Source organism: Lactuca serriola, chromosome 4 (assembly GCF_051521515.1).
Source record: "Lactuca serriola cultivar US96UC23 chromosome 4, Lser_US96UC23_V15, whole genome shotgun sequence".
Taxonomy (NCBI): domain Eukaryota; kingdom Viridiplantae; phylum Streptophyta; class Magnoliopsida; order Asterales; family Asteraceae; genus Lactuca; species Lactuca serriola.
The window spans coordinates 362,959,786-363,031,874 of record NC_136411.1 but is presented as its reverse complement, the minus strand read 5'-3'; the positions used below and the strand labels follow the sequence as shown (position 1 = coordinate 363,031,874).

The 72,089-nt window shown below is 40.0% G+C and overlaps 1 protein-coding gene across 1 annotated transcript; it reads right to left on the bottom strand.

The window, feature by feature from the left end:
- Window positions 1-29,626: 29,626 nt before the first annotated feature.
- On the bottom strand, window positions 29,627-31,061 carry LOC145097645 (NAC domain-containing protein 92-like). Its single transcript, XM_079035260.1, has 3 exons — window positions 30,767-31,061; window positions 30,388-30,665; window positions 29,627-30,305 (listed from the first exon to the last, which is right to left on the bottom strand). Exons 1-3 carry the CDS (start codon window positions 30,942-30,944, stop codon window positions 29,805-29,807), a joined length of 957 nt encoding a protein of 318 aa, XP_078891386.1. The 5' UTR covers window positions 30,945-31,061; the 3' UTR covers window positions 29,627-29,804.
- Between the last annotated feature and the right edge of the window lie 41,028 nt (window positions 31,062-72,089).

The following is a 72,089-nucleotide window of genomic DNA, read 5'->3' as shown; positions in this document are numbered from 1 at the left end:
TACATCCAAACTTCTGATCTAGGTCACATAAGATGCTCTAAATCATAAAGTTTCCAACTTTTTGGTCTAGCACGACCTTTAAGTCCTTAACACCAAAAACCTAGTCTCTTAGCCCATTAAGACCATCTAGCACTTGCATGGAGGGAAACTACTGACCAACAACCCAACTTTATGACTTAACTCCCCCTAAAACCTCTGAAAGGAGGACTCAAATGCCTTGGAGTACCTTCTACTCACAAAGACTATGTTTGGGACCAAAAAAGAAAACAACTTGAGCAATAACTAGATCCAAGGGATTTCATCATCAAGTTTGAAAGTTTTTACCTCCACAAGGTGCACCAGGACTAAATGTTGGATCCAAGCCTTGAGTAAAATACCACCACTTCAATGCTCTTCCTTCTACTCCAAAAGTTCAATATGGAACCAAAAAATGGCCCAACAAGCTTCATAATGCACAAGCACTCTTTCGGATTTCAAAATGAGGAGGGAGGCTAAAGGTAAGAAGGTGCATGACCATAAATGAGTTTAAATAGGGTCAAAGCCCTAAAATTTAAGGTTTACACCATGGCTGCGTACGCCCTACGTACCTACTTACGCGCATCATCCTAAGGCGCTCCAGAATATGCCCTGTGTATGAGGGTCTACGCCTTGCATACTCCAGAGGACTTCAAATTTACGCTTTTGCTACCAAGGACTAAACTTGAATATTAAACATAACTTAAATGTTAAAACGAATACTTGAATTCTAGGTGTTACAACTCTCCCCCACTTAAACTAGACTTCACACTCGAAGTCTACTACCATGAATAAATCTGGGTAGTGCTCTCGCATCTCTGGCTCCGACTCCTATGTCCATTCTGAACCCTTCCATTGCTACCACTTGATTTTAACCAGTGACACTTCCTTATCGCGTAGAGCCTTCGTCTGTCAATCTAAAATCACCATCGGCCTCTCTACATAATTCACGGATCATCAACCTGAATGTCATCCAGAGGAATGACTGCAGACTCATCAACCACACACTTCCGAAGTTGAGACACATGGAAATTGTTATGAATCTAGCTAAGCTCATCGGACAAATCCAACCGATATGCAACCTTGCCCACCCAGGCTGAAATCTCGAAAGGCCCAATGAATATGGGGCCCAACTTGCCTTACTTCCTGAATCAGATGACACCTTTCCAAGGTGACACCTTAAGAAGCACAAAGTCTCCCACCTGAAACTTGAGATTCAAACGTCGTCGATCAACATGACTCTTTTATCGACTCTACATGACCTGCAACCTATCACACACTTGTTGGATCAACTCTGTAGTCTTGAGTACAACCTCTGTACTACCCATGAGTCGATGCCCGACCTCCCCCAGCAAAATAGAATCCTACATTTTGTTCCATACAACATATCAAATGGTTGTCGGTCAATACTGGCATGATAACTATTGTTGTACGAGTACTCAGCCAATGGAAGTTATGTATCCCAACTCCTTTCAAAATCCAACACAGAAGCTTGGAGCATATCTTCTAGCATCTAAATCCTCTGCTCGCTCTGGCTATTGGTCTGAGGGTGGTATGTTGTACTAAAGTGCAACTGAGTACCTAAATCCTCATGGAACTTTCTCCAAAATCGGGAGGTGAACCGAACATCCCAGTCCGAAATCACCGATACCGGCACCACATACTGAACTACTACCTCCCGAACATAGATGTCTGCTAATGTCGTTGTGGATATACTCTTGGAAATCAGCATGAAATGCGTACTCTTGGTCAACCTGTCAACAATGAACAAGATGGAGTCAAAATTGTGCGTCGTCCTAGGCAATTTTGTGATGAAATCCATAGTAATCTCTTCCCACTTCCACATAGGAATGGGTAAGGGTTGCATCTTATTATGGGGCTCTCATGTTCGGCCTTGAATTTCCTACAAGTCAACCATCGCTCTACAAACCAAGTTATTTCTCTCTTCATGCATGACACCAATAGCTTATCCTTAGATCTATGTACATCTTCGTGGCCCGTGGGTCGTTACAAAACCTTGACTTGTGTTCCTCCTCTAAAACTTTTTTCCTCTCCCCACCCGATGGCGGAACCCAGACTCTACCACACATAGTTAACAACGCTCGAAAATCTTTAACAAATAAGGGAACATGTCCTCTGATCCGCTCGGTCTTCTAGTTTTCCTTTTTCAACCCCTCTACCTAAGCCTTCTTGATTGAATCCATCAAAGGCGAAGTGACAGTCATCCTGAAACAGGTACCCCAGATGGATGAACTCGCAGCCTTGCGGCTCAAATCATCAGCCACCACATTGGCCTTCATAGGGTGGTACAGGATCTCGCAATCATAATCCTTTATCACATCCAACCATCTCTGATGTCACGTATTCAGATTTGGCTGGTCCATCAAATAGCTCAAACCTTTATGGTCGGTGTAGATAGTGCATCGAACCCCATACAAATAGTGTCTCTAAATCATGTCTAGGATAGTTCACCTCATGAGGTTTCAGCTGCTTCGAGGAGTCAGAAATCACATCACCCCTATGCATAAGAATTGGTCCCAAACCTGAATTAGAGACATCACAATAAACCACGAAATCAACCAAGCCATTAGGGAGCGAGAGAATCAGGGTCTCACACATTCTCGTCCGCAGGGTATCAAAATCCAACTACTGGTCAAGCACCCACTAGAAGGTCACGTTCTTTTTTGTCAAATGAGTCAATGACCCTGCAATCATTTAGAAATCATGGAAAAATCTCCGATAATACCCCACAAGACCTAAGAAACTCCAAATCTTTGATGCGGTACTCAGAACTTCCTACCACATCACAACCTTGATCTTGGCTAGGTCGACCAATATCCTCTTTTGGTTGACGATGTGCCCTAATAATTGCACTTCGTGCTACCAGAACTCACACTTGGCGATCTTGGCATAAAGTCTCTCCTTCCTCAGGGTCTCCCGCACCTCTCGCAGATGATCTTCATGCTGCTACTTGGTCTTTCAGTAATCCTAGAGCCCCATATTTCTTTGGGAGCAAGCAGTCGATTATTAGTATGCGTTAGGTTACCGGCGTGGATAGTGCTTTTCGTGCTAACTTCTGTCCGGCGAAGGTCAAGGTTAGATTTGCGACATGTATTATGTGTGTCTGAACTAGGAATTAGTGGTGCGAGGTGGTCCAGACCCTTGAATTAGATGCAGTCGAGTCCATTTCATGGGAGGATTTTGTTACTAAGTTCATGAGGGGGAGTTTGTGCTAATGATTGAGGTAGAACAGTTAGCACGAGATTTTTTGGCACTTGACTAGACTGTAGATTTGGTCTATGAGATCATTTCCAAGTTTAGAGAGTGAGTGAGAGAGAGAGAGAGAGATGTTTTGTCATCTGTACGCAGATTTAGTGGAAATGAGGATGACTATTTGCCATGACATGCTCATGATAGAGATCTGGAAGTACGTGAGTATTTCGAGTCTTAAGACTCTCTCCAGTTTGGTGGAGGCATATAAGGAGATAGAGCTTGAATTGGAGACTCCGAAGTGGAAAAGGAGGCAAGATCAGGTTCATGCAAATGCAACGATAACCAAGAAGGCTCGGGCGGTAGGCTTTTGGGAAGGAGATCGAGAGACCCGCAGGTTGTGCGGGAAGTGTGGTAAGATTTATTAGGGTATTTGACGTGTGCCTATTTCTTGATGTTTTAAGTGGGCGGAGGATGGTCATATTAGTCGGGATTATAGTCGGGGAAAGTCGAAGGTATGTTTCTTTTCTAGTCAGCCAGGCAATGTTAAGGACGATTGTCCGTTGCGAGTATATAGTGTGGTTGTGGATGCGGAACCTTTGGCTTGGAAGTTGTTGGATGTATGGTAAGGGATGGATGGAGTTCCCACACTGGGGGTTTGAGTTATCAGTTCTCCAGTTCGGTTAGGTGCATCATTCTCCGTTGTCCTCAGAATCTCTTACATATTGTTTGTTTTGTTGTTACAGTTATAATCTTGCGCGATCTATTGAAATTTATTGTATTAATCAATTTTAGTTATGTTTTGAAGTTTATATATGTCTATATTGTTATTGTTGTAAGTTTGTAAATGTGTGTAGGAACTCTTTGGATTTTGTTATTTTGGGTTGTAGTTAATTGGAATCTTTTTAGTTTTGTTGAAGGATTCTTATTCCTTTATGATTGGTAATGTCAGGAGTGATTGTTACGAGCCATGTGATGGAGTTATTGTATTTAGTTGGGATAATTAGTTGGTTATGAATTTTTTGCTGATTAGCTAATTCCATGTGGGGGAGAATCGCTTCTTCATATGGAAATATTTCGAGTGAGGGTCATCTCAGAGTCTCATATTCGAGTATAGCGGGTAACAAGTTCAAATGGTTGTCAATAATGAAGCTCGTGCAAGAAGTGTTTTTCATCAGTCAATTGTGATTAGTGAAGGAGTTGTTAAGGAATCAAGGTAATCTTGTTTGAAGTTTTGAAGCATTGGCGACGATGCAAGTTTTGGGTTAGTTTTGAGGATCAGGTCGAGAGTGGTGTGAGGTCCTCTCTACCTATTGTAGTCTGATGAAGGCCTTGGGGATTTGAAGCATCACTCGAAAACTTGACTTTGTCTATGACCCTGTCTAACAGGGTAGGGGTCTATCTCGTGTTAGTCAATCTCGCTATCTTTGTAGGTTTGTGTGGAAGACCATGGGGGAGCCCATGTCAACCTTCAGAATGTTATAAGTATATGATCTAGCATGTAGCATTCATTTTCTAAGCTAAGCCGTTGCGGTGGTGATTAAATATTTGTGGGAGGATCATTGTTTTTGCTTGGGTTGAGTCAAACTCATCATTATTGTTTAACCGCTCCTTCTTCAGACTTGAGAGCTGTTAGAGTTGTGTCGATGTTTAGGCTTGTATAGCTTTTTAGTGTGGGTGAGGCTCGTTTGCTCATGTTATCTTGGGTGAGACCTATGGGCAAGGCCCGTTTGTTTATATTATCTTGGGCGAGACCCTTTTTTATGTTATCTTGGGAGAGACCCATAGGCGAGCCCACTTGTTTATGTTGTCTGCGGTGCGACGTGTGGGCAACGCCCTTTTGGTTATGTTAGTTGCGTTGAGGCTTGGTAGCGAACGTTTTTATGTGGATAGGTTTTGTTTTGGGACTTCTTTCATGTCCGAGTGTGATATTATCTGAAGAGTGAAAAAAAATGTGTTTGAATCAATCGATTTAATTAAAGAAAATAAGAACATAAATATCTAAATAAGATCTGTTTTCAGCTCTGTTATTTGTCCGGAACGATAGAAAGAGATTTCGAGTACAAGAGAATATATGAAAAAGTTCTTACTATAACCTCTAAGTACTTACCATAATTATAGGGTACTCACAAACAGAAAAGATACAATGACTAAACGTTAAATGAGAAACTCTAATATGCCTTGTAAATATATAACGATAACGAAAGTCCTTAAGCTTTTAATATTTATAGACGCTAACAAAAAGACACTACATTTCGACTCTCACAAAAACTTTCGACCTAACATGTCACAACTAGGAATTTGATGCCTTGTAAACATTAAACAATGATAACAAATGTGAGCCAACAATGTGAAAGCATGTATGATGTTTATTCAGTAACAACAAAACTTCATCAAATACTTCATTCAAGCACTACAAATAGTCAACAAAGAATTGGAAAACCCTTGAAATCCCGGTTTAAGTCCATTTTGGACTAGGATTTCCTTATTGGACCTAATGGATCAATAAGTTCAAATGGGCCATAATTGGACCCATATACATGAAACTTAATATTTTGGGCCTTATAAGCCTAAAATGAACCAGGTTATATTTAATGGGCCTTATTGGGTCACAACAAATTTAAATTAGCCCTAATAGGTCATAAAAATCATTCTTTGATTTTTATTGGGCCAAAAATCATCTAACATAACCATAAAATGGGCTTAAGCATACAAGGCCCAATCCTTTTTCTTTTCCCCTCTCCTTTCTCTGCCCAACTACACCAAAATGGAAGAGGGTTGACTTCCATTGCCACCTCTTTATTATCTCTTGGATCTCCATGCAAAACTCATGTACCCATGCACACATCACTTCATCTACTCTCTCTTCTCTCCTCTATTTCCTTCTCTTGGCCGAACACAACACAAACACACACACATTTCACTCAAACTCTCTGTCAAAGATACTCTCTCCATCCTTCATAAAGATTTTGAGATTTAGAGCTTGATAAGAAGATTCTTCCACAAAAATCATCATCCAAGGTAAGTTTATGTTTAGATCTATGATCTAGCTACTTCATTTCATCAAAGATCTCTTCTAAATCTATTGAAACTTGTGATCTTGCATCCAAGAAGCCACTAAATTCGAGATTTACCAAGAGGACTTGCTAGGATCGAAACTATCTTCATTTCTCTCTTCAAAACCGAAACTACAACTCAAGGTGAGCTTCATACCCCTCTCTTTTTGGTTTTCATGTGTTTTATGGGGGAGAATACAAGAAAATGTGTAGATCTATGTGTATATGTATGCTATGTGTGATTTTATGCATGTATGTATATATTTATGTGTTTTTGTGATAAATATGTAACTAAAAAGGGGTGAATCTCGAGATCTATGATATGAGAAGGGAAACAAACATAATCTAAGTTATTTATACTAAACAAGTCAAGAACAATATCTTATAAGATTATGATAAACATATTTCAACATAAAAACCCATTTTTGGGCTTAAAATGTCAAATATACAAAACTAGGGTTAAAAATGGTCAAGTCACAGTTTCTTAAGCGCCAAAAGAGTCAAAAAAATTTCCATAATCGTTTTTCTGAATAATAAAATTTTCAAAGGACTTGTAATGTAAATTTTTAGCTTAATGGGCTAATTTTGGGCTTTTTGGCCCAATAAGCCTAAAATTGCAAAAAATGACAATTTAAGGGGCTGAAATGAAATTTTCTTCAAAACAGGGGATAAATAGCGTAATAAGACTATTTCAAGGGTCAATAATGCTTTTCACTATCAAAAAGGACCAAAAATGTAAAGTTTTTGGATTTTGGGCCAAAACTGTAAAAGTGGCGAAAAATGGGGTTTTAACCGAGAAATACCATTCTGTAAGGGCTGGATCTGTTAAGAAAACAAATTTTGGGTTAAAACTGTCTTTTTAACAAGTTTATGATGCAAAAGTGTCAAGAAAATGTTTTAAGGACTAAAAATGAAATTCTTTTATATAAATGACTAAAATTGTTATTTTTATAAGAAGAAAGGTAGTGAAAAGGTCAAACTTCTACTTTTAAACAAATAAATTCATTAAGTCAAAATGCAAAATCCACGAGGCAAAATGGAAAACAAATACACGTTCGACTCCAAATATCGTTATATACGAATTGATTCGGTCTCGAATCAATACAAAAACAGCAACCGTTAAATCAAACACTTCAATAGATACGCGATAACTAGGATGAGTAAACTTACAAACTTTGGGCTTGAGAGTTTCAAATCATGCTTGATGGATCTTGCAAGTCCTTCAAAATGATCTTTGGGCCCAAAGGGATAAACGCTTAAGTGTTATTGGGCCTCCTATGACCCAATTTCGTGTAAAAGGACTTTCAATAGCTTTTATGTGCTATTGGTCCCTAGTGGCCCATTAGTAAGGCTAGTAAGGTCAAAGTAATCAAATGCGAGTTGGACCGTCGTGTGTTTCGCATTCTCGACAGCCTAAGGTACTTACGATAGTAGCAGGACATAGTGCTTCTCTTCTCTTCGTTCGCTTAGGCTTATGTGAAATCAAAGTAAACGAAATTAGGACGATATACAATGTGGAGTAATCAATATTCATTCTATATGACATTACAAAAATCATTAATCACGGATACCTATCAACATCGGAAAACATCGGGTTTTCCGGGGGATTCAATACTACTCGCTCGAAACTTTTATAACTATAATACAAAATACCCTTCATATATATGTTTTTGAAATCATTCATGCATCAACTTATGGATCTTCACACTTTGATAAACAAAAGTCTTTTAAAAAAATATCGGATTTTCTAGGTTTTACAAACTATACAAATCATTTTATCACAACATTGCTTATGAACTCACCAACATTTCATATGTTGACCTTTTTCCATAATAACTTGTATTTTCAGGTAACAGGTAAGTGGAAGGGTAATATGAAGTAATGTTAGGATTTTATGTTGTTGAAAACACTCTAACAATTGATGTTATGAATGTGTAATGTTAAAACAATGTACTTGATGTGAACAATTCCAGTTGTAATATATTGATGCATGGTGATGTTTATGTTAGGATTCATGTATATTCATTGTGATGATATTCCATTAAAGTCATGCGAGCCCTCGGACGTTTCCGCCGTCTGGTTCGGGGGTGTGACATAGCATTCTCCCCCTTTGTGAGAACAGTCAAATCTTTATGTTAGTTTCTTCATTATCTGTAGCAACACCTTTCTTATCTCTATATACCATAGAATGATTTTTTGATTTTCCGCCTTGTCTTCATCATCGGTCTTCTTGCAATTGTTGATACGGAGCAAAATGTTTGAAAAAGGAGAGTTCGTGCAACTCTCAATATCGTTTGTTGTCAACCTTGTATTTTTATTCCTCACTTGTAAAACAACGCCAAAGGGTTTATGGATAATTTCTACATCTTCAAATTTATCTATGTTTATCTTCCCCTTCAACGAAATTTTTGGCACCTTTGATGACTTGTTGATTGCAATGGCTAGATCAATATCTATTACAGCCAAATAATTGTAGTAGCAATCAATGAAGGCCTTGATGTGAGCATAACCAATGAAAAATGTATTTCGATTTTCCTCAACAACTTGTGAAGAATTCACTTCACACAAAATCTTGGAAACTATGATGAGATCATTTGGATTCATCAGCGGAAAATCTACAATTGTGAACTCAAAAGCCACATTGTTTTCTCAGACCACAAAATATCAAAAATTACGCATCAACCCCTCAAAAAGAACATCATGGACAACCGATATGACTATCACTATTTTCACCAGCGACCAAACTTCTTCTTTGCTTTTTCCAAAGCAAGTTTGAATTGATTTAAAGAAAAAATCAGAGGATTTGTACGAAAATCAAGTTGATTGAAATTCGTATTTCCGATGTCATAGCTTTTCTAGTGTCTCTTCATAAACTCTTCCACTTTATCGAGCACAACTACTTCGATACTTTCATAAAATCAAACTTTGTTAGGGTCACCCATATTTATGCTTGGATGATCATTCACCCTTTGATTCAATATGTTTTTCACTTGCCACTGCCTTTTGATTTCAATCTCTTGCAATCTTTAATTCTCTTCAGTAGAAGGTTCAACCTGAATACTTTTCCCTTTATCTTTGGAATCAACTGTTGGTGTTGTCTTAACAATCGCAGAACTCGAACCTCTTAATCAATCAAAATTCCTTTCTTTTCAAGTTCTACAAGTCAACATTGACTTTGTAACGACGTAAATTTCAAAAAAAAAATTTCACATTTTAAAAACACACTTTCATTCATAATTGTTATAAAAATGTCATTGTATCACATAACAACTCATAACATCACATCCCAAGATCATAATGTGTAAAACTACTCATGTGTGTGTACTGATCAAGTCGGCGCCTTCCCGCGATCCTCACTGGTACCTGAAACATATAACACAACACTATAAGCATAAACGCTTAGTGAGTTTCCCCAAAATACCATATACAACACATACGCCTTTCAAGGCCATAACCCTGTGGAACCTTCTGGTCCAAGTGTCTCAGGGTACTTCTGTCCCGAATCCCGGTAGACCTTCCGGTCCTACCCATATCGACCTTCTGGTCCATAATCTCCTGACCTTCCAGTCCATGTCATCTTGACCTTCCGGTCCATATCATCTTGACCTTCCGGTCCTTATCATACATAGCATACATAACACATACATATCACATATCAGCATGTAGCACATATATAGCATATAAGACCTTCCGGTCACACATAGGTACCCTTCCAGGTACAATATAGTGAGAAGGCTCGCCTCAGTATCTCGGATAGTCTCACACTCGAACATACTCGTCTAGCCCCCGCCTAAACACATAACAATACTCTCAAATAAATAATGGCTCTCAAAGGCTAGATTAAATCCACTCTATAATTTCCACAGAAGGGTAAAAGACCATTTTACCCCTCCCTGACCCAAAAGTCCAAAGGTTGACCAAAACCCTAAAAGTCAACGAAAGTCAACAGAAGGCAGTACGTGGCGCGTACCTTCTCTGTTCACGGGGAGTATGTCGGTGAACCACAATCAGGGTCTCAACCCCTTACATTGCGCGTACTGAGAGTTACGCCCAATGTAAGTTTCAGTTTCAGCCATTCCATGGATTTTGGTCTTAAACGGTTAAGACACTCCTTCAACTTCCAGATATGACTCTCCTTAAGCCTCTTATCCCATAAAGTCGGAACCTTTAAGCCTTGGCATGGCTGTAAAGGTCCCTACACCCTCTAACAATTTTCCTTTTTTCCTCCAAAGGTCTAGATCTCATGCATGGCTCAATATTTATGTCCAAGATTGCATTTTTATGAACATACAACTCTTATAGTCCTGAAATATGATATATCTAGGCCAATGGAGACCATTTGCTCATAAAGTCTCCATTTTGGGACCAAAAACCCTAGAAATTGGTCCAAGAAGCACACAACACAAATGACAAGGCAAGTTTTCAGCTTTTTTTACCTTAGGAAGAAGCTCCAACCTCTGAAAAGCTCAGATCTACTCTTTCACACAAACTTCTAGCCTCCAAAATGGCCTCTTCTTCTCTTCCACCACCTTGAAATGACACTTAGAAGCTTAGAACACCAACACACTAGCTAGAAACGAAGGAGGACACTCTTTTAGGGTTTCACTCTCTGGAATGGAGGCTGAGGTAAAGGCCATAACATTCCTTTTATAGTGCACAAGCCCCAAATTAGGGTTTACACCTGGGCTCGCTACGCCCAGCGTAACCTTGTGTACGCCTAGCGTACCCAGGCGAGTCGCATCCAAAATTAAGCGTGTGAGTACGCGCAGTGTACTCCTTTGTACGCCCAGCGTACTCACTAGCCTAACTTTTTACTTAATGGAATAAACTTGACAACTTGGGAGAAGGAGAAGGGTTAAATAGCTTTAACTGAATTTCGGGATGTTATAATTCTCCCCTACTAGAACCAGGCTTCGCCCTCGAAGTCTCATTTCGAAAACAACTCCAAATCCTGCTCCCGCATCTTCGACTCCGGCTCCCAAGTCAGCTCGGACCCTTCCGATGCTACCAATGAACCTGAACCAGGGGCACATCCTTGTTCATCAGAACCTTGATCTTCCGATCCAAGATTACGATCATCCTCGCAACATAATTCAGACTTGCGTCCACCTGGATATCCTCCAACGGTACCACTGCCGACTCGTCGGCTATACACTTCCTCAGCTGAGACACGTGGAAGGTATCATGAATCTGGCCCAACTCCGTAGGTAGCTCCAAACGATATGCTACTCTGCCCACCGTCGCGATTACCCTAAACAACCCAATATACCAGGGCCCCAGGTTGCCCCTCTTCCTGAATCGAATCACTCCTTTCCAAGGAGACACTTTCAGGAGTACAAAATCCCCGACCTGAAACTCGAGCTCGGATGGTCGCCTGTCCGTGTAACTTTTATGGCGACTCTGAGATGTCAACAACCTCTGACTGACCTATTGTATCTGCTCTGTTGTCTGAATCACTATCTCAGTGCTGCCCATCACTCGTTGCCCTACCTCTCCCCAATAGATGGGAGTCCGACACCTCCTCCCATACAACAACTCAAAGGGAGGCATACCAATTCTCGAATGGTGGCTGTTGTTATAAGAAAACTCAGCCAATGGCAGATACGTGTCCCAACTCCCTCCGAAGTCCAACACACATGCCTAAAGCATGTCTTCGAGCGTCTGAATCGTCCGCTCACTCTGTCCATCCGTCTGTGGGTGGTAAGCGGTACTGAAATTCAGCCTCATGCCCAACTCCTCGTGGAACTTCTTCCAGAACCTGGAAGTAAAAAGTACATCCCAGTCTGATATAATTGAGATCGGCACTCCATGCCACGATACGACCTCCTTCACATACAACTCTGCCAGCCTCTCAGCAGAACAGCTCTCACTGATAGCAAGAAAGTGAGCGCTCTTCGTCAGCCTGTCGACAATCACCCAAATTGCATCGACACCCCTCGCGGTCCTCGACAACTTGGTGATGAAATTCATAAAACTATGTTTCTACTTCCATTGGGGAACCTCAAGTGGTTACAACATGCCATGCGGTCGCTGGTGCTCGGCCTTAACCCTTCGACAACTTAAGCACCTCTCAACAAACCATGCTAGATCCCTCTTCATACATGGCCACCAATAATCCTTCGTCAAATCCAAATACATCTTAGTGGCCCCGGGATGGATCGAAAATCTTTATTTATGCGCCTCCTCCATCAAGGTGGTGTGCGCTCCGCCTGCATACGGCACCCAAATCCGACCCTGAAGGGTCATCAGCCCGCGACTATCGGTAATGAACTCCGGCACCTGCCCAGTCACCCACTGCCTCTTATGGTTCTCCGGTGTCATGGCCTCTGCCTGGGCCTCCCGAATGGTGTCCAACACTGAATTCATCACTGTCAACCGCATATAAATATCTCGAATCGGGGCGCTCTCCGCCCTACAGCTCAGGGCATCAGCTACGACATTAGCCTTGCCCGGGTGGTACGGGATCTCACAATCGTAATCCTTTACCACATCCAGCCATCTCCTCTGGCGCATATTCAGATTGGACTGGTCCATCAAATACTTCAAACTCTTGTGGTCCGTGTAGATGGTACACCGAACCCCATACAAATAGTGACGCCAGATCTTGAGGGCGAACACCACTACCCCCAACTCCAAATCGTGGGTGGGATACCTCGTCTCATGAGGCTTCAGATGCCTCGACGCATACGCTATCACATGCCCCCTCTGCATAAGTACTACACCCAACTCTGATATCGATGCGTCACAATACACCACAAAATCCTCCATCCCTTCCAGGAGGGCTAGCACTGGGGCTTCGCATAATCTCTGGCGAAGTGTCTCAAACGAGGCCTGCTGCTCCGGACCCCATGAAAAAGCAACACCCTTCCGGGTCAACCTGGTGAGAGGCATGGAGATCTTGGAGAAATCCCTGATAAATCTCCGATAATAGCCGGTCAAACCTAGAAAACTTCTAATCTCGATGGGTGATCTCGGCACCTCCCATCTCATAACTCCTCAATCTTGGCCGGATCGACCAATATCCCATCCTGGTTAACGAGGTGTCCCAAGAACTGGACCTCTCGTAACCAAAAATCACACTTCGTGAATTTGGCGAAAAGCCTCTCCGATCTCAATACCCTAAAAATCTCTCTCAGATGTTCCTCGTGCTGCTCTCTAGATCTCGAGTACAACAAAATATCATCAATGAACACGATCAACGACCGATCCAGTATCGGCCTGCACACCGTGTTCAGACCCAGAAGTTGATTCAATAATTTAGCAAGAACACGCGACCCGACTATGAAACAAACACAAAACACATCACAACTAACCAACATCATGAAGAACTAATCCCTTAATCAAAATTCAAAAAGACATAAATTAAGCCAAGATCTCCCCAGCCCCGTATCGTTCTACTGATAAATATATAACATAATCCATGACCAACAGCCATTATGGACAACCTCGCATACAGACCCAAGAGAGAAACCCTAAACCAAAAACCAAAAAACTAAGATTAAGCTAGTTTACACATCCAATCTGCTCTAAAATCCCTCATGAAAAATCATAGGAATAGGTAAACAAACAATAAGGCCTATCTCAGCCAACAAGTCTATTTCAACCTAAGTGAAAGCTACAAGCTAAATAGTAGCCTTACAACACTACTGTAATGGCCTATTTCAGCCAATGTTTTAAAACCCGGTATTTTTACATTCCTGCATATTGCATAAATAGATAAAACCAATAATTTGATGTCCACAAAGTTTAAATATTGAAAAACATTGAAGTAACCGCAAAGGACTCGTTGTTTTGGTGTTCGTTACTTGTATCCAACTATCCAAACCCAATTAAAATAGGTCAACCCGGTTTTAACCGGTTCAACATAAATGGTCGAACCGCAGTTCAGCGAAACCCAGCCGGTTTGATCCGGTCCATATTTTTACAAATAACCGTTCTCAAATGACCCGTCTTCTACCCTGGGTCACGGTCCAACCGGTTGAACCGGCCGGTTCAACCCGGGTTTTAAAACATTGATTTCAGCCTACAGGCCCCATTCCATGGTCTATTTCGACTCATCTGAATTTTATGGTCTTCCCGTAGTCTTAGAATCACTTCGGTTGCTACAACCCTGTTGGAATAGTGTCTAAGGCTGCAACTATATTAGGCAAGTATTTGATCCGATTGTGCATAGTCCTTTTGGGTTGCCTTCACCATAGCAACTTGACAAGATGATTTATTATGAGAGAATAGATATTATTAATATATTATGAGAATAATATAAGGAATAATAATATTGTTATTTGATTAATACAAGTCATAGATTAATTAGTATTAATTTGGTGACTTTAGGAGATTAATTAAATAAGAGGGTATAAACTGTCAATTGTTTGATATTTACACTATGGGCTGTAAATCCTTCTTGGATAGAGGATGGAGGAATTCTAGGGCTTGGGATAGCCTCGAATTCGTCCAAGGCTTATCAAGGAAAGGATTTGGATTGCTTTAAGGAAAGATTATCCAACTAGGGTTTAAGGGTGAAACCCTAGGAGCCTTACAAGTATAAATAGACCCCTAGGGCAACGGAAATTGGCATCTCTTCAAAAGTAAAGTACCCCTGGCCGATTTCTTCCCTAACCTCTCTCTCAAATCATCCTCCTTGCTAGTTGGTGTTTGTAAGCCATTAGAGGAGTGACAATTGTGACTCTAGAGCTCCAAGACAACAAGATCAAAACAAGAGATTCAAAGGTAAACTTCTAGATCTGATTTTGTATCGTTCTTATACTTAATTAGTCATTAGAAGTCTTGGATTCAAATCATGTTTAATTAGAGAAACCTAGATCCAAGAATTAGGGTTTGCATGTGCACATAGGAATGTTCATATGGCCAAAACCCATCAGCGGTATCAGAGCCTAGATTGGTTTCTATTAAATTGGTGCTTTTTTGTTTAAATCTTACCTGCAAAATTCGAATTTTGTGTTTCTGAGTCATGGACTCGGCGAGTCCCATGGTGGACTCGGCGAGTTGGCCTGACTCAGCGAGTCCCATGGTGCACTCGGCGAGTCCAAGCGTCAGGAAGGGCCAGATTCGGGATTTTTTGATATTTATCTTATGGAAACTTGCCTTTATCATATTAGATCAAACCTAATCCGATTTTTTTTTATATATATGACTATAATCTTGATCTAATTAAAGAGATTTATCAATTAATAAAATATTTAATTTCCTTATGTGATAATTAATTAATTATTTTGATTAAATTGGTAGATTATTATGCAAGAAATCTTAAATAAATCAAATATGGATAATTATGGAATTAATTGTTAATTAAGATTATTTTTTATTTGATCCTCCATGTTTTAAATGTTTAAAACCTGTCCTCAAGTTTTGAAATTTATGTTTTGTGATTAAAAGTTTAATTTAGACAATTTAAATTTCAAACCCTAGAATTTTACAAGTTTAAAATACAACCCTATACTAATATAATATTACACGATTAATATATATATATATATATATATATATATATATATATATATATATATATATGTATAACTAAAATGCTAGTCTTACCGTTAGTAGGCCTCATTCACGAAGCCGATCTATAAGGTGGGTATAAGGTTGCGGCCTATAAAATGGCGCTTAATGGGTGTACACTCACACCCACCGCTTGCTTGATTGGTGGAGGGTCGTTAGCCGAACGGGTAGGATAGGGCAACCTCATCCTCTCATTAAAAGTATAATATACAAAGTAACTACATGTTTTTTTTTAAATTTCCCAATCTTAGTTACTTTAGGAAAAGTGAATTGATGCAATCCCATGAAATTACACTTTGCACCCTTGCTAAGAAGTTAGTGGAGCGTGTGTGGTTTACCGGCACACTAATTGGTTCTAAGCAAAGGTGGCAAAGGGTGATTCATTGTTTATCATAGTTCGATGGAGTGTGTGTGGTTTACCGGCACATCGAATAGGTGATCGTTACAATGAAGGCACCATGTGAATTTGCATGGTAATTCACACCTGCTTTGTGATCCTCGGTATCCCAGTCACAAACAAGAGGGGCATATCGAGATTTAAACATGCCATTGAAATGTTTCAATGAATCTCATCTAAACCTAGGAATTCTCAAATTCATTTAGAACTTAAAGTTAGGTTTACATGGTGGAGAATTAGTGAATCGTCATTCACTTACCTTTAAATTATTTGCATGTTAGATTACGGCATCCCTTTTCTAATATGTAAATATTGTTGTTGGATCCTAGCCCTAATTTTTCTTATTGGGTGATAATTAGGGATTCATATTCTAATCTATCTTTGTCTTTTCTATTTGTAGATGTCGAACGCAAACAACGCTGCTGCTAGTTCTTTCACATTGATGAGCCTTTGTCAAAAGGTCACCTTCGATGGGACGAACTTTAGCGAATGGATAAGATACATTCACACTATTGCTCGCTATGAGGATAAGGAGTATGTCCTCAATGAGAAGCTCGAGAAAATCAATCCTGAAATCGCTACTCCGGCTGAAATAACCACTTTTGAAACTCAAGAGCATGATGCAACAAAGGTTCATTGCATCATGATAGCCACTATGAACTCCGAATTCCAAAAGTCCTATGAGGACATGTACCCGTACGAGATGCATCAAGACTTATTGGAGAGATACCACCCAAACGCGAGACAAGAGCGTTATGAGATTTTCACTAACATGATTTCAGCTAAGATGGGTCATGGAGAGTCTCTTACCGTGCACCTGCAAAAGATGCAAAGGTATGTCGACCGTCTTCGCAAGTTGAATGTTGACTTTGGGGAAGACTTGGCGATCGACATGGTGCTTCACTCTTTGCCTCCAAGCTACAATCATTTAGGATGACCTACCACATTAACAAAGAGGAGGTCACCCTAAGCAAACTCCAAGGTCTCTTGAGGGTCGCTGAGAGCAACTTCAAGGACAAGTCTGTTGCACCAACTCCCAATCCACCCGCTGCTCCTGTTTTGGCTATTGGAAAAGGAAAGGGAAAGAAGAGGAAGGCTTCGTCTAAGAACTATCGCAAGGTTAAAACCCGATTGGTGCCTCTTCCAGTGGGACCAAAGTTGATCCTGCTAAACCCTGCCCTAACCCAAAGGAAGCAGAGTGCCACCACTGCCACAAGATAGGACATTGGAAGAGAAGCTGCCCAGAGTACCTACAAGCCATCAAGGAAGGAAAGATCAAGCCGTCTTTCTCAGGTATATACACAATATGCTATTTCTTGGGTTCTTGATACCGGTTGTGGTTACCACATTTGTTCTAATGTGCATGGACTAAGAAGAAATAGGGATGTGGAGCATGGAAGGATTAATCTAATCATGGGGAACAGAAGATCGTCGCCTGTGACCAAGATTGGAGTGTATTCTTTAGTGCTTAGGAATGGTTTAAGTTTAGATTTGAACAATTGTTGCTATTCGCCAGTAATGGCTAGAAACATCATTTCATTTTATGGATTGTTTAGACAAGGTTTTAGATTTTCTTTTAATAATGAGAATGGTTCTATTTTAGCTTATCTAAATGGTGTCTTTTATTTTGAAGCTATACCATGTAATGGAATTTATGAAACTGTTATGATTGTTAATAACTTAGGAAATGATGTTTTGAACATAGATGCTTCCAATAGTATGGATAAAGCATCCTTGTGGCATTGTCGTCTTGGACATGTCAACAAGAAACGCATAGCCCAACTCCAAAAGGATGGAGTGTTGGAGTCATTCGACCTTAGGGAAGATGACACATGCGAGTCTTGTTTGCTTGGAAAGATGACTATGTCACCCTTCGCTGGTTCTTGCGAAAGGGGTGAGGGTCTATTGGACCTAATACATACCGATGTATGTGGACCGTTTAGATCAACCACGAAGGATGGGAACTGCTTCTACGTGACTTTTACCGATGACTATAGTAGATATGGGTATATCTATTTAATCAAGCAAAGGTCAGAAACTTTTCAAAAGTTCAAAGAGTTCAAGAATGAAGTGGAGAATCAATTGGGCAGGAAAATCAAGATGCTTCAATCCAATCGAGGAGGAGAGTACCTAAGTCTTGAATTCCACGATTATCTCAAGGAGTGTGGAATAGTTTCACAATTGACGCCACCTAGGACACCACAATTGAATGGTGTGGCAGAAAGGCGTAATCGAACCTTATTGGATATGGTTCGCTCTATGCTGAGTCGTGCTTCACTATCAATCTCTTTTTGGAGGTATGCCTTAGAGACTGCCGCCCATATCCTTAACGAGTCCCTACTAAGAAGGTTGCCAAAACACCTCACGAGATGTGGACAGGGAAATCTCCCTCGTTGGCACATATCAAGGTTTGGGGTTATGAGGCTTTCATAAGACGAGATACTCACGAAAAGCTCGAACCTCGTAGTGAGCAATGTATTTTCATCGGCTACCCGCAGAAATCCTTTGGATATCTATTCTATAGACCGAAGGACAACGTTGTCTTCGTTGCGAGGAGAGGAGTTTTCCGAGAACGAGAACTCATAAGCCAAGGAGACAGTGGGAGGCAAATCGAGCTTGAAGAGATTCAAGATTCGATAGATGAAGGAACCTATACTGCTGGCACTCAACCCGAGGAGGAAACTCTGGTTGAACCGATTGACGAGTCTTTACCTCTTAGACGTTCCGAAAGAGTTAGAGTTCAACCCCAGTTTTATGGTTTTCATATTACTACCGAAGGGGATACGTATATTAGTGATGGTACACTAATAAACCTTGATGAACCTAATAGCTATAAGGAAGCCATGGCAGGCCCGGATTCTTCGAAATGGAAAGAGGCAATGGATAGCGAGATCCAATCCATGTATGATAACCAAGTTTGGAATTTGGTTGATAATTTGCCCGGACATAAGACCGTTGGGTGCAAATGGATCTTCAAGAAGAAGACCGACATGGATGGAAACGTACAAACATATAAAGCGCGATTGGTCGTGAAGGGCTTTACTCAAACTCCCGGAGTTGACTATGATGAGACCTTCTCACCAGGTGCGAAGATAAAATCTATTAGAGTGATGCTAGCGTTTTCCGCATTTCATGATTATGAGATTTGGCAAATGGATGTCAAGACCGCTTTCCTTAACGGAAAGTTGGCCGAGGATGTTTACATGGCTCAGCCAGAGGGGTTTGTGGATCCGAAGCATCTGAATAGAGTGTGTAAGCTTGAGAAGTCCATTTATGGACTTAAGCAAGCGTCTCGCAGATGGAATCTTTGCTTCGATGAGAAAGTCAAAGAGATTGGATTTGTACGAAGCGAAGATGAATCGTGTGTATATGTCAAAGCCAGTGGGAGTATAGTAAGCTTTCTCATTCTATATGTCGATGACATATTACTCATAGGAAACGACATCCCGACTCTGCAGGAGGTTAAGTCCTGGCTCGGGAAGTGCTTCGCTATAAAGGACCTCGGAGAGACTTCCTATATTTTGGGAATAAGGATAGTGAGAGAAAGAAGTAAGAGACTAATAGGACTTAGTCAGAACACTTACTTAGAGAAAGTACTAAAATGTTTTAGTATGGAAAACTCGAAGAAGGGAGAATTACCGATACAAAGTAATGCCAAGTTGAGTAAGACTCAAAGTCCGAGTACCGAAGCTGAAATAGCAGAAATGAGCTGAGTACCATACGCTTCCGCAGTTGGCTCAATCATGTATGCTATGACTTGTACTCGCCCTGATGTAGCCTTTGCTTTGAGCATGGTTAGTAGATATCAAGGGAATCCTGGCAGAGCTCATTGGGTTGTGGTTAAGAATATCCTTGAGTACCTTCGGAGGACGAAGGAATGGTTCTTAGTCCTCGGAGGGAGTGATGACTTGAAGGTGCGAGGGTATAGTGACGCCAGCTTTCAGACCGACAGGGACAACTACCGTTCACAGTCGAGTTGGGTCTTTACCCTGAATGGAGGAGCAGTGACTTGGAAAAGTTCCAAGCAGGAAACCGTAGCTGATTCAATGTGCGAATCAGAGTACATTGTAGCGAGCAAAGCGTCGAAGGAGGCGATATGGTTGAAGAACTTCATTGGTGATCTTGGAGTTGTACCTGCCATAAAGGAGCCCATGGAGATTTTCTGTGATAATGAAGGAGCGGTTGCCTTGACCAAGGAACCGAGGGGTCATGGTAGATCTCGACATATCGACAGAAAATATCACTTCATTAGACATCGCGTAGAAGAAGGACAACTCATAGTGAAGAGGATATCATCGGAAGATAACCCAGCAGATCCGCTTACAAAGGGACTGAGTAGGGTTAAGCACTTGCAACTTGCTAGGAGCATTAGGCTGAAGGATGATATTAGCATAGATTAGATAGTATTAGAAACGTGTAATAGATAAATGTAATTAACATTTGATGATTAAATAAAGGAGTTTTATTTATGAGTGATGTTACTGTCTTATGTTAATTGTTTAAACTATTGTTTCACTTTGCATGTTTTGACTTCCAGAATAATTGAATTTATTAAGAATAATCGAATTATTCAAATTGTCCACAATCGTTCATATGTTGGAAGTAGATATGAATGAAGATTGTCGTGAATTTGTGCGTAGAATGTCTAAATGGTATTAGACATAGCAAACGATTGTTGTGACGTTCATGAGTGCTTATGAACTAGTTTTGAGCATTGGAACAAACCCGCGCTTGCTGGAATCACCTTATGGAATATGATATAAAAAGGTGATCGCAAGACGATAATATCATATAGTCTTAAAACCTAGATATATGGTTTGTTATTTGTTAATTGATTGTACATTGATAATGCAAAAACGCATTGGTAACTCGATGTTATAAAACGCATTGTTGTATATAGTTGATTAATGAATAAGTAAATGCATATAAGTCGAAGTTTATCTGTAACGTTTATCCTAAGAGGGTAAAAACGATATCTCGTCCGCTCAATGATTTGATTTGACTTATGTGTCGGGCCCGGTCAGAACTGAATTGATGTGTTCGATTAAGTTCTATGTTGAATGAATCGGAGATCGATGATTTGATTTGACTTATGTGCGGGGCCCGTTCAGAACTGAATTGATGTGTACTTGTGCATATAGTTACTAGACTTATCCAAGTGGGAGACTGTTGGAATAGTGTCTAAGGCTGCAACTATATTAGGCAAATATTTGACCCGATTGTGCATAGTCCTTTTGGGTTGCCTGCACCATAGCAACTTGACAAGATGATTTATTATGAGAGAATAGATATTATTAATATATTATGAGAATAATATAAGGAATAATAATATTTTTATTTGATTAATATAAGTCATAGATTAATTAGTATTAATTTGGTGACTTAAGGAGATTAATTAAATAAGAGGGTATAAACTGTCAATTGTTTGATAGTTACACTTTGGGCTATAAATCCTTCTTGGATAGAGGATGGACGAATTCTAGGGCTTGGGATAGCCTCAAATTCGTCCAAGGCTTATCATGGAAAGGATTTGGATTGCTTTAAGGAAAGATTAACCAACTAGGGTTTAAGGGTGAAACCCTAAGAGCCTTACAAGTATAAATAGACCCGTAGGGCAAGGGAAATCGGCATCTCTTCAAAAGTAAAGTACCCTTGGCCGATTTCTTCCCTAACCTCTCTCTCAAATCATCCACCTTGCTAGTTGGTGTTTGTAAGCCATTAGAGGAGTGACAATTGTGACTCTAGAGCTCCAAGACAACAAGATCAAAACAAGAGATTCAAAGGTAAACTTCTAGATCTGATTTTGTATCGTTCTTATACTTAATTAGTCATTAGAAGTCTTGGATTCAAAGCATGTTTAATTAGAGAAACCTATATCCAAGCATTAGGGTTTGCATATGCACATAGGAATGTTCATATGGCTAAAACCCATCAGTGGTATCAAAGCCTAGATTGGTTTCTATTAAATTGTTGCTTGTTTGTTTGAATCTTACCTACAAAATTCGAATTTTGTGTTTCTGAGTCATGGACTCGGCGAGTCCCATGGTGGACTCAGCAAGTTGGCCTGACTCGACGAGTCCCATGGTGCACTCGGCGAGTCCAAGCGTCAGGAAGGGCCAGATTCAGGATTTTTTTGATATTTATCTTATGGAAACTTGCCTTTATCATATTAGATCAACCCTAATCCGGTCCGCATTTTTACAAACAACCGTTCTCAAATGACCCGTCTTTTACCTCGGGTCACGGTCCAACCGGTTGAACCGGCCAGTTCAACCCGGGTTTTAAAACATTGATTTCAGCCTACGGGTCCCACTCCATGGTCTATTTCGACTCATCTGAATTTTATGGTCTTCCCGTAGTCTTACAATCACTTCGGTTGCTACAACCCAACTACACTTTTTCCTACCACGTTCCAACCATGGACTTTCATGCAAGAACTATACATAAAATCTAGCTTACACTGATGTGAAACAGACCCTTGGCCCACTAGAACCCATTATGTGTTTGGATTGTGTTTCAAACCCTAAATCCTTCATCAAACAAGAATAGGCGGAGAGTCCCTTACACAACCCTTAACTTGAGCCTAATTATTAACTATATCCTGTGCCGCCACCGATACTCCTAGTCATCAGATGAGATAACGAGATTCATGGCATCTTCTTACTTGGTTAATCCCTGGCAACAATCCAAACCTACTCCAATCCATCCTTGAATATTAAACTTCAAGATGACTTTGAATTCTTCAATCTTGTGTCCTGAATAAATGACTCCATCTAGTTGGAAATAACTAGACTTCAATGACTCCATAACCTTACAAACTTCCTGGCCAAACCACACAAAAACAAGAAAACCAATCACAAAAAATAATTCAATGCAGAACCAAAGCCGAATAAGATAAATACAATTCATCACATTATCAAGGATTACAATTGAAACAACAAAAACATAAATAGAAAGTGCTGATGACATCCGTGAATGTTGCACGTGACCGACTAAAGAAACTGATAACTCACGCCCCGGACCTTGGGACTCTAACTGTCCCATGTTGTTAATTTGATAACAATCAGGCTAAAGGTGCTTGATCAAAAACTATCCCATCTACTCTCCATGGAAAATCAGCCTTAACATGGCCTAGATGACCGCAAAAGAAACATACCCTCGCCTACTTCTAACTACATTCCCCACTTCAGTGACCCTTTTGACTACATCTGAAACACCTAGAATCTGGTGCACAACAAATACCCCGGTGCACCCAACCACTCTGCCACATAATCCGTGTGTAACATCGATAAAATTCAAGCCAATTTAAAACTTTTAAAACATTTCCAAAACCATTAACCATTACAAAACTTGTTTTCAAAATGTATCATATTAGAGTATCCCAGAAACAAAGTCATAAAAATCGAGGAGTTGTACGATCATGCCTTTGCCTTGCCACGATCTCCTGATGTACCTGAAACAATAAACTAAAACTGTAAGCCCGAAAGCTTAGTGAATTACCCCCAAAATACCCATACACATACAAGAATACACATACAAAAATGAACATCATACTATGGGTCCAGTCAACCATCGAGTTGGAATACCCCTGGCCCTCAACCATCAGGTTGGAATGCTAACATACTACGAGTCCTATCATCTTCGGGATGGAATACTCCCGGCCCACAACCATCGGGTTGGAATGCCCACACTCCTACACATACAATAACTACACTCCTACACATACAAAAACTACTATGGGTCCAATCATCCATCAGGATGGAATACCCTAGGCCCTCAACCATCGGGTTGGAATGCCAGCATACTACGAGTCCAATCATCCTTCGGATGGAATACTCTTGGCCCACAACCATTCAGGTTGGAATGCCCACACTCCTACACATACAATAAATACTATAGGTCCAATCATCCATCAGGATGGAATACCCCAGAACCCAACCATCAGGTTGGAATGCCCACCTACTATGAGTCCAATCATCCTCGGGATGGAATACTCTTGGCCCACAACCATCGGGTTGGATTGCCCACATACTATCAAATAAACATGTGCACCTATATCAGTAATCATATCATAGTCTACCAAGATAACATACTAGGGCTCTATCATCCTCGGGATGGAATACCCTCCACTAAAAATCAATCATGTGCACATATAACAGGTAATCTCCTACCAGCATACAGACATTTAGACCTAACTATAGGTCACTAAACATAATCACATCTGATCTACCAGGATGCTATCTAACCGATCGTACTAGCACGTAACCATCCTATCTACCAGGATACCGAGCTATCATATCACAATACTAACTATCTTAAATATCAAATCAAAGGGCCGGCCTTGTTGCCTTAGACACTTGAGTATAGTGAGGATAACTCACCTTGAAATGTTGAACTGAAGAGATAAGATCAAATCCTCTGCTCACGGACACAAACTCCCCTACCTAACACTTGATGAAACCATATCTATAAGTGCCTAATTTACCAAAATGCCCTTGGAAGTCAAACTAGTCAACTCTTTGTCAAAGTCAAAGTCTTGGTCAAAGTCAACCTTCCTGGTTAACCCTACTAGCCGAGTCAACCTAGTGACTCACCGAGTTCATGAACTCAGAAACCGCACAACTCACGACCCGACTCTCCGAGTCCAAGAACAGACTCGCTAAGTTCACTTAAGTCATCCTCATTCAAACGATTTCAGTCCATCCCACGACTTCCAAGTCATAGATCTGGACTCCTAGGGCTAGTTTTACATGTAAAGTTTCCAACTTTATGTGCACGCAAGGTGATTTTGGCTCGATACAAAATAGAGAGAAGGTTCAAGACTAGAATGCTCACAAACAAGCTAAAGGCTGATACTTTATGCCTCCATGGACCAAGATAAGTCTAGATCTGAAGTTGCAACCCCAGATCTAGACCCAAAACCTGAAATGGATTCCAAACATGCTAAATAGCCCCAAATCATCATCCATGAATAGATCTAGAAGGGAAAAGCTCAAGGTAATGACTTGTTACCTCAGAAATGTGCCCAAGATGAAGTAGATTCTGGATCTACACGAACTCCTTGATGCTAGCCTCTTGATCTACAAGTTTCCTTCACTATAATCCTCTTCTAAAGCTTCAAATCATTCAACAATGGAGGTTTACACGATTTAGGGTTTACTGACTCTCAAGGGGTAACAAAGAGGCTGAGGTGAGGACATAAAGTTCTTTAAATAGGGTGCAAACCCTAGATTTTAGGGTTTTCTCTTCCCAGCACCAACTTGTCAAGTCACGCCGCCTACTCGGCGCGTTGGTCACTTAACACGTAGCCAAAACCCGCTCTGACTCGACGAGTCAAGATACCTACTCGCCGAGTCTATTCCTTTATTTACATATAGCACCCCGGACATATATTCTTGAACTTGGGATGTTACACCGTGTATCCTTTGATCTCTTGTCTAATCGTTAGTCATTCTTGTCTTCTTGTCTATTGATACCGATACATGAACCTGATGTTGTTTCCGCTTCTGCTGTTGGGTCTCTAACTCCATCACTCTATCCATGGTTGCCTCCTTTAAATCAGAAAGAGTCTCACAGCTGGAAAATTTTAAGAACTCTCAGATCTGCATCCTCAACATATCATTGTAGCGACTCATCCTCATCTCCCATGTCGTTTTATGTTGTGGGCAAAGCAATGCTCTCTCTCTCTCTCTATTTTTCTCTCTCTCTGAACTTGGCAGTGATCTCAACCGATGTGTTTATAGTCTGCTCATGCGCCAAATCCTCTTTAGCCAACTATTAAACCTCGATTTATGGGAAAAACTACATCTTGAAACTGGTAACAAAATACTCCCAGTTCATAGACAGTACCGCACCTAATTCAAGGACCTAAACAACATCGCGCCACTAATCCCAAGCTCTGTCGTGTAACATACATGCTACAAACCTGATTTTGGCCTATGCCTAGCAAAACCTGGTGAGAAAGACACTCTCTATAATGGTGATACAATGTATTCTAGCAATAAGCTCCCTCCTCCCCATGAAACGAGGAGCTCCACAAGCATTAAACTCCTTGAAGGTAACCTCACAGACCCATGGCCGACTGGTCTCCAACTCGGCCTATAGAATCCTAAGGCGATCTTCCAACACTGAAATCCGCTCCTCCCTAACTGTTCTGATCAAACCAGGAAAATCCTCTATCTGAACCTCAAAACCTCTGTAGTGATGATGTCACGGATATCCCTCTCACTCAGACCTGAATCTCCAACACGAAAGCTCACCATCCGAAATATGAAAGATAAAGGAAACTCATCAAAATCAATACACGAAGCTAACCCACACTATGCATACCCACCTACAAGTTCCTTGGTATTCCTGTAACATCTCCTAGACCCAAGTATGGATCATATGCTTTTAGTAGTACAAGTCTAATACTACCTTCCACACTTATCCATACCTGATCTAAGGATTGTTCCAAGACTCCCAAGTCATTTCACTTGACTCATACAAACTCCTAGCACACATGCATACATCTAGACATATGTATAATACTACACTTCCTAGACTCTCTCTAGGATTCTCCTTTCCCACAAACCCACAAGCCGAACAACTCTCAACTAACATCATAGGAAATGACTCACGAATGCACAATCATACATAAACCATAATAAAATAGACATTCGAATAAATATCTCCACCCTAAACTACAACTAGACAATGAACAATTAATGAGGCCAAACTAGAAATTCTAAGGCTATTAGATCCATTTATGTAAAACCCTTATGGAATTCGATTAATAACTCAACAATATCACACAAAGATTCCAAAGCGCATATTTTAATTAGCACGAAAGGCATACGAAGCATCTATACTACTCAGACAATTATATTATGCAATTCATGAATAGATCCTTAATCTATAACCTAGCATGCATACGATCCACGACACAAATACCTAACCATATCGGTATATTGGGAATCACTTACTTCATGAGCTTTGGCTGACTATATACATCAAATACTTCTTTTTAAACTTGAAGTTAAATCAGGAAACCATGTTTACAATCTTAGGTAAACAATCAAGTAAGAACATGACAAAAGATCGAGCTCATGTTTCTGATTCAAATATTTTCTTAATTTTCTTTGAATAAAACATTCCCTTTTAAAATCTTAGTTTAGAAATCTCTAAGTCCTTAGCATGAGTTCAGACACACCGTAACGCACGTCCAAATCCCTCAAACTAAGGCTTTGATACTAACATGTAACATCCCAAAACTTACAAATATATTTTTCATTTTAAAACAAATTAACCAGTTAAAACCTTTAAGTTAAAAGCAATAAGTGAAATTCATTTGTTGGAAACCATAATGTTATCAGAGTCCAATTTCAAAAACAGTGAATATCAATATCTTCAATGTGTGTGTATAGTTCCGCCAACTCTACTCACGAACAACCTACAAAACATATTAAACACAACCGTTAGCATATAGCTTAGTGAGTTCCCTAATATACCACATATTACATCATACATACAATGTATCCATACAAAGTCCTTGGCTCTAGCACAACCTACCTACTCTGCTATCCACATGGATACATCATACATAATGGGCCCAACCTAAAGAGTATAATGCGCCGCCCAACCCGAAATATATAATGGGCCTAACCCTAACTCACATAACTGGCCCAACCCAAAGAGTATAACAATATTTTCAAAATAGTTTTAGAAAACATTACACAAATATTCGATTTTAAACTATAAGGACCACCGATGTAATGCTTTCAAAAGATATCCTAAAAGTGTTATTTTCCAAAGCAAAAACTAACTTTAAAATTGTCTTTGTTATTATTAATTTCAGAACCACAATATTTCGTGAGTGGTTATACTTCTAATTTGTATAATTGAAAGTTGTAATAATGAGTTACAAACATTTTTTTATCGACATAAAATATTATTAAAAGACTAGCAAGGAACTAGACAAAATGCATTACAATAAAGAAGAGACTAAAGCCGGATTATGGATCCAAACGGTCAAACTAAGCTTAGTTTTGCTACATCTATTAGAAATATAAAAATACGATCTATCAATAATATCATCAAAGAAAATAGAATTGGTAGGGATAGCCGCTCCAAAAGCTATGGAGTTATGAAAATTCCGTAAGCACCAAAAGGTTGTCAAAACAACCGTATCAAAGGCCTTGTGTTGACCGCCACGAAACAAAGTCGAAAACAGCCCAAGAAGATAGTCCAATGGATTACGAACTTTGATTAAAAAACAGGCAATCATTTGATTTTTTGAATATATAGGAATCCTACCTAATAAATAAAAATATTTTTGCCACTTGTCATTTTCTCATTCATTTTGACAAATGTCATTTTTTAGTATTTTAAAATTGTTATTTTTCACTTGTCATTTTTTGGGGATTTCAATTTTCTTAAAATAAATTTCCAAAAAATTATATATATATATATATATATATATATATATATATATATATATATATATATATATATAAAGGTTATCATTCTATAAATCTGATAATAAATTGTCATAAATGTTTCAAACGATTTGATTTCTTTCATAAATGCTCCAAAATATTACATTTTGTAATGGAGAAACATTATCTTATAAAACATTTAATGTTTATATATATTTATATTGAAATTTTATTTTTAATAAACTCGTATAATAGACGAGTCTCACACTTAGTAAAGTAATGAAATAGGGAAAATATTAAAAAATACTATAAAAAATTAATTGACTAAAATAAGATTACTGGACTATCTTTAACTTTAAAGGTCGAATATGATTAGTCGATTATACTTCTATTTTTTTCAACTTATAAGATATTTATAATGCGTATTAATAATATAAAAGGAGTTGGTTACTACACAACTCTCAACTTATGTCATCAAATTTTGTATGAGGCCATCAAAACCTTGGTTGTTGGCCTACCAATATAATTCTTTTATTACATTTGACATTCATGATCCCGATAGGATAATGCCAAATTTTAGTCTTCAACACTAATTAAACCAATTTTAAATTAATGGGTGTCCCTTAAAATGCATTCAATAATTAAGACAATGATAGTTCGAAAGAAAAGCTAAAATACAAAGTTAACATCACTTTTATCTCAATTTTATTTAATCATTAGGGTGTGAAAAAAAAAAACCAAAAATATCAACTAAGATAAGAACCATGTTGGTTATACATTATTGGTCCTAATAAAATATAAAATATGACAACTTATTCGGTCCTTTTAATGGTAAACATAACTTTTTTATATATAAGTTATTATAACAACATGAGTTGTTATTTTATAAAACAAGTTAAATTCTTACTTTTTTAACAAACATTTGGGAAACTATTTTTAAAACATTTATTTAGTATATTTGTTTGTTAGCTACAAAATTATATATTTACTTGAACTACAAATTACACAAACTTAAATAGCAATAAAAACCCATGATTAAATTCACGAGTTACATAGTATAACCACCTTTTGATTCTATCAAATCATTACAATTAAACCAAATCATTACAAGTAAACCTAAAATGTATTATCCAAACATTTTTAAATCTTTCTACCTTGTTTTCACTAATTTCTGAATTCCTCAATCTTTTATCCTCAATAATTCCATATGTTATCAAGATCAACTTGACCACCCAAATTCATACCATATTCTTGATCATCCACCAATTCGGTTTTCAAATTCTGTCGAATACTTGAATCATTGTTGGCCTCAAGCAATATTTTAAGGATCGATGGATCTTGCATCCAAGTCGTGTCTTGATACTGATAACTTTCAACGCTTGGGGCCATTTGATTTGAAAGGAAACAAACGTTATCAGTTCTTGACTCCATTAATGAATTCCCTGAGCTCCAACTGCCCATTATTTCTTCGTTCTTTGGTTTTTGTTCTTCCATGGAATTGGAGAAGCAGGTCACGTGTGATGTCTCGGTTCTTGATCCTCCTTCCACACTTGAAATCTCCATTAATGGAGGCAAATCTGCAGACCCGAAGTCATGTTCATAGGTGTTTCCATTCTTCATCCTTAATAAAGCTGAAATCGAAATCTTTTTCCCACCCGTAGTCTTGTAGAAAACCCTACTAATCACCCATTCACCCTACAAAGTATAAACACAACAATTTTAGAATAAAAACCATTTAGTAACCCTTTAAGAGAAACAGAGTACGTGTTATCAATACCTTGGATGATTTTGGGAGATTAATCGTTGAAAACTTTCCATCTAATCGATATTCATGCATAACCCAATCTGTCTTTTCACCTTTCGGAGCTCTTCCTTTATAAAACACAAGTGTTTTCTTCATACCCACGAGGGATTTCTCTTTGAAAATCTCTTTATCTTTCCCTGTAGCTTTCCAATACCCTGCACTTGTAGCTCGGTTAGTTCTTGATCCAGTTGGGTATTTTCGATCACGAACACAGAAGAAAAACCATTCTTGCTCACCGAGGTTTGCTCTCCCTACAAATCAAACGAATTCGATTTCACTTTCGTTATTTTAAAGATTGAAAAAGTCAGAGCAAAACAGGGGAAGATCAAAATTTAAGAAACAGAGCACTTACATGGAAGCTCCCATGGCTCGACTTTGTTCAAATCGACTTCTCCAATCGCTAGAGCTGAGAAATTGATATTTGAAACCTTTGGGTAAAGGTAGTGAGATATAAGTTCTTCGTCTGTTGGATGGAATCGGAAACCTGGAGGGAGGTCAATCTGGTCTTTGTGAACAAAAGTGTGTGCCATGTGCGTGTAATTAGTGTGTGTAATATGCAAAATTTATGGTGGGTACTGAAGAACAAAGGAAAAATTATGAGGTTTTGAAGAATGAAAAGTGTTTGTAATCAAGAGAAGCAATAAATAGTGGTTTTCCGGGGGAGAAAGAAACGTGTCATCTGAAACTTCTTTGGTCTATTTATCTCTTTTTACTTTTTCTGTTTCGGAACAAATATAGAATTAGAGGCGTCAAACTCATGAGTTGCACGAGTTTTGCGAGTCAAGATGTTATAATAGCTAAAAAGGCAATTTTTAGTATGATTGTATTTGTTTGTAGTTGTCTAATTTCAATGACGTGTTTCGTATCGAGCTTCGAGCTTCTAACGTTTGACAAAACGCTCTGTTTCGAAAAAAAAACATCGGTTGACATTAGAAGCTATTACCATTTAGTTTAAACGAAACGCTGCAAATCTAAAAACTACCTCACGTAGCTTTTAACAAAACACTACTAGCTATCAGCTACCAGTTTACCGAACCCGTTAGTTTTATCAAACACACCCCAAAATAATGATAGAATGATTCTCACCTTTAGTCGAGGGTTGAACTTTCATTGGATTAAAAACAAAAATTAAAATTACTATACGAAATAAACATCTTTGCGATTCTAAAAACAAACTAATCACATAATCATGTTAATATACTTGACCATATTTTCTACTATTATCACAAAATGTCTTACCAAAGATATAACATAATTTTCTAAGTTGATGTTTGGTACTTTTTCAAATTAGGTTATTAGCTTTTTGAAAAATAATAAACTAAACAAATATTTTGGTTGTCCAAAAGTGTTTTTCAAATACCTTTTGGATAAAAAAAATTTCAAAAACTTATAAAATCCTAGCTTTTTGATGTTTTTCTAGTTTTTTAATTTTTCCTATCATTTTTTAGTTTTTAGTTTTTCCTATAATTTTTTATCTCTAGAAAATTTAGTCAAACACTTTTTAAAACCAATTTATTGATTTTTTAGCTTTTCCTACCAAAAAAACTAACACAAACACTTTTTAAAAACTTCTTTTTTAAAAAGTCATAAGCTAATAAAACACTTTTACCAAAAGCTTTTTTAAGATTAAAAAACACTTATAAACACACCCTAACTCTTTTCTATATGCCCATGAACGATTTACCTTTCAAAAAGTTAAACCGACATATATTCAACAACTATTATCTCTGCAATATTTTCGTGAACATTCGAACAATGAGATTGCTTCACAACACGCAAGTCTTTTATCTTATTTCGAACTCTACACATAATGAAATCCTTCTAAATGTCCTCAAAATAAAAAACTACACAAAAGTAGAAAAATGTAGGCTAACACATCAACCCTCACCAGTCTCAAGTGGGAAAACTATGAACAAACTATAGTTCGAAAACCAAAAGTTGAAATGTATTGGATATTGCGGCATGGAAGTTACAGTTGGCATGGGTCGAACCCATTTATTTATTCAGTTGAAGTTTTCAACCCAATCAGACCTATTTATTTAAATGGTTTGATATTTCCAACCAAACTAACTTTTTAGTTAAATGAGTTATCATTAAGTTGACATGTTTATATATTTCCCAACCTAACCCTATATAAATTGGTTAAACTTAGGTTAATCCATTTAAAATAAAAAAAAGATTAACAAAAGATTACACCAATTAAATTAGTTTCAACATAAATAAAGTTTCATAAAATAACAAAAGAACAATTCTAATTCGCAAATACATATAAATTGTTCAAATAACATTAAAAATATTTAACTTCAAAATGATTTTGAAGAATAATTAGTGTTGTCAGTGCTAAGAAAAAAAATATGAGAATTAAGATTGTATTTTTTTAATATAAATAAAAATACAACATTATAATCTATAAATTATTATGTTGATTAATACATGATAATATTCAAATAATTATTAAATTAAATATATATTAGAGTTAAATGGGGTCACATGTTGAAAACGGGTTGATAATTTTTATCAAACCCAACTTAGTTAAATAAATGGGTTAAGTGGGTTAAATGAGTTGAAAATATCAATTCAACCTGCTAATTTTGAGTTTGGTTCGGGTTTGGTTGATCTTTTTTGTTGTCTTTATAGGTAGTAATATCTATGCATTGATTAATCATGAAGATCGAGATGAGATAAATACAGTCAAAAGTGACAATCAATCCCAATATGTTGCATAAGCTCATAAAAACATCATTGTAAGAAAATGTCATTATTGTTATTGCATCATAGAGATGTGTGAAGAGACCTAGCATCGTTTATGTTAGCCAAAAGGCACCATAGTTACCATAATTCTTGACTTGTATCACGTAGAACATGATAGTTGACTTTAATACTAAAACAAGTTAAAAGGGATTTATCTTTTTCCACCAATAATATAAGAGAAGTACCATGAATGAAATAATAACCTATAGTAGACCATCAGCAAGTCAAACATTTATTCTAGTCTCTTTTTAAAATTCTTTCAGGACTAGAGAAGACTCGACTCGGAGGAAAACTAAAGACTATGAAAACAATGTACCTTTATTTTCAGTAACTCGTGCCTTTAGTATATTACATGTACTACTTTTCATTTATTTTTTGAATTGCAGTTCTTGAAATAGGGCTTGACACCAATGGAATCATAACAAACTACTTCTTAACCATCTTTGTAAGCAACTTTAAAACACCCTTTTTCTCGTCGATTTATTATAATTGTATTTTTTTAAACTAAAAAGGGAAATAAATAAATAAATAATAATAATAATAATAATAAAGAGATAGTTTTGGAGGTTTAGTAACTATTTTTTAAAGGAATGACTGAAAATGGCAGCTTTGAAACTAGTTTGTGCAAAAGAAATTAATTTGAGGGTAAAAACTATGATTATGGAGAGCTTGAGGGATCAATATGCAATTTTTGGAACTTTGCGTATGGGGATTTCCCATGTGGGAGACATTTTGCTGAATATGCAACCCATGATCTCATTTTGGCCCTTGTTAGACCCACCTTGGTCTCTTAGATCAAACCTAAGAGTTGTTGAGGTAGGGAACATGGAGGTGTTGAGACTTCTAGCCGAGAGGCAGCCTACATGGAGGTGTTGAGGTCATGATTTAAGAGTTTTTTTAGTCAATATTGTAGTTTTTATCTCAAGTAAGTGTTGGATTCGAAAATCTCCTTTTTCCTCTTCATTTGAAGTCACCACCACCATCTTGATGGTGGCAACCTGTAACATCCCAATTTTCAAGACCAAAAGTTTCATTTTTGGTTAGTTAATTTATTAAAATCATTTCTGAAAAACAACTTCAATATCATATCTGAAGGGTTTTGAGCATTCTAACACTTCTAAGGTGTACATGCAACCCTAAAAACCTTGGATCTATGTTTTACTAAGATACATGCAAATTTGATTTTTCCAAGGTTCTTAACCTAACTAGCATGGCATGGGGAACTTGAAACATAAAAGTTAGTAGAAGAACATACCTTTCTTGTTGTTTGGATTCCTTAAGAACTTTGTGAGCCTAGCACCCCATATGTGATGCCTCAAATGTTTCACACAACACCACAACTCTTGGAATAACTTTGAGAGAAGTAAACAAACAATGAAAATCGGCTAGCCTTCTTGTTCTTCACTTAGTGCCGATTTTGGTAACCCATGGGGTCTTTATATAGTGTGTCACAAGTAGGGTTACACCATGTAAAGCCTAATTGACATGGCTTTTCATTTCCTCCATGATCCATGGGTTTTAACCTCCATGGACTATCCATGGAGCACCCTATGGGTTTTAGCCCAATTCAATAAACTATGGATCATTAGCCCACTATATAAGAATGGATGATTTACACAATCAACCCCATATATTTAATTAGTCTCTTTTTTATCACAAAATTAATTCCAAATTAATTTTTGATCAATACTAATTAAATAATATTATTAATATATTAGAACTTATAATATATTAATAAACCATAAGTGTTCTTTTCTCATTTTGTCTATCCAAGTGTCATGATGCCATGCAACCCAAATGGACCATGCCAACCGGGTCAAGTACACACCAGAAATAGTTATGAACTTAGACACCTAACCCAACAGTCTTCCACTTGGATAAGTCTAATAACTATAACTGCAAGTATGACTTCAGGAACCGATCAGCAATCGTAGCTCTTTCAAAGTCTTGCGGAAGTAAGATGATGTGTCATTTAAGAGAAGTGATCATATAATCCTCTACTCTCAAGATATCAGCCGATAGAACAATGTGGTACTTATTGTCCAACAGTTTGTTTCCCGATTTCCGATTTGTTTGACATGGAACTAAACTGAACACATCAATTTGGTTCTGACCAGGCCAGGTACATAGGTCAAAACAAAATTATTGAGGGGCCCAGGTATCGCTTTTAATCCTCCAAGGACTAAAAGGAACATATAAACTTCGACTCATATGCTTGTTCTACTACTTGTTGAATCATACACAAAGGTGCGTTTTATAACATCGAGTTACCAATGCGTTTTCGTATAATCAATGTATAACCAACTCATAGTCAACAACTCATATCTCTAGGTTTGAAGACTTATATGCTATTACTGCCTCACAATCACTCGAGATAAATTCCATGAAGTGATACAAGTGAGCGTGGGTTGAATCCAATACTCAAATCACTATTCCAGGTGTTGGGCTTATAGTGTTGCGTCATGGGCTCGGTTATTAGCCCAGTTTTGGTAGCCGGTTTGGGCCTGTCCAACCGTGCATTATTTTACTCTAGGGTTTTAGTATTTAAGGTGCATGCATGCATCATTAGTAAGTAACGCTATTATTACTTTTCTCATTAGTATTGTAAACCCTAGCTTGCCTCTACAGTGGAAGTTCTTCATCGAGCTCTGCTGAGGCGTGACTATATTTGAATCATAAGCTTTACATTGATTCCATACTGTGTTCATAATCATATTGTGTTTGAATTGTTTGTTCTTCATTAATATACCTGTGAAAGATCTAAACGATTTGAGATTTGTTCTCATCAATTGGTATCAGAGCAGGAGACTGTGTAATTCATACACATCTCTTCTGTTGAAGAAGTAATTAGGGTTTTTCCGCATTGATTGATATTAATTGATCCGTCATTCCATATTGGCATATCTCATTAATCATCGATCTTACTCTAAGGATAAATTACAAGTCTGATCTTTAACAAGTTATCGATCAAACTTCATCACAATGTTCATGGATGATTCGCAAACCAATCCAATCAACATCTCCAACAGTATTGGATAAACAACAAGGATTCCAATCTTATACACTAAGGATTATGACGTTTGGACGCATCACTTCGACGATTATGTGATCGGCTCAGAAGATAATGGGTACTTGATCTGGGAAGCAATCACCGCTGGCCCATTCGCTCACTCAAGCACCTCAAAGATTGTCAAAACTCAAAAAGAGTACAATCAGCTTGTGAATGATGTGAAAGACATTCCTCAAGACGAGAAAGAGAAGTTTCAATGCAACATTAAGGCCTTAAGAATGACTAGGTTTGCTTTGCAGTCGGATACGTTTCGATTGGTGAGTTCTTGCGCTACAGCTAAAGAAATATGGGACATGTTAAAAGAATTGTATTCCACTGATGAAGATCTGGAACATTTGATACAGACCTTACTACTTTCTGAATTTGGTGATTTCAAACAGAAGCCCGAAGAGAAACCCGTTCAGGCTTTTTATCGGTTTAATCATCTTTTAAGTAAGATGCTATAAAAAGGGATCAAAAGGAAGGTTATTGAACAGAAGGTTACCTTCATGAACGGTCTTAGACCCGAATGGATGGCAGTCGTGTCCACTGTAAAGGCACACGAACAGTTTAAATCATACTCTCTAGCGAAACTGGTGGGAATTCTAAAGTCCCATGAAAGTGCAATGTCAAAGGAAACGAACGTGGTTTCCAGTTTAGGTTCGTTAGCTCTTGTTTCAAAAGGGAAAAGTGCTGTTAAAGAAGAAGAAGAATTGGATCTTGCTGACTATGATCTAACCGGTGAAGAGTATGCCCTGATGGTTTCCAACCCTAGAAAGTTCATCAAAAAAAAGTTCCCAGCCAACAAGAATTGAAACCGACAGGGAAGTTACAGTTCTGAAAAAGTGAAGGAGGAATCGAAGATAGGTTCTAAGTCTGAAGAATCCAAGAAAGAGGCGAAGAGTGGTGGTGACTCAGGATTTGATTGCCATTATTGTGGAGGCAAGAATCACTTTGCCAAGGACTGCATGCTGAAGAAAAAGGCAGAAAAGATTGACGAGGATGATGAGGAAGCGAACCTCTTGAAACGATTGGAGGAAATCAAGAAAAGAAAATCAGTAGCTAACAATAAAACCATGAATGCTTTGATTGTACAGGATACAGGTAACAATGATGAATTCGGTGGAGTGGAAGTGTGGTCCACGGATTCAGAGGACGAAGAAGTAAGAAAACCGACTCATGGCAAGGCGATGCTGGTGAAAGAAGAGTATGTTGCAGGAAGTTGTTTAATGGTGATAGAAGGAGTATCTTAGATGAGAGGATATACAACATATGGTGGACTGGAAGATGAGAAGGAGCGAGAGGACAGGTGTTTTGCCGCGAAGCCTATCAGTGCACAGATCAACGAATGTGATGAGTTGATCAAGAAGGTACAAAATATTGTTGCTTCTCTGAAAATACCTATTACTAACTATGAAAAGGAACTGAATAGCTTAAAATCTAAATTTTCTAGTATAAGTAGTAGTCTTACCCAAACTCGTGTCACAAACTCTAACCTAACTGATCAAACTAGCAGGATATTGACGAAGAGTGAGGAAAGGAGGATGTGGATTGATCAAAAGGAGAAATAGTTAATTAGGTCTAAGGATGAATCAATCTATTTGCAACGAGACAATATTAAGCTTTTAAAACAACGAAACGTTTTTTGTTTAATTGCTAAAAGACTCTATTTTAATATCACTCAATTGCATCTTGATTGTGAAATAGGAAAGAAGATACATCGCATGATTTTACCATTCCTTGAGTTAAAGGAGGATGAAGTCGATGCCGAACCTTACAACTGTGAAAATGTTGTATCTTCTGATGGAGTCTCTCCTGCATACAAAATTGGTCTTGACAAAATAGAGTCCTACATAAAGTCCAAAGACCATAAGGACATGCTCAAAAATCTATTAGATGAAAATGATAGATTAAAGTTAAGAACCGAAACTGTACAGAAATTCGACTCATTGAATGCCAAACTAAGTTCAGAAAATAAAACTGATGTTGAAATGCATCTGAACTTAATAAGGATGATGACATGAGTGAAATCTCTATAGAGGATGTGGTGGACTATTCAGAATTTGTCAAAAGTGAACCTGAAACTCACAAAAATCTGATTTCTAAAAACTCTGTTGAGTTCACTCGCTCGTCGACAGACAAGACCAAAATTCTCAAGGCAAAATTTGTTGTGTATCAAAAGGTTCAAACGACTCCCAATCAGGTCTACACGGTTCAAGGAGTCACTCCTCAACAAACAACCGAACTGACAGCTATGGTAGAAGAAGATAATGCAGCTGGATGTGAAGAGTTTTTCTGGTCAGCACCAATAGATAACGCTGATGAAACAAAAGGCCTATCTTAGAAAACCTCATGGAAAGTGAAGGGTAGGTACGTGCCGGAACCACTTAATGAGCCTGCAAGATATGATGTGCCAAGCACAAGTGGTGCCAAAACATCTTTGGGCGAACCAGTGATAACTTCCTGATAGGATTAAAAACTAACTTTTAATCTATGAAGATCGATTAGATCTTGAACAGGTATATGAATAAGAAACAGCAAGAACGCAATAATAATAACAAGGCAGAACGCAATAATAAGAACAAACAGCTTGAATCAAACGTGTCGAATGATTAAATAAAATCCTTAGAAGAGCTCGATTAAGAACATCAACTATAAAGGATCGGAAGATTACAAGAACGATTACTGGAAAATATTGTTCTCTTGATAAATCGCTATATCGATAATCTCTAGAATCTTAACCTAATATGCATGCAAGCATTAACATAAATACTATACATAAAAGGCTCTCGGTTGGACAGGCCCAAACCGGAGAATAAAAAGGCTAATCTAACGAGCCCAAAAGACGCAACATCAAAACTCTTTTCAGCCCAACAATCTCCCCCTTTGCGTCAGTTTGGAGCGAGACCTTCACTTCCTACTTGGGTCGGCGGCTGAAGCTGGTACTTTCTTCTTCACGGTACTAAACAGACACTTGGTTATGGAAAGGATGGTCTGTCTAAACCGGATGTACCAATTGATCATATCATCGAAGTACTTGATATCATCATCCGAATTGTCTTTACACCGCTTGACGATTGATAGGATGTGCTCCAAGCAAGTTGTGGTGTAAAGATGTTTGTCAGCTAAAGTGAAGAGACATTTCTGTCCTTCGGCTCTAGTGAACATCACAGAGTTTCGCCTCGAATCTATCTTGCCCATTTGCATTTTATTTAGATCACTGGCCGATCCCACAGGTTTGACTTTCGGTTTCTTCTTAAAAACTGTGGCAACCTCCTGATCCATTAGGGCCACCTCCATGATATAGCATGCCAGCATCCTTTTGACATGGTCTAAGAGGGGACCATATTCGGCTTCGTTTGTCAGCAGGATATTGTACAAGACTATCCAATCATGAGGGTTCAGATTGGGCAGATCCGCCAGGGTGATCATGTGAGCAGTTCTTGCAGATCCTCGGATGAGCTTGAACTTTACGTTAGTGAATCTCCCCACGGCATAAGGCTTCATCACCCGAACATTGACAATCTTCTGGGCGCTCCATGTAAGGTATTGAGGGTGAGCGGCCTCCAGGTAGAAGTCAATGAGCTCCCTGTCAAGCTCATCGTTCGGATGCGGGACTTCAAAGATGTTGGAGAAGGCGTGGAAGATGAACGCCTTTCGAGTCAGTGGCATATCGAACTGCGAATCGATGGTGTTGTTGCAGTCGAACGATATCACCGGCTCGAGCCATAGTATGCTTGGAGTCTCTATGGCCTCTTTTATCAAACGATCCCTGGTCCAGGCAGGGAAGAGCAACTTTCGGCTCTCAAGGAGATCGTTGGCTTCTTTTTGTTTACGTTCGGCTTCTTCAGCTTCACGTGCCACACGACTGACATCGTCATCAGTATTGCGACTGTTCTTTCTCTTTAACATGTCCGCAATAGTCTCCTTGTCTTCATCTTCATCTTCATCTTCATCCTCTGCTATGTGTTTACCCTTGTTCTTCACACCCGAACCCGAGGCATGACCAGTTGGGGTTGGTTCGGTGGTGTGAGTAGCTTTGGAGGACGGAGGTGGTTTCGATCCTTTCTTTTCTTCTCCCCCTTGTTTCGGAATGGACACGAAACTCGGCAGGCCTTCAATCTTTCTTAGAAGGTCCATGGCCGGGGAGAGGTTTTCAGCGAGGGTGCGCCTCACCGAATGATTAAGGATGGGGTCGTGTGCTTCCAGGATGTTGGATAGAGCGGCGTGGACATCCGAAACACACGTCTTTATGACTTCCCTCTCGGATCGAAGAGCTTCCAATTGTTCTTGAGAGTTGGAAAGCTGTGTGCTCTTGACCCTTAGGGCAGTTGTTTTACTCTCCAGAACGTCCATCAGAGAGTTGTCTGCCGCAAGATCCTCTTTTAGTTTTGCCAGACGGGCATCGATGGAGGCATGGAGTGCCGAGTTGTCGTCGCTGAGGTTTTGTCGGAGGGTAGCGAACGAAGTCAACTCCGTCGAGACGAACTTGGCCAATTGTTGAACAATCGGTTCCAGAGTTGTCTTTGTGGCATTGGCGCTTTCCTGCAGAGACTTTAGCAGGTCCGAAGCGTCGGAGAATAGTTTTTCGACTTTTTCGGTCGCCGCCTCACAGGCTCGGGTGGAGGCGTCTATCGCAGCAGTGGCTGAGGCTACTGAGTCATGTTGAGCCCTGGAGAAGGCATCAACTATCCTATGAAGGGCAGCTTCAGATAAGGATGACTGCTGGTTGGAAGAGGAGGCGAGAAGTTGATCAACCTTCTCGTTCAGCTCGCGGAGATGCTTCTTTGTCACTGGAGCATCATCCTCCTCATCACTTTGAACTTGAAACGGACTATAGTAGACCGAATCAAAGTTTAGGTGATCACCACCAAGGTATTGATCATCGCCATCGGAGGCGTCTTCTGGAGACTGAGGTGGTGGTGAAGCTGGGGGTGTTATGGGTTTGGTTGGTTCAGGTTGAGTGGGTGGGGGGTTAGTTTCGGGTGGTGGTTGTGTATGGGTTTCGGTTTGTGGAGGTTCGGTTACGGGAGGGGTTTCGGTTACAGGTGGTGTTTCGGTTGATGTGGTGAATATGGGTGGAGGGATAGGAATAGAGGTTGGGGGAATTGTGGGGTTTATGGTGGGAATGGAAATAGGGATTGTGGGTGGAGGGGAAGGAACTGGGGATTGGTGAAGTTCCATCTCCGGGGTTGGTGAGCGAGGGGGTGTGTTACCTCGCTGAGGAGATTCGTCTCCTTGGGATCCCTCAGAGTCCGAACTCCCACCTTCGGATTCACTGGAGGAGGAGGGAAGGACGAGCTTTCGCTTCGGTTGGGTCTTCCTCCTTTTCGGTTGTGGGGAAGAAGCAGCCTTCGGTTGTTTGCGCTTCTTGGGAGTAGGTTTTGGAGCTTTGGATGGTTTCTTCCCCTTGTCTGCCTTCTTACCCCTGGCCACCGGTTTGTCGGCATCATGAATCGATCGCAACATGTCCGGTGTCAGTTCCCTCGGACCAGATGGCCCTAACTCCTTGATCGCCTTGATCATACTGCTGTCTGAAGGCACACTTCCATACATAGTCTCCGGGATGGAGCCAATGAAGGAGAATTTTGATGCATCCGAGACGATGATCTTCTTGGTATGGAACGTACCAATAGAAGACATCGGTGCACCGTCAGCAGTTGGGACATCAAACCTGTCCATAGCCCATCTTGTGATCAAGATCCAGAACCGGGCTAGAGACACCTCGGAGTGTCGGGAAGCGGAAGAGAGGCTCTGAATCAGTTGTTGCCAAAGGACAAATCCATAGTCCAGATTGATCCCGTTGTACACCGCATACATAATCGACAGGAAAAGACGACTGGCCCCGTCCGATCCTGAGCTCCGTTCTGACAGTCCCTTGAAGAGAACTGTAAATAACCCATTCCACTGGGGCGGTAGGCATGACTTCTTGAATCTGGCAACGGAGGTGAGAACTTTCGTGTAGCCCATGTTGTAGAACATGTTGTAGAGCATACCAACCGGAATCGTCTCCGGGTGAACACGCGATGGGTCAGCAGTAAACCCAAGCATGGTGCAGAAGCGGGGACGAGAAATCGACGTCTTGTGTTCCGCCACTTCGAAAAAGACCCTGTCGACGGCCTTGTCGTAATAAGCCGTTGCGTAGACCTGAGATAGGGCCACCATTGGCACCATTTCAATCCGTGACAATGACGGAGCAAGCGGGGAGTATTTGAGACACTCGATGACCGACGACATGTAGGGATCATAGGCCAGTGGGTTCAGATCAATCACGAGTCATTGCTGAGGACGGATTGGAAGAATCTGAGAAGTAGCATGGACGGAAGTGGATTCAGCCATTGTTGCAAGTTGGAGAAGAAGATAACCGGGAGAGAGTTTGGAAGTATTTTTGCTTTGGAAATTATGGGGCAGTAAAGAGGTAAAAGGTGGTGTTGATGGGTTTTTATAGTAGGTGATAGGAGAGAGAAAGATCGATTCAAATCTTTTGTGGAAATACGGAAGGGTTTTTGAGTGACTGATTGGTGACAGTTGGGACGTGCGATGATCACGTAGGAGAGAGAGTGTCAGATTCCTAGGATCACGCCGCCCAATAAGCGCCGGTTCAGAGAGAGGAACCGTTTCCATTTCCACACGCGCCATTAATGCCAGATGGATGACGCTTCAATACTGCACACGCGTCCAAAAGTGTCAGAAAAAGCGCGGCCGCTTCAAATTCACGCGCTCTCCTTTTGTACCGTTGTTTGAATTTCTATCCTTTGAACTTCCGCCGCGTCAGCAACTTCTTGTCTTTTCCCCTTTTTAATCAGCTGTATTCAATTTAGGACCCACGTGGCTAATTTTTGGCCACAACCTCATTAGTAATCCCTTAGTAATAAACCAGCCTGTAAAATAATTAGTAACGGAATTTTGAAAATCTAGGATTTTCGTGCAAAGAGTGTAAAAGATAAAGAAATAAAACAACTCTTTTTGGGATAATCTGTGATGTCAATTATGACACGAAACTGATGATCCCGGGCACGAATCTCTTCCTTCAAGATCAAGAGAGACCTCAAAGTGTTAGTGTGGAATCCCGTTGAATTACGATCAAACATTTATTAATAAATGTTGAAAGGTTTCTTTTAATAAGGCTAAGTAAGGGTGGTTTCGCTTTGAGTCAACAATTCAATTCTTGATATAAGAACGAATGTGAACAAAGTACTTGTGAGACCGGTGTAGTCTGTTGAACAAGTAGGTTAGAGTTGATTTTTAAGTGACTTGGATAAGTATAAAATCTCAGATAAAAAAAATTATAACTGGATCCCATGGGAAGAAATGTTATGGTGTGTAACAATTTCATTGGAATCAGAAAAAAAAATTGAGATTTCATGAAGGTACATTCGTCAATTCATTGGTGAAAACTTGATCAAATTAATTTGTCACCGTCAATTCTTTGGTGTTGAATTTTGGGTTTCACTCAGCTCGTAGTGGCACGAAACTAAGATCATAAACACAGATGTTGTGTAACCATAAACCTCAGTGGTAGTTTCTGAGAGTCTCAAGGGTTACAGTGATGAAACGAATGTTATGGAGAAGTGTAATGGGGATGGTGAAAGAAGACATAGTACCTCTGCTGCGAAAGAAAGGACCAAGCAAGAGACTCTTAACTCATGTGAGAAGAGTGTAAGGTAGCTCACGATTAGAATAAATAAGTTAGCCTTATTGGGAAGACAAGGTTTGTGTATACCAGGTCGTGAAGGCAATTATTCAAAATCTTATGAGGCTTGGGACACATACAGCAGCATGCTTCTAGGGACACTTAAGTAATTTATCAAATATATCCTCATGAACAAACGAACACAAAAAAAAATGAAAGAAAATATTTTTGGAGTTTTTGAAATTTATATAAAAAAATAAATAATAAAAAAAAATAAAAATAAGACCTAAAAAAAATTATAAAAAAAAAAAAAAAAAAAAACTTGGAAAAAGATTGAAAAACCGAACCCGAGCGTTCGGTTGGTTTCGGTTCAGGAAAATTTTTAAAAACCGAACCCGAACCTTCGGTTGGTTTCGGTTCTACAAAATGTTGAAAAACCGAACCCGAACCTTCGGTTGGTTTCGGTTCCACAAAATTTTGAAAAACCAAACCCGAACCTTCGGTTGGTTCCGGTTTTGGAAAATTTTGAGAAACTAAGAAAGTTAGATACAAAATAAATACTTTAAATATAGAGAAAACCAAAATGGTACAAGAAATATACAACAAAGAGAGACTACCTTTGAGGTGATGAGCGAGTCAGATGATTGAACCGAACCCGAACGTTCGGTTGGTTTCGCTTCTTACGGTTGAGTTTGAGAGGTAGTGTGAGGTACTGACTCTGATTCCATCATACCTAGCCCTTGCAAAATTTTATTGAATGATGCTTCAGGAAGAGCTTTGGTAAAGACATCAGCCAGTTGATCAATGGTTCTTACGAAGTGAACTTCGACATTTCCATCTTCCACATGATCTTTGATGAAGTGATACCTCAGTGCTATATGTTTGGTTTTAGAGTGTTGCACTGGGTTATGACAGATCCTAATTGCACTTTCAGAGTCACAATATAGTGGGATCTTCTTCATATTGAGTCCATAGTCTCGAAGTTGACTCTGGATCCAAATCAGTTGTGATGTGCAGGATGCAGCGGCAATGTATTCCGCTTCAGCAGTAGACAGCGACACACATGTTTGTTTCTTGGATTGCCAGCTGACCAACTTCCCATCAAGAAATTGACAGCCACCAGTTGTGCTTTTGCGGTCGAGTCCACATCCTCCAAGGTCAGCATCAGAATAGGCTTGAACGAAGAAGCCTGAATTGGATGGATACCATAGACCTAAGGAGGCGGTTCGCTTGAGATAGCGTAGGATGTTCTTCACTGCCAGCATGTGAGGTTCGCGTGGGTTAGCCTGAAATCGAGCACAATAACACACAGAAAACATGATATCAGGCCTGCTAGCAGTTAGATACATCAATGAGCCTATCATTTGTCGATAGAGCGTGATGTCAACAGCCGGTTTATCTAGTGAAGGGGTCAGCTTGGTGCCGAATGCCATTGGGACTTTGACTTTTGAGTCTCCCATCATTCCAAACTTCGCTAGGAGAGTCTTTGTGTAAGTTTCCTGATTGATAAAGATGCCTTGGGGTCCCTGTCTTATGTTTAAACCAAGGAAAAAGTTAATAGGACCCATTGAGCTCATTTCAAACTTAGTCTCCATCAACTTTCTAAATTCGGCTGTTAAGCTGGGATTCGTGGAGCCAAAGATGATGTCATCGACATAAATTTGAACTATCATAAGGTGGTTACCTTCCTTTTTGCGAAAGAAGGTTGGGTCAACCGAACCTTGTTTGAATTTGGACATCTTTAAAAATTTTGTAAGCGTTTCATACCAGGCTCTCGGAGCTTGTTTGAGGCCGTACACAGCTTTATCCAGAATGTAGCAATGATTTGGATGCTTTTCATTCACGAACCCAGGAGGTTGCTCCACATACACAGTTTCTTCAAGTTCTCCATTGAGAAACGCACATTTGACGTCCATTTGGAAAACCTCAAAGTTTTTGTGAGCAGCATAAGCCAGAAATATTCTAACAGATTCTAGCCTAGCTACTGGAGCGAACGTCTCTTCGTAATCTATTCCTTCCTCCTGACAGTATCCCTTGACCACCAGACGAGCCTTGTTCCTTATGACATTACCTTCCTTGTCCATTTTATTTCTGAAAACCCATTTAAGACCAACAACTGAAGCATCTGGAGGCGTTGGAATGAGACGCCAGACTTTGTTCCTTTCAAACTCGTTCAGTTCGTCTTGCATTGCTTGAACCCAATCAGAGTGATCGAGGGCAGTATTCACTGTCTTCGGTTCAACTTTTGATACGAATGAGTTAAACATGCAAAACTCAACCTTTGAAAATAAGGATGTCTGTTTTGCCTTCAGTTGAGATCGGGTCAGAACCTTTTCAGATACATCACCGACTATTTGAGAGATGGGATGATCTCTGGTCCATTTGGTAAGATGAGGGTAATTTGGATTGAAGGTTGGATCTAGTTCGGCATTGATCATCTCTTCTGGCTCAGATTGGCTATCGAAATCAAGCGTCATATCATCATGCTCCCCCTCAATTGATGAGTCTTGAGAAACATGAGGTTCAGGGGTTTCTTGTGGTGCTGGATTTTCAGGCATTGAAGCACCTTCGCTTGGAGAGGGATCTTCGGTAGGAGAGGTACCTTCGGTTGTTGAAGGACCTTCGGTTGAAGTAGTAGAGCTTGGCTCCCTCTGGACTTGTGAGCTTGGCTCCCCCTCGACTTGAGTATTTGGCTCCCCCTCGACTTGAGTACTTGGCTCCCCCTCGACTGATGCATTGTTGGATGGAGAATCATCAGTGGGCGATTCTCCTTCATGCATTCTTCTTGCAGCATCTTCGACCATCTGCTTCATATGATCTATTTTGTTGTCGGCTGCACCTGCTTCTGAGAGAGAAGCTTTTTCCGGTTCGTCAAAGAGATCCAGAAAATTCTCGTACATGTTGGCAATTGAGACAGTGACTTGACCAGTTTGAGGAAAGATTTCCCTGGCAGTGTCATCTATGGCCTGTAGCTTCTTGACATAGCTATCGTCGAAGGTCACATAGTATGTCTCTTCAATCCTTCTTGATCGTTTGTTTAGGACCCTGTATGCCTTTGAAGTGAGTGAGTAACCCAGAAAGATTCCCTCGTCAGCTTTGACATCAAACTTGTTGCGGTGTTCTTTAGAGTTAAAGATGAAACACCTTGAGCCAAACACATGGAAAAATTTCACGTTGGGTTTTCTGTTATTTATTATCTCATATGGTGTGAGCGTGAATCGCTTATTGAGATAGGACCTGTTCTGTGTATAACAAGCAGCAGAAATAGCATCAGCCCAAAAATAAAGAGGTAAAGAAGCGAAACTTAACATAGTTCGGGCAGCTTCACACAAGGATCGGTTTCGTCTTTCGACTATTCCGTTTTGTTGTGGTGTGTAGGGAGCTGAGAAATTATGACTGATTCCCTTTTCTGTAAGAAACTCTTCAAACTCTTTGTTCTTGAATTCGAGACCATTGTCGCTCCTGATGTTTCGAACGACCTTTTTGAGCTGGACTTCAATTTGCTTGATAAACACCTTCAGCTTTTGAGTCGCCTCAGATTTGAGCTTTAGAAAGAACACCCATGTAAATCGTGAGAAGTCATCAACTATAACAAGAATATACTTGCTACCACCGATGCTTTCGATAGATGAAGGACCACACAAATCGATATGAAGCAATTCGAGTGGTTCAACAACTTTTGTGTTAATTATGGATGGATGACTTTGACGACTCTGATTTCCCATTTCGCATGCAGCACACAAATGCTCTCTGTCAAACTTTAGCAGTGGAAGACCCCTAACATGACCTCCAGTGACAAGTTGGTTGATATCTTTGAAATTGAGATGAGAGAGTCTTCGGTGCCACAACCAGCTTTCGTCGGATTGAGCTTTTGATAGCAGACATATGGCTGGGTTTCCTTTGATGGGTTTCATGTTCAGAGGAAACATTTCACCCTTTCGTTCTGACTTCAGAATCACTTTCTTTGTCTTTTTCTCTATGATTTCAGAACCTTCATCATCGAATGAAACTTTGAGACCTGTACCTCCAACAAGCTGAGATACACTGATGAGTTTGTGTTGAAGTCCTTCCACATAGGCCACCTTCCTTATGGTAAAATCACCATTAGTTATCATCCCATATCCCTTTATGGTGCCGAAAGAGTTATTTCCAAACTTAACATTACCACCATTTGCAAGAGATCTGTATTCCCTAAGCTCCTCTTTTCTCCCAGTCATGTGACGCGAGCAGCCACTGTCGATGTACCATTCTTCGTCAAACTGCTCGTCACTTATAACCTGCAAAAATTAAGCAGATTTAGGAACCCAAAGTTTCTTGGGTCCATGTGAGTTTTTCATGGGAACAGGAATAGTAAGAGAGATGTCAACTAGATATGTTCGTTTTATTAGAGTTGTTTCATCTTTCTTTTTAATGGTGAAGACTTTTATTTTGTTAGGATTGGGTTTGTTTGCTTTGGACTCATGTTTGGATTCATCGACCTTCTGCTTTCCCTTCTGTTCAGCAGATGGATGAGGTTTTTGAGAACCAACGGAATTAGCGTTAGAGCAAGATGGAGATGAACGAGAAGAATTAGGAAGAGAGGATTTTGATTTGGATGGAGATGTCTTCCTTGCTGATGACTCTAGGTGACCCTTTTGCTTTTGATCGTTGGTGGGGTTAACCTTTGAGTCTTGTTCTCGTCTGACTTCAGAGCCGAACCTCTGAGTTCGGTTGGAGTTGTTCTTGGAACCGAACCTTTGGTTTCGGTTGAAATCCTTATCAGAACCGAACCTTTGCTTTCGGTTGGAATTTTCATGCGAACCGAACCTTGGCTTTCGGTTGTTGTTTTCTTGCGAACCGAACCTTGGCTTTCGGTTGTTGGAATTATCAGGCTTTTTTATGGGATTATTTTCATACTTCAGATTCTTGTCCTTGTGTGAATAGTATGCATTCTGGGAGTGCCAGAATTGTTTCCTTTCAGAAAGGTTTTTCCTATATCTTAGGTTCCTTTCTATCTTTTTATCCCTCATCTGTTTAGGTTGATGATGAACGTTCGCTTTCGCTTTTGATGTCACCTTGGCTGGTTCCTTTAGAACTTTAGGAGTTTTTCTTTGAGCCGAGGGAGCAGAGGAAATATCTGAAGAAGATTCAGTTTCCCCTGAGGAAGTGGAAGGAGTATCGGATGAAGTTTCACTTCGAGATGTTGGCGTTGAAGGAATGTCTTCTTTTGCTGAACGATCAACCTCTTGAGGAGTATCTTTTGTACCACTTGTGCTTGGTTCACTGAAATTATCAGGCTTGTTCAAGGGTTCAGGAATGTATCTCCCTTTCTTCATCCAGGAGGTTCTTTCAGACAGGCCGATGGTTTCGTTTCCATTATCAATAGGAGCTTCCCAGAAATACTCATCACAGCCATCAACATTGTCTTCGTTAACAATAGCTGTGAGTTCAGCTGTTTGATGTTCGGTTACTGCAGTGACCTTGTATACCTGATTTGGAGTGGTCCTGACCTTTTGATATACGACAGCTTTTTCTATTAATTTTGGGGACTTTTGTTGGGACAATCTAGCGAATTCCACAGAATTTTCAGAAATAAGATTTTTGTGGTTTTCAGTTTCGCTTTTAACAAATTCTGAGCAGTCAACCGTATCCTCTACAGAAATTTCACTCATGTTTTCGTCCTCGTTAAGCTCAGATGCATTTTCAACATCGATTTTATTTTCTGAGCTTACTTTGGCGTTAAGAGAGTCAAACTTTTGTATGGTTTCGGTTCTCATTTTAAGTCTGTCATTTTCATCCAAAAGGTTTTTGAGCATGTCCTTGTGGTCTTTGGACTTAATGAAGGACTCAATTTTGTCTAGTCCAATTTTATAAGTTGGGTTGACATCATCAGATGATATCACACTCTCACAATTGTAAGCTTCGGCATCGATTTCATCCTCCTTAAATTCTAGGAAGGGCAAAATCATGCGATGGATCTTTTGGCCTATCTCACAATCCAAGTGAAGTTGAGTAATATTGGAATATAAACGTTTTGCAATTAAACAAAAAACATTTCGTTGTTTTAACAATTTCAAATTGTCTCTCTGCAAATAAATGTTTTCGTCTTTAACTTTAATTAATTCCGACTCTTTTAACTCAATCCACATTCGTCGCTCCTCACTCTTCGACGCCACCCTGCTTAATTGATCAGTCAGGTTAGAATTGGTGACTCGAGTTTGAGTTAGGCTACTATCTAAATGAGAAATTCTTGTATTAACATTTTTTAGTTCTTTCTCATATGAGGATGATGGTACTTTAGATGAAATAAAAACAGATTGTACCTTCTTTATCAGTTCATCGAGCTCATTGAACTGTTGGCTGAGTGGTTTGGCCGTAAAGCACATATCCTCCTGCACCTTCGGTCCATTGCTTCCTCCATCGGTGTTGTATCCCCTCATTTGAGACACTTCAGTCACCATGAAGCATTTTCCACCACTGCTTTCCTCCTTAGCCACATATGCCTTTCCATGAGTAGGCTTCCTCACTTCTTCGTCTTCTGAGTCAGTAGACCAAACTTCGGTGCTACCGAACTCATCGTCATTGACCGAACCCTGCACAATAAGAGCATTAATAGAAGGGTTAGCGGTAGACTTCTTCTTTCTCAACTCATCCAATCTCCTCTGCAGCACAGCTTCCTCATCATTTCCATTGTCCTTTTCAGCCATCTTCTTAAGAACACAGTCCTTAGCGTAGTGGTTCTTGCCACCACAATAGAAACAGCTTACTCCGGAATCGCCATCTGCTTTCGGTTCCTTTTTGAGCTCCTCAACTTTCGGTTCATTGTTTGCTTTTTCTGAGCTGTAACTCCCCTGCCAGTTTCTATTTTTGTTGCTGGGGAATCTCTTCTTTATGAACCTCTTAGGATTGGATACCATCATGGCATAATCCTCAGTTGTGAGGTCATATTCTTCCAAGTTGAGCTCTTCATCCTCCACCACAACTTTACTTTTAGATAGGAGGGCCAACGAACCAAGACTGGAGACAACATTCTTCTCTTGAACCACAATCTTCTCTTGGGACTTTAGAATACCCACCAGTTTCGCTAAAGAATATGATTTAAACTGTGCATGGGCTTTGACTGTGGAAACAACTGCTCTCCATTCAGATCGCAGTCCGTTCAAGAAAGTAACCTTTTGTTCGATGAGCTTCCTTTCAATGTCGTGTTTGATCATCTTGCTGAGAAGATGATTGAAGCGATCAAACGTCTGGGTCACAGTTTCTTCGGCCCCTTGCCTGAATTCACCAAATTCAGATAGAAGCAAGGTTTGGATGGAATGTTCAAGATCTTCGTCTGTGGAATACAGTTCGTGAAGCCTATCCCACACTTCCTTCGCCGTAGTGCATGAGCTGACCAGTCTGAATGTGTCGGACTGAAGGGCGAATCTGATCAACCTTAGTGCCTTAATATTGCACTGGAATTTGTCTTTTTCATCTTGCGCAATATTCGTCACGTCCTTAAGCAGATCGTTGTACTCTTTTTGCGTCTTAATAACTCTGGATGTCGCGGAATGAGAAAACGGTCCGTTGATGATAGCTTCCCATATGAGAAAACCATTGTCTTCCGATCCAATCACATAGTCTTCAAAATGATGTGCCCATACTTCATAGTCATGGGTGTACAAGATTGGAATCTTTGTCGTCGAACCGATGCTGTTGGAAATATTAATAGGGTTTGATTGCGTTGCGTCCATAATGATCGTAAAAACCTGTTCAAAGATCAGACTTGTAATAAAGCAGATTAGGGCAAAACAATAAATACTAAGATACGTCAATTAAGATGACGGCTCAATAAATATCGATGATTGCGGAAAACCCTAATGGAAATCTTTTTCACAGAAAAGATGTGTATCGATTACATAGCCTCCTGCTCTGATACCAATTGATAGGATTAAAAACTAACTTTTAATCTATGAAGATCGATTAGATCTTGAACAGGTATATGAATAAGAAACAGCAAGAACGCAATAATAATAACAAGGCAGAACGCAATAATAAGAACAAACAGCTTGAATCAAACGTGTCGAATGATTAAATAAAATCCTTAGAAGAGCTCGATTAAGAACATCAACTGTAAAGGATTGGAAGATTACAAGAACGATTACTGGAAAATATTGTTCTCTTGATAAATCGCTATATCGATAATCTCTAGAATCTTAACCTAATATGCATGCAAGCATTAACATAAATACTATACATAAAAGGCTCTCGGTTGGACAGGCCCAAACCGGAGAATAAAAAGGCTAATCTAACGAGCCCAAAAGACGCAACATCAAAACTCTTTTCAGCCCAACACTTCCAGTGAGACATCTTCGTCAAAGAGCGAAACCCATGCTCAAATTCCAAAGAAAAGGGCCAACATTCATAAAAATCCAAAACAGGTGGCAGAACGAAAACACCAACGGAATTTAAGATACAAGAAGAATATCTCAGAAAGAAAACAATTTTGGAGATCTAAAAATTCTCATTATGTTAGGTATGAAAGGACGCATAAGTCTCGAGGAGAATCAAGAAGCAACCGATAGGAGGGTTTCGGTCCTTGGAATGAAAGGAACCGAAAGGAAAGCTTCAGTCCGCGACAGGTAAGGAACCGAAAGGAGGGATTAGGTCCACATCAAGTAAGCAACCGAAAGGAGAGTTTCGGTCCTCAGAGCGTAAGCAACCGAAAGAACAGCTTTGGTCCTCAGAGCGTAAGCAACCGAAAGAACAACTTCGGTCCTCAGAGCGTAAACAACCAAAAGAATAGCTTTGGTCCTCAAAATAATGACAGCCGAAAGGATGGGTTCGGTCCCAAGTTCAATCAGATGAATAGAAGGGAAGAGTATTCCCGTTCTCAACCAAGGAAGAGTAATAATCGTCGATCTAATATCGCCTCTAAACCCTATTCTTCTTATTCTCATTCTGATTCTTATCCTTCAAAAGATTTAAAGGGGAAAGAAAAGCTCTTTCTAGAAGACAACAAGGGCCCAAAAGAGATCCAAAAGAATGCAGGCGTCAAAATCTCAAACCCTACGTCTAATGAATCTAAGCCAAACAAAATTAAAGTTTTCACAATAAAAAGAAAAGATGAAACAACTCTAATTAAAAGAACTTATTTGGTTGATGTTTCTCTTACTATTCCCTGTCCTGCAAAAGGCTCACAAGGACCCAAGAAACTTTGGGTTCCTAAATCTGCTTAATATTTTGCAGGTTATATGTGACGAGCAGTTTGACGAAGAATGGTATATTGATAGTTGTTGCTCGCGTCACATGACAGGACGAAAGGAAGAATTGAGAGAGTTTCGGTCTCTCAAGAATGGCGGAATTGTGAAGTACGAAAACAATTCATTTGGAACTATCAAGGCTATGGAATGATTACGAATGGTGATTTCTCAATAAGAAAGGTCGCATATGTCGAAGGATTGCAGCACAACCTTATCAGTTTATCACAGCTGGTAGTCGGGACTGAATTGAAGGTCTTGTTTGATGAGGAAGGCTTAGAGATAGTCGAAAAGAAGTCAAATAACATTCTGTTGAAATTGAATCGAAAGGGGGAAATGTACCCTTTAAACATCAATCCAATTCGAGGGAAACCAACAATTTGCTTGCTAACGAAGGCTCACTTAGATGAAAGCTGGTTATGGCATCGAAGACTCTCTCATCTTAATTTCAAGGATATCAACAAGCTGGTTTTAGGAGATCATGTTCGAGGTCTTCCAGTTCTCAAATTCGACAAAGAACATCAATGTGCAGCTTGTGAAATGGGAAAGCAAAGTCAACAAAGTCATCCTTCTATTATCAACACAAAGGTGATAGAACCACTGGAGCTGTTACATCTCGATCTATGTGGTCCCTCCTCTATTGAAAGCATTGGTGGGAACAAGTACATTCTGGTCATCGCCGACGACTTCTCTCGCTTCACATGGGTGTTTTTCTTGAAGCAAAAATCAGAGGCTACTCCTAAGCTCAAGCTCTTCATAAAGCAAGTAGAGGTTCAATTGAGGAAAGTGGTTCGTAACGTAAGAAGTGACAATGGCTTGGAATTCAAGAACAAGGATTTCAAAGATTTTCTAGCTAAGAAGGGAACGACTCATAATTTCTCGGCTCCATATACTCGACAATAGAATGGAATCATCAAAAGGCGAAACTGATCTCTGTGCGAAGCAGCTCGAACTATGCTAAGCTTCGCTTCCTTGCCTCTGTATTTCTGGGCTGATGTTGTTTCTGTTGCTTGTTACACTCAGAATAGACCATATCTAAACAAGCGATTCTCTATTACTCCTTACGAGATCTTGAACAATCGCAAGCCGAATGTGAAATTTTTTCATGTGTTCGGTTCAAGATGTTTCGTCTTCAACTCAAAAGAGAATCGAAACAAGTTTGATGCTAAGGTTGATGAAGGAATATTTTTGGGTTACTCCTTGCACTCAAAGGCATATAGAGTTCTGAACAAGTGCTCTAAGAAGATTGAAGGGACATACTATGTCACTTTTGACGATAGCTATGTCAAGAAGATGAAGACAACTGAAGGTGTAATGCAGGAAATCTTTCCAAAGACCAGTCAAGTTACAGCTCCTATCTCAAACCTTTTTGAGCAATATATGCTTCTTTTTTTATGAACCTAAAAATGCTATCGATTCTGAATCAAAGGCAGAAGATAACAAAGTTGATAGTCTAAAGCAAATCATTGAAAATGCTGCACAGAAGATGGTTGTGGATCAACCGAAGGCAACCGAAAGGCCTGGCTTAAGCAAACCTTCTGGTGACCGTCCTTCTGTCCAGGGGGAGGGTCTGTCTCTACCAAAGGATCAAGGTCCTTCATTCCAGGGGGAGAATTCAATGTCACAATCATCTAGCTCAACCGAAAGTCCAAACGAAGGGGAACATTCTGATCCATATATTAAACTCGTGTCATCATTCGAGGGGGAGAATACACAGGTCAATGATGATGATACACTATCAGAATTGGAAGAAGAAATCAATTCAAAACTAGATCCCTCTTGTGATCCAAATTACCCACCTCTCATTAAATGGACCAGAGGTCATCCTCAAAATCAAATCATTGGAGAATCTTCAGAAAAGGTATTAACACGATCACAGATCAAAGCGAAACAAGCTGCACTATTCTCTCAAGTAGAATTTTGCATGTTCAACTCTTTTGTCTCCAAAGTTGAACCGAAGACTGTGAATTCGACTCTTGATCATTCTGATTGGGTTCAAGCTATGCAAGAAGAGTTGAACGAGTTTGAAAGAATCAAAGTATGGCGTCTAATTCCAACTCCAAAGGATGCTTCGGTTGTCGGTCTCAAGTGGGTATTCAGAAATAAGATGGATAAGGAGGGGAATATGATTCGTAACAAGGCTCGGTTGGTTGTAAAAGGCTACTACCAAGAGGAAGGTATTGATTATGAAGAGACCTTCGCTCCAGTTGCAAGATTAGAGTCGGTTCGAATCTTTCTTGCTTATGCTGCACACAAAAACTTTGAAGTATATCTGATGGATGTAAAGTGTGCCTTTCTCAACGGAGAACTTGAGGAAACTGTGTACGTTGAGCAACCGTCAGGCTTCATGAACGAGAAGGACCCAGATCACTATTACATCCTTGACAAAGCGGTATATGGCCTAAAGTAGGCGCCCAGAGCATGATATGAAACTCTCACTCGATTCTTAAAAATGTCTAAATTTAAACAAGGTTCGGTTGACCCAACCTTCTTTCGTAAGAGAGAGGGGTGACATCCCCAATTTCATGGCCAGAAAAGACCGATTTGTTTATGCTTTGTTTTTAAAATCAGAGTAATCGTTTAAAGAAAATTGTTGCGAAATTTGTCCCCAAAATAAAAAAATATGATAAGAATTTATCAAAGCATTTCTTAAAGAAAAGTATTTTCATTATATAACAAAATCTCGAGATGTCATGTTCCGATACAGACACATAAGCATAAACAAAACTTACATTTATTTACACTAATGATTTACATCTCCTTTATTCTCTCAGTGAATTATGCCTTCGTATTGATACCTGTGATACAAAGAAAACTGAGTGGGTCAGGCTTGGGAGCCTGGTGAGCATATAGGGTTTTCAACCCACAATAATACATTTGTTAAATTCAATTATCAACAATCAACCCAAATACCCATCCCCATTATATTCTTTGTTTATTAAGGTTTTACCCTAAGAATCGATTATACTTTCTTCATTCATTCCTAAGGGTTTACCTTAGGAACTGGCACACAGTCCATTTGCTACCACGGTTTATACAACAGGCACTACGTCGCATAGTCACTAGGGTTCATACAATTGGCACTACGTCTCATAGTCACCAGGGTTTACACAATAAGCACTATGTCTCATAGTCACCTGGGTTTACACAAAAGGCACGAAGTCACATCGTCACCAAGGTTTATCAAATAGGCACGAAGTCGCATCGTCACCAAGGCTTACTCAATAGGCACGAAATCGCATTGTCACCAACTATTCCATCTACCCATGTTCTACCCAACATTTTTGTAGATATAAATACAAACACAATTTAAATCATTTAACACCCGTATAAAAACATCAATTCCAAATCCATCTCAAATAGATAATTAATATATAACACATAGCATGTATTTCATAGCTAATACTTTATATTTATGTATTAGAAGAAAGTAACTATGCACTCACGCATATAAACAACAATATATATAAACATACACATAACATGTATTTTATAAAATACTTCATATTTATGTGTAAGATGAAAGTGACTATACACTCATTTGATCAGAAGATGATCAGGCAGCACTACGGCTTGCAGAAGTAGTGTTTCTCCGTAGATCCGGAAGATCTTCACAAAAACCGGCTCCTCGCGGGCAGCGCTTCGGCTCGGGAATAACGCTCTTCGGGATCCTCGGGGCTTCGGATCTTGCTTCGGGGCTCGGAAATATTACCGGGGCTTCGGGGTATAAACGGCACGCAAAACGAGGCAAAAACTAGAGAGAAGAAAGAGTTTGAACAAGAGAAAATGGCTGATTTCGAGTTCTATTTATAGGCTGAGGGTCTGGGATTACGCGGGACGTAATCTCAAATTACGCGGGGCGTACTCAGTACGCGGGGCGTACTCGAGTTACGCAGGGCGTACTTTGACGTCATTGCGTGCGTCGACTGGTGGCACTCGAGTATTGGTCAGACAAGTTGCACCCCTTTGAGTACGCTGGGCGTACTCAAATTACGCTGGGCGTAATTTGACTCGTCGAACTTCTAAATTGCGTAACTTTCGCATACGAGCTCCGTTTTCGACGTTCTCTATATCCACGCGTAGGTGAGACTACGCTCTACAACTTTCGTTTAGACTCCTGACTTTATTTTTATTATATTATTTTTAGTAGGCCGGGATTGGAAAACTCCGTTATAAATTCATAGCTTCTTCATCCGACGTCCATTTTCGCCTATCTTTTTATCGTTTCACTACAATTGACAAGATCTTCGATTCTCGTTTAGATTGTTTTGGCAAAAAACCGCTCGATCTCAAATCGAGTATTCAGGCTGCATACTGCTAAGCTGAAACTTAGAAAAATCATAACTTCCTCATACGAAGTCAGATTTGGACGTTCTTTTTATGCACGCTCACGGTTTAACGAACTCTACAACTTTCGTTTAGATCACTAAGGCTAAATATCACTCTAACATAAATTCACTTTTTACGTTATTTAGCGTCGTGCCGGTTCTGTCGCGAAACTTCGACAGGTCATAACTTCTTCGTTATAATTCGGATTTCGACGTTCTTTATATGTACGGAATCCTTGTAACATATACTATAACCTAGTTAAGATTATTCATTCTAAATAATCTTCTATCAGAAACTCATTTTTGACGCTTATCGTCCTTAGATTGACTAGCCCTGATCTACGGGCGTTACAGAGGGTAACCGCCTTATGATAGTCCAAATTTACGTTGATGACATCATCTTCAGTTCCACGAATCCCAACTTAACAACTAAATTCAGGAAGTTGATGGAAACTAAATTTGAGATGAGCTCAATGGGTCCGATTAACTTTTTACTTGGCTTAAATATTAGACAGGGACCCGAAGGCATTTTTAGTAACCAGGAGGCATATAAAAAGACATTGCTTGCTAAGTTTGGCATGATGGGAGACTCCAAAGTGAAAGTTCCAATGGATTTTGGGACAAAGCTTACACCTTCTTTGGAGAAGCCAGCCGCTGACATGACGCTTTATAGTCAAATGATTGGGTCAATAATGTATCTTATAGCTAGCAGACCCGATATCATGTTCTCAGTTTGCTATTGTCCCCGATTCCAGGCTAATCCATGCGAACCTCATATGCAAGCTGTGAAAAACATCTTTTGCTATCTTTAGCGAACCTCCTCTCTCGGTCTATGGTATCCAGCCAACTCAGGTTTCTTTGTCCAAGCGTTCTCAGATGCTGACTTAGGTAATTGTGGATTGGATCGTAAAAGAACCACTGGAGGATGCCAATTTCTCGATGGTAAATTGGCCAGCTGGCAATCAAAGAAACAAACTTGTGTTTCTCTCTCCACGGCAGAAGCTGAATACATTGCTGCCGCCTCATGCACATCTCAGGTTGTATGGATACAGAGTCAACTCAGAGATTATGGGCTGAACATGAAGAAAATCCCACTATATTGTGACTTTGAAAGTGAAATTAGGATTTGTCATAACCCAGTGCAACACTCGAAGACAAAACACATAGCACTGTGGTATCACTTCATCAAAGATCACGTGGAAGATGGCAACGTGGAGATTCACTTCGTGAGGACAATTGATCAACTGGCAGATATATTCACTAAGGATTCACCTGAAGCAAGTTTCAACAAAATCTTACAAGGCCTTGGAATGATGGAAACAGAATCAGTACCAAAATCGCCTTCGCTTCAATAAAGGTAAGAAGCAAAATAGAGCGAACCGAAATGAACCGGACGTTCGGTCTATTTCGGGTTCGGTTCAATGAAGAACCGAAATGAACCGAACGCTCGGTCTATTTCGGGTTCGGTCCTTCTGAACTCGTTCGCTTTTTTCATAGCAAGGAATTTTAAGTATATTCTTTTGCACACTCTTTTAAATACTCATTTTTATGTTTCTTTTCATTTCTTTTTTTTTTCATAAAATCCAAAAATATTTTTATTTTTCGTTTTATTAAAAATTTTCACAAAATACAAAAATATCTTTTATTTTATTTTCTTTTTATCTAATGCTTTCCTTTGTATAAATGTTACTGTCGATGGTGAAGCTCAAGCAGGTATAACCTCTTTTCTAAAAATTAGCTAAGTGTCCCTAGATGCATGCTGCTGCATGTTGACTAAAGCCTCTACAGATTTTGAGTGAAGCCTTAATAACATGATATATACAAATCATGTTTTCCCAACCCAGGCTGTTACATTCACTCTAATCATGAGCTACCTTACTCTTCTCATATTGAGCTTGGAGTTTTCTGCTTGGTCCTTCTTTTATAGCAAAGGTACATTCTCTTCTTATACCACTTATATCATTATTCTTCATTACAATTCATCTCACTTATGTAACCCTTGAGACTCTCAGCATTTACCACTGAGGTTTGTGGTTATACAAACATTTGTGTTAATGATCATAGTTTCGTGTCACTACATACTAAGTGAAACCCACAATTCAACACCATTAATGAATTGACGGCACACCATCACTATGATAACGTTCTTGAACGAAATCTCCTTTTATTTTGAGTGATCCTTCTGAAAATGTCTATTACCAAGATTTTTCTTCCCCAAGGATCCAGTTAAGTTTTTTTTTTTATTGAGATTTCTCATATGTCAACAAGTCACTGAATATCTTACCTACTTACTTGTTTAACAAACCACATTAGTCTCACAAGTACTTCGTTCAGTTTTGGTCTTATATCAAGTATCAAAATCATGAATTGAAGCGAAAGCCAACCTTTATAGCTTTAATTAAAAAGATGCCTTTCAATACTTCTTAACAAGTACTTTATCGTTATTTAATAGGAAGCCACACAAGCACTTTGAAGTCTCTCTTAAATTTGAAGGAAGCGATTCCTGCCCAGAATCAGTCGCTTTATGTCTTAACAAGACATCAGAAATTCCCATAAACAGTTTGCTTTATTTCTTTATCTTTCACACTCTATGCACGAAAATCTATGATTTTCCAAAATCTGGTTCTATTAACGATGACCTTATTGTTACAGCTTCGTTTCTAAAAGTATTCCAGTGATTGATAAAGATAAAGGTGATGATGGTTCATGTAAAATATGTGGGTGACGTTTGGGATAAAGTTAAGGCTGAGTCAGCAGTTATCCAATCGTTTTGACGATTTGAAAAAGGCACTTTTTATGGAAAGACACGTAACAGTGAAATGTCCTTTCTCTCTCTTGTGTGACAACCCGAAATTTCTTTCTTGTACAAGAGACCAATTGAATCCAAGTTAGACTCATTTTGTTAGCTTTCAACACTGTTTGGGGTCTAATGGAGCATTCTAAACGTAATACAAATGAGGTAGGAACCTAGAAACAGGATAACACAATGCATATCAAGCAAAATCGGCCAAGCACTCCAAAACATGGAGTGTGCGGCCGTATACTTGAGTGTACGGCCACAAACAGGTGTGTGCGGCCGCACACCCGTTTTCAGCCACACACTCACCTCTATATATAGGGAAGGACCCCCCTTCATTCATTCTTCCCTTGTTTGGTTACACTCTACTTCTCTCTCTACTTTCTCTCTCTAAACATCTCGTTCAAAGAACACTCTAAGGGCCTCAAGAACGTGAATCACCCCATCAATCAGCTTATTACTGGTAAAACATCTGAATCTAAGCTTAAAACTCTTAGTGTTCTTAGTGTTCTTCATGTGTTCTTCATCCTTTGAAAGAGTGCGGCCGCACACACCTTAAAAACTCTCCAAAGTGAAGAGTTTGGCTTTCTTTTACTCATAAGACTTAAGAACACCTCAAAAATCAACATTTTGGGCACAAATTAGGAGTGTACAGCCACACACTCCTGTGTACGGCCACACACACCCACTGTACGGCCGCACACTCATGTGTGCAGCCACACACACACATTTGATGTGCATTTTGACCATACACTCCCTTGTGTGGCCATATACCACTCATGTACAATCTTATATGATTGTAACATTTCATAATAAGTGTTTACTAGTCTCTAAAGCAGTCCCAATACAATAAATGGTTATTCCAAACACTAATTGCACACATATATGTCATTATATGGTTACTAGGATCCGTTTGTGCTCAAGTCCACAATTGTCACTCAACCTCCTAAACTGATCCTACCGTCGCATCACTCACTACAGGTGAGTTCATACCCCTAAATCAACCTTTCTAAATGATTTTATATGCTTTTATGGGGGGGGGGGGATACAAGTTGAATCCAACAAGTTATAGCACTAATCATATGTGATTTATAACTTGTTACTAAAAGGATTTCCTATACTTTCAAACTACCTTGTCAACAAAATTGTGTTAAATGTTTATCAAACTCATTTTCATCTTAATTGTTCTAAAAATACTTCCAATGCTTTCAAAATTATTTTATTTCCAAATCATATCTACACCAATATATTTATATAAGTAAGGATTGAAGGATTTAGAACTGATAACTCACCTTATTTCCTGTTCTTGTTTGATTGTGGACTTAGGGTATTAGGTTATCTGTCTGACTTTCGTTGAATTCTTAGTTATATATCATATATATTTGTGTTGGATATAAAAGTCTTCACTTCAGTTCAACACCTTTGCGTATCAAAGGCATTCAACTAAACATCTCTATTTAACTATAATAGGTATAGTTAAGGATTACCACTCATTACTATGGTTACTCTGATACTCAGTATGGTTAGTACAGTTATGAGTCAATACATGTTAAATTCAATGCAACGAGAATACTATATACTATACAACAGAACATTCTATACATTATACCAAAAAGTACATTATGCACTAATTCAAGAGAATATAGTAAAACATAATGTGACATACTATTTCGCGATACGACACTTCACTGTGCTATCACCGTGTAACCAGAGTCCCCTGGAGGGAGAGCGGGCATTTTGTGTATAGATCTATACGGGACAGACACTCCCACATCCTGATTGCTAGCTACAGTCCGAGCCGTTTCGGCCCAGGGGTGACAAATGTCACCATACTACGTGTGACCTGGAGGGTCATCTATTATTCGATCGTCAATCAGCATGGTTACATACGAGTTCACATTCGGACCTTTAATTAACACATTAAGAATTAAAGGCGAAACAGACTCCCCAAGGTGTATAGTACATTTAATACTACCTGGAGCCTGCAATTTTATTTCATTCAGCCGGCAGTGACACTGCTGGGGTAAAAAATTATTTTCCCAATTACTTTACATGAATGAAGTCTAAAACTATATTTTCATACGGATAGTTTCACTGGGAAAAACTTTTACATTTTCAAAGATTCAAACATACAGATAACCGAGTCTTGGTAGAAGATTACTTTTACTAGAAAATATAGGATTTTCTAGGGATCATACTATTTTCAAACATTGATGACAGCTATTATATTACATGATTGAAAACCATTTTATACAAGCAACGACACTAAATACTTATGAACTCACCAGATTTATGCTGATACTCGTTTTCAAAATAACTTGTATTCTCAGGTCATCAGTAGACAGGTACAGATGCAACTTTTGAAAAGATGGAGCATATACAAGACTCGTCTTTTATTTTGATTATACTTTTGGTGTCTATCAAATTGTACAGAACATGCTTGTATTACAATTATTATACTAATGCAATGGATGTTGTTGCTTGTCTTTACTATTATTCTTTGTTATGATACTATACATGACATCCTCCACCTCAGAACGTATTCCGCCGTTCTCGGTTTTGGGGTGTGACAGATTGGTATCAGAACATTGTTTATAGTGAATCAAGTATATCAACCCATAAAAGATATACAAACTATAAACACTTCGGGATTAAAACACTCTGACCAAGAATATATACTTTTAAGTAATAAAATATTTAACTAAGTATATATATAAACATCCACTCAATACACAGTGTCAGTATCATACTCGAACATAACAAAAGTAATAAGATTGTTGAACAACACAATTAGGCTTAGAGACATATGGTCAAGTCTGGGTGGATGTAGCCGGATCAACTACATGTTCCTAGGAGTGACTAGCATGTGCCTAAGGATGGTTGTGGTGTTGCAACAAGTCTAAAAACTTACCGACACTACTACAAGAACATTAGAACAAGAATACTATAGGAGTATTCTGTGAGAACTAAAAAGGTCGCTACTATTAGGGCAATAGTTGGTAAGTGGATACTCTACGGTTACATGTGACTAAGGCGTTATAGACTTAGAATCTGTGATCTTTGCTTTACTTCCTGTTCCTTGTTTGGTTGTGGATTTAGAGTTAGGGTAACTTATTCAAAGATCTATCTTGTTTCAGTCGCATGTAATTAGTATGCACTATGCAAGTATTGGTCTGACGAATAACGATCCTCTTATAAGTATCTTAGATTAGTACGCCTATTAACTATTTTTTCCCCATTCTCACGTAGATAGCATGGCTGGTTTCCACCTTCCCGACGATCCGTACTATCCGAAACAAGGCAATCGAGGATGGCTTGATGAGGAGTCAGAAGATGATCACCTGATTCCTTTGGATGATCACCGTGCAGAAGGCTTTTCGGATAGCTCCGACTCCGAACCAGAAGTTAACAACCTACCCCAGTAGCTCCAAACCTCAACCCCCGTCCAGTATTTCAAGGTCCCACTCCTATGTGGGCAACAACCTTGAATCGATGGAGCGATGAGCAGGGTCAGCCTTTACCTTTCAACGGAGACCGGAGTTTTTACAACATAAGCGAGGGAGGTTCCACTGATAGGGTCTTGCCCATCATGGTCCGTAGGATTGCTAGGAACGTCGAACAAGGCAATGTAGCCATTGGAAGGGTTGTGGAAATTGACGCCAACTCTAACCTTAACACTGTCCATATCCGCCAACTGGAAGAAGCCATGGATAGGACTAGGAGGACCAATGAGGCTCTGCAGCAATAGCTAGCTGCATCCCGAGCTGAAGTCAGGGAACTCCGAGCGCGTCAGAGGGCTCATAAACGACATCTTCAAGAAGTTGTACGCCAACTGGCTAATCTTAGGGTTCTCCCAAGGGATACCCGTCGCCAGTAGAAGATGTCAACACATCTTTCTCTTTTGTTAAGGAATAGCCTTTTCTTTATATGCTCGGTGGAGCGCTTGTTTGTACACATCTCCTAAGCTTGAAAGCACTCTAATTAGACTTTTAAGCTGCCAAAATTTTCCTTATGGTTTGATGTAAGACCTACTGTTAGGTCGTTTTTCCCGAACTTATTTACATCAGTAATACCAGTAATATTGGCAGTTATCTAATCTGTTGGAAAAGCCGGTACTCTTATGTTTCTCTACTCTGTGTTATGACTCTATCTGATAGTTGGACTATGGCGAATCAGTGCATGAAACACTTTCATCATATTTATGGTCGATTCTTACTCTTATCATCACTTTTCGTAACTTTTCAGTAAAAGATGCCACCTCGTCCTCGTCCGAACAGGGGCAGACCTGCAACTCAAACTCCACCTCCACCACCACCTCCTCCACAGTTCGATCCGGTGATGTTTCAGACAGCTGTAACCGCAGCTGTGACTGCGACTATGGCTCAAATGAATTTTGGCGATGGAAGTGGAGCCAGAATGGGCACCAACTCTAGACATGGTGAAATCCACTCCCGTACACAGGGGTGTACATCTAAGGATTTCATGAGCCACAACCCACATTCTTTAATGGAACCGGAGGGATCAATGCACTGTCCCAATGGATTGAAAGAACTGAAGCTATCTTCGAGATGTGCTCGTGCCCCGAGGAGAGTAAAATTAAGTTCACTACTTGCACCTTCACCGAAAGGGCCTTGACATGGTGGAGTGGCCATGTCAAATCACTCTCCTTGGTAACAGCCAACGCCATGGGCTGGGACACACTGAAAGACCTTTTGACAAGGGAGTACTGCCCTAGGGGCGAAATACAGAAACTCGAGGAGGAACTCTGCAACCTCAAGATGAATGGGACTGACGTAGTGGCTTATACGGCCTGGTTCTATGACCTGGTAACTATGTGTCCTAACATGATCCCCACTGAAGGCAAGATAATTGAACGATACATCTGGGGTTTAGTACCCCCGTATCAAGGGAACGTTTTAGCATCACGCCCTACGACCTTTGACAGTGCCAAGGAATTGGCCCAAAGGTTGATTGATCATGAAGCTCCTTCCGCCCCATCAACGACAACAACAGTTGCCACTGCAACGACCAAGACATCAGACAACAAGAGGAAGTGGTGGGACCGAAAGAAGGGCAAGTCAACTCAATCCTCTTCTAAGAACCAACAAACTGTGGCTGTCCATGCTGCCACTACCCCTGTGCCAACCAAAAATTATGCTGGAAACTTACCCAAGTGCACCAAGTTCTCCTTCCATCATCACGGCCCCTGCCGCGAAATCCACTGCACTAACTGCGACCGGAAGGGCCATACCGCCCAGTTTTGCAGATCTCAGCCCAAACCCATCAATCAAGTTCCCAGCACCGGAGTTAGCCAAGCCTGCTATTGTTGTGGCGAAACAGGGCACTTCAAAAGAAACTGTCCGAAAGCTGGGAATACAGGAAGAACAGGAAGACTACTTGCTATTGGCCACAATGAAGCAGTAGCATACCCCACAATAGTCACGGGTACGTTCCTTCTTGATAACTCTTATGCTTGTATCCTATTCAATAGTGGAGCAGAAAGAAGCTTCGTAAACCAAAACTTTAAACACTTACTTAAACAACCCCCGCAACCATTAAAAGAAACCTTCGTCATAGAAATGGCTAACGGAAAGACTAAAAATTCTAAAGAGATCTACATAGGTTGTACCCTCACGCTAGATAATCACTCATTCCCAATCAACCTCATACCTGTATCTATCTAGAGTTTCGATGTCATTGTGGGCATGGACTGGTTGAGTCTCCATCGTGCCGATATCCTGTGTTTCGACAAAGCAATCCGCCTAAATCTACCAAATAACGAAACCTTGTTAATCTATGGAGACAAACCCAGTACGACCTTTGTATCATCTCAAGTATCCAAGCCCAGAAGTACTTTCATAAGGAATATCACGCATTCCTTGCACACGTCACCGATAGGAGCCGGAAAACCAAAGACCTAAAAGACTTCCCAGTAGTACGTGACTTTCCCGACGTCTTTCCGGAAGAGCTGCCAGGTTTACCTCCCCAATGTCAGGTCTAGTTCAGGATCGACTTAATTCCAGGAGCTACCCCCGTAGCCAAATCGCCATATCGTCTAGCGCCTGCTGAGATGCAAGAACTGTCCGGTCAACTTAACGAGCTGCTCAGCAAGGGCTTTATAAGACCAAGCTTCTCACCTTGGGGAGCACTGCTCTTGTTCGTAAAGAAGAAAGACGGATCGTTCCGTATCTGCATCGATTACAGGGAACTCAACAAGCTGACGGTCAAAAATCATTACCCCCTTCCTCGTATAAACGATTTATTCGACCAACTGCAAGGGGCGAGTTATTTCTCCAAGATCGATCTGAGGTCCGGGTATCAGCAGTTACGAGTGCTAGAGGAAGATGTTCCGAAAACAGCCTTCCGAACTCGTTACGGACATTTCGAGTTCGTAGTGATGCCGTTCGGACTGACCAACGCGCCCGCAGTATTCATGGACTTAATGAATAGGGTGTTTCGTCCTTACTTGGATCATTTCATCATCGTCTTCATCGATGACATACTTATCTATTCACGAAGTAAGGAGGAGCGTAGCAATCATCTACGACAAGTGCTGGAAACTCTACGATCGGAGAAACTATACACGAAGTTCTCTAAGTGCGAATTTTGGATCCAAAGAGTCGAATTCTTAGGACACGTGGTTAGCGAAGAAGGAATCCACTTGGACCCATCCAAGATTAAAGCTATCGAGAAATGGTCAGCACCGAAGACGCCCACAGAAATCCGCCAATTTCTAGGCCTTGTTGGCTACTACCGCAGATTCATACAGAACCGCGAACAGCGAAACCCCTTACAACATTGACTCAGAAAGGTGTGGCCTTCGATTGGGGAGAGAAATAAAAGAAGGCATTCCAAACCCTGAAACGGGCCTTATGCACCGCACCGATACTATCACTCCCCGAAGGAACAGAAGATTTCGTAGTATACTGCAATGCATCAAATCAAGGGCTTGGTTGTGTTCTGACATACTTATCTATTCACAAAGTAAGGAGGAGCGTAGCAATCATCTACGACAAGTGCTGGAAACTCTACGATCGGAGAAACTATACACGAAGTTCTCTAAGTGCGAATTTTGGATCCGAAGAGTCGAATTCTTAGGACACGTGGTTAGCAAAGAAGGAATCCACTTGGACCCATCCAAGATTAAAGCTATCGAGAAATGGTTAGCACTGAAGACGCCCACATAAATCCGCCAATTTCTAGGCCTTGCTGGCTACTACCGCAGATTCATACAGAACCGCGAATTGCGAAACCCCTTACAACATTGACTCAGAAAGGTGTGGCCTTCGATTGGGGAGAGAAATAAAAGAAGGCATTCCAAAACCTGAAACGGGCCTTATGCACCGCACCGATACTATCACTCCCCGAAGGAACAACAAATTTCGTAGTATACTGCGATGCATCAAATCAAGGGCTCGGTTGTGTTCTGATGCAACGAGGTAAGGTCATCACCTACGCCTCAAGACAGCTGAAGACACACGAGGTCAACTACACCACACACGAACTCAAACTAGGAGCGGTTGTGTTCGCCCTAAAGATCTGGAGACACTACCTGTACCGCATGAAGAGCACGATATACACCGACCACAAAAGCCTGGAACACATATTCAACCAAAAGGAGCTCAATATGAGGCAACGACGGTGGGTCGAGCTACTCAATGACTACGAATGCAAAATTCGTTATCATCTGGGTAAAGCCAATGTAGTAGCAGACGCCCTAAGTCGAAAAGAATATTCTGGTCGAAGAGTCAAGTCATTAACAATGACTATCCATTCTCATCTATTCGCACAGATTAAGGAGGCTCAGCTCGAAGCCTTGAAACTTGAAAATGTGGCAGGAGAATCCCTACGAGGAATGGATAAGAACTTGGAAGTCAAGTGTGACGGAGCCTTATATCTCATGGACCGAATCTGGATGCCGCGACACGGTGGCTTCAGAGACTTGGTCATGAAGGAAGCCCACAACACTCGATACTCCGTTCACCCAGGTTCAGATAAGATGTATCTGGATCTTAAAAAGTTATACTAGTGGCCTAACATGAAAGCAGAGATCGCTACCTTCGTGAATAAATGCCTTACTTGTGGCAAGGTCAAGGCCGAATACCAGAAACCATCAGGTCTACTACAGCAACTGGAAATACCTGAATGGAAGTGGGAACGGATCACTATGGATTTCATAAGCAAGCTACCCAAGACAACTGATGAGAATGAAACTCTAGATCGATTAGATCTTTCACAGGTATGATTATTGAAATCAAACAAGTCAAAAACAGTAAGAGAATGAACACAGAATAGAATCAAATGTATTCTTATGATTCAAAACAAAGTCACGCCTCAGCAGAGCTCGATGAAGAACTTCCGCTGTAGAGGCGAGCTAGGGTTTACAAAACTCAGAGAAAATAAACAATAAAAGCGATAACTTCTAAGTCTGCATGCATGCAGCTTATATACTAAACCCTAGTACAAAAATATGCACGGTTGGACAGGCCCAATACCGGCAATCAAAACTGGGCTAAGGACCGAGCCCATGACGCAATCTAATAGACCCAACAATCTCCCCATTTGCGTCAAATGAGGCGAGAGATCATTTCCTCTGAGTAGGCTTCACCGTCTGTATTACTTTAAACAAACGAGGAATTATAGAGAGAAGTGTCTGTCTAAATTATATGTACCACCTCAGCATGTCAATGAATAATTTCTTATCAGCAGCACTGTTCTGATCGCACCTCTGAATAATCTCCAAGATGTGCTCTAGGCAAGACATTGAGAAGAGGTGTTTGTCAACAAGAGCGAACAAGCATTTTTGACCTTCACCTCTGATGAACATAACGATGTGGTAATTTGAATCTATTTTCCCCTTGATCATAGTGTTGACATTGCCAGATCTGCCCATAGTCTTGATCATTGTTCGCTTGTGTATGGCAGAGGCAATCTCCTGGTCCATCTTCGCTACCTCATGTATGTAGCAAACAAGCATACTCTTGACATGATCAATTATTGGCTGATACTCCTAAGGATTTGACAAAAGAATATTGTTGAGGAGTATCCAGTCATGGGGATTAAGGTTCGGTAGATCAGCGAGGGTAAAGTGGTAGACTGAGCCTTCGGTTCCTCGAGTCACCCTGAATTTGACATTAATAAACTTCCCCGCTGAATAGGGCTTCATAACCTTGACAGTGGTAATTTTCTTTGAGCTCCAAGTCAGGTATTGGGGTTGAGCAAACTCCAAGTAAAACTCCAGAAGATCCCTGTCTACCTTCGGGTCTGGGGACGGAATAGCAGTAGTCGAATTGAAGCAGTGGAAGATAAATGTCTTTCGAGTGATTGGCATATCGAACTGTGCATCCTTGGTGTTGTCAAGTCCAAAGGACATTACTGGCTCAAGCAAGAGGATGCTTGGATCATCGATTGCACATCTTTGAAGCGAGTCTATGGTCAAGACAGGAAACATGGACTTTTTCTTCTCAAGGAGCTCCGCCTCCTTTCGCTTCTGCTCTAGCTCAGCTCGTTGTTTCTTGATATTTTCTTACATTTCTTTTTTCAGAGGTCTTAACCTTCTGTAAGGGTTTCTTGGGATTCTCGGCATAGACATCATCTTCATTGTCTGTGTCATCCTCGCCAATTTTCTTCTTCTTTTTCTCCTTGTTCTTGACCGAAGCTTCATTACCCTTTGGTTCAGTAGATGGTTTTGATCCAGAAGGAGGTTGAGTTGTCACCTTCTCTCCCCCTTGTTTCGGTTGGACCCCAGTCACCGGAACACCCTAGATACAACTAAGGTTGTCAAATGCCGGTCTGAGCTTGTCTGCTAGATGACGCCTCATGGTTATAGTGATGAGCGGACCGTGAGCCTCAATGAGATGAAGGAGGATGGAGTGAAAATCAACAACAAAACTCCTAATGACCTCCCTTTCTGAGTTTAGGTCATTAATCTCAGCATTAGCAGTACACAGCTTGTGGGTTTGCAATTTAAGCTGTGCAGTACGTCTGTCCAACTCATCCATAATATGATTCTCTACAACTAATTCCGCCTCCAGTTGAGTTAAGCGGTCATTGACGTTAGCATGTAGAGTTTCATTGGCTGCTTCAATGGTTTGGTGTGCAACTTCAAGGTTTGAGCGTTCAGATTGAAGAGACCTTTGAAGGTTCTCTACTAAAGCGTTGACAATTTGAGCGTTCTTAGCAGCAGCAGCCTGCAAGGAATCTAAAAACTAATGAGCTTCAGAGACTAGTTTATCGACTTTTGCGGTCACTTCCTTGGACTCCTTAGTAGAAGCATCAACAGCAAGAGAGGCTTGTTGACATTGGGAAGTAGAGGCTTCGATTGCTTTGGCTGCAGCAGATAAAGTGGCACTGTGTTCTCTAACGACAGAGGAGAACAAGTCCTTCAATACAGCTTCAGAGTAAGCACCGGAGGAAGAGGATGAAAGCAGTTGATCAACCTTTTCATTTACCGCCTTGAGATGACGCTTTGTAACAGGCTCATCGTCATCATCATCGCTTTGCACTCAGTAAGGACTGAAATACGTGTAATCAAATTCCAAGTCCTCACCGCCTAGAATAGGGGTTGTTTCAGTGGATTGTGTGGGAGATAAGGGTTTTGAAGTAGGTGGAGGTTCGGTTGTGACAGGTGGTTCGGTTACTGGTGGATTGGGAATAGTAAAGTGAGGTTTTGTGGTAGTAGTGGTAGTAGTGGTATCTGTGAAATTGGGAGTGAGGATAGGAATTGTAGTGAATGGTTGAGTGGTGGTAACGGGAGATATAGAAGGGATGGATACTGGGATTGTTATAGGTGGAGGTGAAGGAGGATTAGAGCGAACTGGAATTTCTGGGGTATGGGAGCGAGGTGGAGTATCACCTCGGCCCGAAGCCTCTTCATCAGAGCTTTCGCTCTCAGATTCTGAAGGAGGAGCGTTATTATGCTTAGGAGGGACATATTCTGAATCTGAATCACTTGTGGATTGAAGAATAACCCTTATCAGACTTTCGCTTCTTTGGTTGAGCCTGAGAAGTTGCAGCCTTATCAGACTTTCGCTTCTTGGGGGTTTTCCCCTTAGTTGGTTTAATGATAGGGACTTCCTTTTGTGTATCAGGCTTCTTACCCCTTTTAGTTGGCTTGTCAGCCTCTTTAATAGAGCAAATCATGGCTGGCGTAAGCTCTCTTGGACCCGCCGATGGACGCTTCCTGTACTATTGAAGAGCGTTACTCGACGCAGAGATACGATCGAGCATTGCTTCAAGAATGGATCCAATAAAAGAGAACTTGGTTGGATCAGTGACAATGATTTTTGTCGTATGAAAGGTAGCAACGGATGAGAGCATAGAATGCACCATTATAGGAACACGAAGGCGGTCCGTTGCCCAGTTGGTGATGATTGACCAAAAGCGCCCACATGAGATCTCAGAATACCTGGATGAAGAGACCAAGCTTTGAACCAACTGCTGCCAGATAATAGACCCATAATCTAGGTCAATCCCGTGGTACAGCCCATACAACACCGTCATGAAAGACTTGCTTGCACCATCTGAGCCAGCGCTTCGCTCAGAAAGGCCATTGAACAACAACGTGAGAAGGCCATTCCATTGAGGAGGAAGGCAGGACTTCTTGAACTTTGTAATGGTGGTTAGGGTTTCGGTATACCCCATCTGATAGAACATAGAAAACAATTGACCAGTGGTGATGGAGTCAGGGTTTACCAGAGATTGATCTTGAGAAAGACCAATTAGGGCACATAATCGATGCTTATAGATGGAGGTCTTCTGATCGTGGAGTTCGAAGTGAATTCGTTCATTAATCTTGTCATAGAAGGTAGTAGAGTAGACAAGAGACATACAAGACATTGGAACAACTTCGACTTTAGTCAGCGCGTCGACGAGTGGTGAGTATTTGAGACACTCAACC

Coding starts and splice junctions, on each gene's coding strand:
- LOC145097645 (XM_079035260.1), bottom strand. CDS start 30,944: ATGGCACACACTTTTGTTCACAAAGACCAGATTGACCTCCCTCCAGGT. Junction 30,666..30,766: donor CGAGCCATGGGAGCTTCCAT/GTAAGTGCTCTG, acceptor TTTGATTTGTAG/GGAGAGCAAACCTCGGTGAG. Junction 30,306..30,387: donor ATCTCCCAAAATCATCCAAG/GTATTGATAACA, acceptor TATACTTTGTAG/GGTGAATGGGTGATTAGTAG.